This window comes from Amborella trichopoda, chromosome 12 (genome assembly GCF_054954075.1).
Source record: "Amborella trichopoda isolate Santa Cruz 75 chromosome 12, AtrichopodaSantaCruz75HAP2 v2.0, whole genome shotgun sequence".
NCBI classification, from domain to species: Eukaryota; Viridiplantae; Streptophyta; class Magnoliopsida; order Amborellales; family Amborellaceae; genus Amborella; species Amborella trichopoda.
In genome coordinates, this window is record NC_142347.1 from 14,205,764 (window position 1) to 14,277,852 (window position 72,089).

The window sequence follows — 72,089 nt, forward strand, 5'->3', positions numbered from 1 at the left end:
CAGGCCAAAGTTTCTCAATTTGGAAAACGGTCATCTGGGCATCAAATCGAGTCATTCTTTTTACAGAACTATCAAGGCAACTCGTTCATCATGCTACAATCAAGAAATCAGAAAAAAACATTAACAAATGGGGCCGAATCTTAAAATCAAGATTGCACGTTTTTTTATTTCTTTGCCACGTCATGATCATGGTTGGAAACTCAAATCCACAGCCCGAAATAGGGACCAAAATGATCGTCTTCTGGAGCTCATACAAAAAATAGTATTCTTTTGGCTTGATGGTGACTAGAAATGTCTCGAATCAACCATAGGAAGTTCACACAATTGAACGGCCATTACAAGGACTGATTTGGAATTATTCAGATTGTTGGTGCAAGGGCAAAATTGTCATTTTGTCGCATTTTCCTTAGATTTTCTTTAATTCTATTAAGACCTAATTTCAATCAATTAGGTTAATTTTTAGTCATCCACCCGTGTTTGGGTAGGTTTTTTATATAAACAAGCACATACCTCATTGTAAAGGACACTAGTTCTGCTTAAGAAAAAATCCATCTTTTATTCACTGTTGAGTCACGTTTGAGAAAGAAAGAGGTGAGAGAAGATTTTTGGTTGGTACCTCGGGCTTAAGGTGACTCTCTCTCCTCTCATAGCTCACTATTTTTCTTTCATCTCTCTCTGCTCTTCTCTCTCTTCTTTCTTTCTCTCTTCTTTCTCTCTCTTCTCTCGTTCTCTCTCTTCTCTCGTCTCTCTTTTTCTCTCATTCTATTTCTCCCTCCTCTCTTTCTCTCTTCTCTCTTTCTCTCTTCTTTCATTCTCTCTTTCTCTCTCTTTGACACAAGCGGCAGCATCGGCTGTCTCCAATGTCAACTCTCTCTCTCCACCGATGACAGCAAGCTGCGGTCGATGTCTCTTCTTTTTCTTGTTCTCCCCTCTCTTCTTTCACTCTTTTTCTCTCTCTCAGACATAGACAGTAGTGGCAGCCGCCGCCTATGTTAATTCTTTCTTCATCTCTCTTCTCAAATGGCAGCAAGCCACCGTCTGTGTCTTTGTCTGTTCTCCTTCTCTCTTATCTCTCTCTTCTCTGTAATCTCTTATCTCTCTCCTCTCACAGGAGCAAGGACATGGGCCTACCCTTTTTGGCGGGCCTCGTTGCCATTCTTGAGTTCTCTCTCCTTCTTTTCTCTCCTGTCATAGATGGCAGTCAAGCCGCCATTTGTGTTCTTCTTCCTCTCTCCCTTCTTCACAGCTGCAGCCAAGCCGTCGTCTATGTTCTTTCTTTCTCTCTCTTGGCAGATGGCAGACAAGCCACCGTCTGTGTTCACTTCTCTCTCTTCTCTTTCTTTTTCTTCTTCTTTTCTTTCTTTTCCCTTCTTTCCTCCTTCTCCTCCCTTCTTTCCTCTCTCTTCCCTTCTTTCCTCTTTCTTCTTTCATCTTTCCTCCTTCTTTTCTTTCCTCTTTCTTTCTCCCTTCTTTTCTCTTTCTTCTTTCTTCTTTCCTCTTTCTTCTTTCTCCTCTCGACTTTCCTTTTTCCCCTCTCTTCTTCTTTCCTTTCTTTATCGATTCCAAGTAATCTCTCTCTTCTCTTATAAGGGCAGTGACATGGGCCTACCCTTTATGGCAGGCCCGGTCATCATCCTTATATCCTCTCCCCTTTCCCTCTCTTTCTTTTCTCTCCTTTTATAGACGATAGGCAAGCCACCATCTGTGTTCTTTCTCTCTCTTCCTTCTTCACAGATGACAGTAGGTCGCTGTCTGTGTTTTTTCTATCCCTCCTCTCTTTGCAGACGGCCACAAGCAGCCATCTGTGTTCTTTCTATCCCTCCTCTATTACCAGACAGTCACTAGCCGTCATTTGTGTATTTTCATCCCTCTTTTCCTATCTCTATCTTCTTCTCTCCCTTTCTCTTCCTTTTAAATGAATTTTCTCTATCTAACCATTTTATTCTCTCACCCTGTATTGTAAAAACATGTATCGATAGTCCTTTGTCAAGGAGACACCGGAAGGTTGTCAAATTGATATGAGCTCGATCATGTTATTTTATGTTTGCCTTTGAGTACACACGCACGTGTGTGCTCACCCTATGACAAGGTGGGATTTCAGACCCACTTGTCTTATATTCTAATGTGTGTTTGTGATTGCAAGAAAAGAAGAAATTGGCCAAAAGAGATGATTTCGAACCAGCCATAAACCCGGGGGGCATTTCAACAAGATCGAAGAGGGCACCCATGTGAGTTAGCTCGAGTGCGTCATGGACCCAGGTGAGGTAAGTCTCACCTCACACCATAACTCCTCTCTGATCGATTAGTGTCCTCTTGACACGGATCACGAGAGAACTATCTCAGGTCCCAGATCCACATCGAACCCGGAGCCAAGTCATCAGGTCACCCCGATTCAAGTGCGAGATCGAGGCATCAAACCAGCCATGAATTCCTGGGCACGAGCTGAAGTATGGATCTATCAAATTCATCTCAATTCTCTCTCTTTTATTAAATATTGTGGGTCCACACTTAAGCCTAAACTCATCCATCTTGAGTATTCCATATCTGCACTTAGGTGCGGGTTCATTTCTTCAACTTAGACTCACAAAATCTCGCTCCTCCTTTGGAAGTCCAAAAATGTGTTTTAAGCGCAAGCACCCTTAAGCACATGGACCCATGTTCAAGAGTCCCTCTTTCTCTGCCGTTCACAAACTCTTCTTTGCAGACCCACACAAGTCCTTAGCCTAGCGCACACTTGTGCACGATAACACTTGGTGTACAAAAGAGTTATGCTCTTTGTACCCGTCCATGGGTATCCTTTGGCCAATGTGAAGCCCAGAACCCTGAGCTCATTATCCCCGAGCTCATTAGCCCCTATTCTAAACCTTATCGTTTCAAGCCAAGAGCTATCTAAATCCAGTATAACCCTGGGTTCAGCACAATCAACCTTGAGAGACATGAAAGACAAATTTGTATCTTTTAAACCTAATCACGAAGGGAGTCTTATACCTGACTTCCAATGACATAAAAACCATTGGAATCTCAACCACACCATCTTAAAACCTTTGATTACTTAGGCTTAACTACTAATCTCCATTATTCCCATGGAGCAGATTTTGCATGTCAAATCCCCATGAGATCCCATGAGTAATGTCATGCTCAAGCAGTCATATAAACATGTGATAGTCCACCATCCCCATGGTCTGGCCTAGTTCTCAGCGAGGGTCGGGATGAGAACCCTCTCTCAGACAACTGTTGGGTCGCTCGCAAGTGGACTTGAGGGGGGGTGCTGGTGTGGAGTGCACGGGTGCGGGGGCTCCTGACGTGTGGATAGGTATTAACAATGAGAGAGATTTTGTATGATGAGGGCGCTTTGGGACGCAAGCCTCACCACTTAGGGTTCGGGGGACACGTCTGGGTGTCAGTCCTTTTAGAACAGTCACAAATCCCTCTGGCTGTCTGCCAGCATAGTTGAACAAAGACTTTCTTTAGGCTCGCAACGACTCCACTCTCTCTCTATCGCTTAAGACCGATATGGGATCCAACTGTCCCTCCTTATGGCTATTGTTTCGTGGGGGGCTGGCTGGCTAATGCAGGGGTGTGAGAGAACCAGAGGGCTAGGGCCTGTGGATTCCCTCATGTCCGCATGTCTATTGGTGACGCTGGTTGCTACACGGGCCAGACGGTGTGTTGTGTAAGGGGGACAGAGAGAGAGAGAAAAGGGTTGGGCATGACTCGGTTTAGGAGAGAGGAAGGAAGAGTTCACATGCTTGAAGCGTTTATGGACCCATACGCTCAAGGGTATTTTTTTCTCCCTCAAAGTTGTCTCTCTCCTCTCGACGAAACAAAGGACTTAAAAGCAAACGACATGAAAAATGTAATGCATTTGTTTTATAATGGGTAAATACTTTGCTCAAATGATTTTTTTCAGCCCCGTTTACAAGTGACTTAAGCTTGCTTATATAGAGGATTCGCCAAATAGGGGTGAACGCTAAAAAACAAAGCTTAATTACAATTTAAGAAATTGGGAATAAATCCCGAAATTCGACGCAATGATAAAAATGTCCCTGAGATCTTTTTTGCTAATGACGAAGCCATCCCTTCATGCAGGTTGTTCCACCATGGCCAGATCTTGAAAGCGTTTTCTTCAACTTGTGGTGATGGTTCAACTGATTTGTCAGCATATATTCAATGTCCTTGCTACTCTGAGCATTTTGAAGCCCTTTAGTCATGATGGGGTGGCCCTTTCCCACGGGCTGAAAGTCCGGACAGATTTGTGAACTTCGTTCACCAATGCACCTTGACTTGTGATGTTCTGGATCTTGGCTCTTCTTGAAAACAAGAGGAGAGACAGTTGTAGTCATTTTGCACCAAGTTTGGGTTGATTTTGTTCTGGTTTGCATTTTTCCTAATTTGGGAGGTCACCGAAAAGAGGGATTCTGGCCACCAAGCGAATTTACTTCTTTTGTGACCTAAGGACTTGCACCCATCAGACCTTGGATTGAATACGAGAGTTATACTATTCTGTAGCTCTTTGTGTGGAGGTTGCATTGAACTCATTCCCGCGATGATCTGATGCATGGATCTCAAGCTGTGCTTTACTGGATTCAAGGCTTCCTCTTCTTAAACCCTAGCTTTTCTGGTTTTGTGGGCACCTTATTTCCAAGAGAAATTGGACTCTAGGCCACGCCAAAGTGCATGCCTTAGGTCAAAATGACAAGGCTAGTGATATCTAGAACATATCTGGATCTAAGCTTTTCCTAGTTCCAACGGAAGGCGCCATGGTTCCTTGAAGCTGCTCCAGAAACCCGATGTCGCAGTCTCCATGCTTGGGGATTGGTTTGGTGAAGCCGCACAGCGCTAGTATGAAACCCACCTTTTGCGAGGTCGCATAAGCATAGTCCCCTTTCGGGCAGTCTGATTGAGCCCAAATTTGATCCCCAGGGGTTTTTCGACATTCTGAATGTGTTGGCGGTGGTCTGGTATAGTTTTGAAGCTGCTAGCTTAGGGTTACAGTTGTAAGGTCCTTCCTTGGTTGATGGCGTCGTACCAGGTCGTATGGCTCGAGGCTTTATTTTACGATACAACTTTAGCCTACCGGTGTCTTGTGTACCCATAGGGTCAGGCTGTTGCCGGCTCTTGGCTCTCTCCTTGTTCGCGTGGGTGGTATAAGTACATCAAAAATGACCTACAACAACTTGCCCCGAAGGATGTTGTGCTTCGAAAGCGAGAAGCTCAACATTCGAAATGAAAACTTTATCGTCGAAGTTCATTTAGCAAATCCTCACTAAGACGTGTTTATTTTCTCTCAACGAATATTTTTGTTCTTGATTACTGGCATCGGCATTGTCCTTGAGGGGTAGACCTTGTTGAGAATTTCCCTTGACCGGAGGATGACCAAAGTTGTTTCTAGTGGACCGTTGCCTTGTTGAGGGGTGTTCTTTGAGTTCTGCTAGAATCCGTTTTCTAGGAGATTGCGATGATAAACTGCCTTGTGGGGGCTTGCAACCGCGTATCAATGAGAACTTCTGGTGCTCTAGCTGGTGGGTGCCTTTTTTTGTGAGCGTTATCCCAACCTGAATGGTATAAATAAAAGGGGGCCGACGGGTTCCTTTTAAGGGCATTATCTCAATTTGACTACAAAAAAGGGAGCGGGCAAGTGCCTTTCGAGGGCATTATCCCAACCTAGCTAAAAAGGGGGAGCTCTAGTTGGCGAGTGCCTTTTTTTGTTGGCGTTATCCTTGACTAAGAGAAACTCCTGGTGCTGGGTTTTGTTTTGATAAGCAGGGTACCTCTTTTGATTCCCGTCCTATTTGGTCTAGTCGGGGGCTTTTAGTTGGCCCTAATAGGGAGGGGTTTTGAGGCGATGTCTTTGTTGAGAGACTTCACCCTGCACGTTGGTGATTGATGTTGGTGGATCCCTAGGGCCAAAATTTTAAATGTGGCACAAGGTCCGAAAATTTAGAAGTAGCATAGGGGCCAGAATTTGGAGTTGGCACAGGGGCTGAAATTTAGAGTTGGCACAGGGGTCAAAAATTTAGAGTTTGGCACAGGGGCTAGAATTTGGAGTTGGCACAGGGGCTAACATTTAGAGTTGGCACAAGGGTTGGAATTTGGAGTTGGCACAGGGGCCGGCATTTAGAGTTGGCATAGGGGCTGGAATTTAGAGTTGGCACAAGGGCTGGAACTTAAAGAGTGGCACAGGGGCCGAAGTTTAGAGTTGGCACAGGGGCTAGAGTTTAGAGAGTGGCACAGGGGCCGAATTTTAGAGTTGGCATAGGGGCCGGAGTTTTTAGACTTCGTACAGGGGCCGGAGAATTCAAAGTTGGCACATGGGCGGGAATTTAAAGTTGGCACAAGGGTCGAAGTTTAGAGTTGGCACAGGAGCAAGAGTTTAGAGTTGGCATAGTGGGAAAAAATTTTAGAGGTGGCACAGGGGCCAGAAATTTAGAGTTGGCACAGGGGCCGAAATTTAGAGTTGATTCAAGCACCCTTGCGGGTTTTCACTTGAACTAAGTGGAAGTGGAGCCACGAGAATGGTTTTCACCCAGTCATTTTATTGAGGCCTTTTTACCTGTGACTTCGACGTCACATCCGCCCTTTTAGATGTGTCTGCCTGAAGCTCTACTTTTTTTTTTACTCACGATGGTTGCCATAGCTCTCGGCTTCTTCTTTTTTTGTTTTTTTTTTGAGGGGCTCATTAGAATAGTGAACCTTGCAGAAGTAGTTTGGAAGTGCATCTTGGCTGCCGGTTGATGTGATGACTGGTTACTTAAGCGAGTTGTGTTCGCGCAGGGTGAGGTGTTGCCCAGAGGGACTATGTCTTGTGACCTTGACAAGATGTGTCCGCGTAGGGTGAGCTATTGCCCCGAGGGAAGGCTTGTGACCCCAACGGTATATGTCCACATGGGGTAAAGTGTTGATGCCCATGGGGGTGGCTGGTGACCATGGCAGGATGTGTTTGCGCAGGGTGGAGTGTTGATGCCCGTGGCGGCAGCTCGTGACCCAGGCGTGATTTGTTCGTGCGGGGTGAGCTGTTGCCCCGAGGGACGGCTTGTGTCCTGGATAGGATGTGTCAGTCTAAGGTAGAGTGTTGATGCCCGCGATGGTGGCTGGTGACCCAGGCAGGATGTGTCCACGTAAGGTAGATTGTTGATACCCGCGAGGGTGGCTTTTGACCTAGGCGAGATGTGTCCACGCGTGGTAAAGCATTGATGTCCGTGGGGCAGTTGGTTACCCAGGCAGGATGTGTACATGCATGGTAAGGTGTTGATGCCCACGGGGGTGGCTTGTGACCCAGGCGGGGTGTGCCTGCACAAAGCAAGAGAGAGTGACACTTAGAAGACGGGGTGGCTGGAGATATCTGTAGTGCGATCCATTGATGACGACTGGTTGGCAGTGAGGTGGAGGAAAATTTGACCATAAGTGGTTCCTGGGAGGCATGGTGTCAAAAGGTTTAAATGGAGGTCAAATGCGACGCCGTTGTGATGACACATGTCAGTGTGGTTGGACGACGTGCAGCTCAAGAAGTAGTGAGCTTTGATGATGGGCATATGCTCTTTATAAAAAGAGTATAAGTCAGAAGCGTGAGGGAATCTTTTCCTCTTATCATTTTAAAGTTCCTTGCTTGCATCTCTTGTTGGTGGGGGACGCGCAAAGACTTTTCTTTCTTTTGTGTTTCACCGAGAGGTCATGTCCTATGTTGGGGCTGGCTGTCAAGTCACAACTTTTGGGGCGCGTCTGTGCGTTAAATGTCTGAGTGAAGATGTTCAAACCAGCAGAAGGCGGCAGTGGATCCATGCTAGATGTCAGGAGTGTGGCTTCAGTGCACCTCTGTTTGTATTGAATCCATGACGTAAGGTCCGCGACCGTGTGTAAGCGCTTGGATGAATCGTTGTTATGGCTAGCAGGAGCGTTTGGCCCAAGCTTTCTCCTGTAGTTGTTCCCTTTAAATAGTCGGCTCTTTGCCTTGGCTCCATGGTGAGAAGCAAGATGCATTTTCTTTTTTGGCATTTTCAGCTCAATTTAGAGTGCGGAATTTTTCCCTTCTAAAGGGGTGTCTCTGGTTCTTCTGGCATTTTATTCTATTTATAGAAAAGAAAGATCAACCCTTTCGGGAGACACAACTGGCTTGAGAAGATGATAGCGCGACTTGGGAAGCAGCACCCTAGAGTGAACACCTTTTTTTAAAACCATTTGGTTTTCTAGGGAATTGTAGATTCGTTGTAAACATAATCTTGTATCCCTTTTGGGCTCATGAAATAAAATCTTCTCTTTGGTTCGCACATTTACTCCTGCCTTGTGGTTTTTTGCCTTTTCTTCTTCGCCTAAACCCGCTCATCACTCAATCGATTTTTATTTTTATTTTTATTTTTTTTGAACCAAGATCACACGTTGTAGTTGGGATTCACGTAGCGTGGGTCACCCTGCGAAACAATTTATCATCGTGCGACCAGGACGTGTGCTATAGTTTAAGGTCGTATAATTAAGACCGTCGCGTGAAGCAGTTTAACGCAATGCGATCAGGACGTGCGCTCTAGGGTCATATAACTTGGACCGTCACGTGAGGCAGTTTAACATCATGTGGTCTAGACATGTGCTATAGTTTAGGGTCGTATAACTTGGATTGTCGCACGAAGCAGTTTAACGTCATGTGGCCAGGATGTGCGTTATAGTTTAAGGTCGTATAACTCGGACCATTTCTTAGGATAATAGTTCTTCAAGTATCTCCCATTGATTAGGGGTGTTTGAACACATTTTTTAGCACCTTGAGACCCCAATGCGTAATAAAAGCAAAAGTCGGTCAATAATGCCCTAAATAGTGGAATTTTTTACAATATCAGAATTGCCCCAAAATGAGTGAAAATATTCCTAAGGACTCTAAACGGCCACCTATCAATTTTTATCACAATCCGACATATCTAAGGCAGTAAACACAATGAAACAGTTGCAAAAAAATTGGTCTCTAACACCCTGAAATGGACCCTATAACTCGAACATAATTTTTAGTGCATCTAACGGCTGTGGAATCACCACCATTGGATACAAAATGGTCAAAATGGGTTAAGTTTCGGGTTAATTGAGAGCTCTAGGACAAAGTTATGGGCAAAATATTGAAAGGCCATAGGCCTCACACTTTTCCCGTGCGCCCTCCCAACACCACCATTAATGGTGACTGTTTTCACAGTCATGAGCAGTATTTTCGAAGACCTGTATCTCACTCGTTTTGAGTGTAATTGTGCTCAAACCTTTTGGACCATGTTCGTATCGTCAAGATGAGCAGTTCGATATGTGGTATACCCCATGACAATACCCGAGCATGGAAAAATCTAGAGAGAAGTTGGCAATACGTAGTAAAAGATGTAGAAAATTCAACAGCACCATGACCCACTCGATTGACCCTATTAGGCGCTCACACATTAGATCGAGGCGAGACTAGTTCCATCGCATGTGTAAGATCTAAGGCTATCTCTGGCCCGAACCCCGCATGTAATGAATGGTTCGATTAAGCACATGAAGGTGTCCAAGTTGTTATAAATTTCGACTATCAGAATTCTAGATTCCGGTCAAAACCCAAAAGTTGTGAAATCTTCATTCGGGCACAAAATCGAGCTGAATTTGTTTATACGCGATCGTGACAGCATGCTCAGTGCGATTCAATGAAGAAATCAAAGAAAACTATCAAGGAATGAGCATATTGTCGATCCAAAATTTCAAAGATCCATGCAAATTTCGAGTCGCGTGATCGTGGCATAAAAACGTGATCTGTGGTTCGAAGTTGATATCAAATCGATCGTCATGTCGAGCCCAACGAGAAAGTAATCATCGTTCGGAAAAACAGGCGTCGGAGCAACCTCGAATCATCCATGGAAGATCACGCATGTTCTAGGGCAGCAACAGGGACTATTTTTTAATTTCATGTATTGTTGAGCAAGGGCAAAACTGTCATTTTGCACCATATTTTTAGATTTTTTTTTAATTCAAAATAATTGTAATTATCATCACTTAGGCTAGATTTTGGGTAGCTATCTATGTTTAGGACCATTTTATAAATATGTGCTAAACCTAATTATAAAAGGATCCCCTCTCATTCTCTACACCGATCAATAAAATTTGAGATTTTTCTTTGAGACTGTGGGTGATTCTTGGAGAGAGAGAGAGGAGAGAGAAGAAAAAGGTCTGTAACTTTCTCTCCTCTTCTTTTCTCTCTCCTCTTTGCTCTCTCTTTCTCTCACCTCTCTCTTTCTCTCTCCTCCTCTCACATGTCTCTTTCTCTCTCTTTCTCTCTCCTCCTCTAATCTCTCTCTTTCTCTCTTCTCTTTCTTTCTCTCTCTTCTCTTTTTTTTGTCTTCTTCTGCCTTCTTTTTCCTTATTCTCTTTATTCTCGATTCATACACTACGGAGCTTATCTTCTGGCATGATGTCCCCCTCTGGGACACACATAGTGAGCTGGGCCTTAACCCAAGTGGCAGATCGAGCCTCTATTTGAGTCTCTTTCCTTCGTCATGCACAGCAGAAGCCCATCGTCGTTCATGCATCTTCTCTCTCCTCTTTCCCTCATCATAGATAGTGGAAGCCTATTGTCATCCATGCATCTTCTCTCTCCTCGCTCTTTCGTCATGGATGACAAAAGTTCATGTATCTTCTCTCTCCTCTTTCCTTCGTCATGAGCAGTAGAAGCACATCACTGTCTATGTTCATTTCTTTTCCCTCTCTCATGTCATGGATGGCGAAAGTCCATCGTCGTCCATGTATCTTCTCTCTCCTCTTTCCTTCATCATGGGCAGCAAATGCTCATCATTGTCCATGTTCCTTTCTCTTCCCTCTCTCCTGTCATGGACGACGGAAGTCCATCGTCCTTCATGTATCTTCTCTCTCCTCTTTCCTTTGTCATGGATGACGGAAGCTCATCACCGTCCATGTTCATTTCTCTTGTCTTTCTTTTGTCATAGATGGCGGTAGCCCATCACCGTCCATGTTTCTTCCTTTTCTCTCTCTTCTGTCATGGATGATGGAAGCCCATTGCCAGTCATGTTTCTTCCTCTACTCCCTCTTCTGTCACGGACGATGGAAGCCCATCGTTGTCCATGTTTCTTCCTCTTCTCTCTCTTTTGTCATGGATGGCAGAAGTCCATCACCGTCCATTTTTCCCTTTTCTCTTCTCTCATTTCTCTCTTTTTTCTCTCTCTCCTTTTTTTTCTCTCTTCTTTCTCTTATTTCTTCCCTCTTCCTTCTCTCTCATCTTCTTTCTTTCTATCCCTCTTTCTCATCCTCTTTTCCCTATTCTTTCCCTCTCTTCTTTTCCCACTCTCTCTTCTTTCTTCTTCATCTTTTTCTCATCCTCTTTTCTCTTCTCTCTTCTTCCACTCCCTCCACTTCTTCTTCTTCTCCTTTCACTCTCTCTTTCTTTCCTCTCCCTCCTTACTCATTCTTCTCTTTTCTTCTTCTTCTCTCTTTCTTATTTTTCTTTTTCTCTCTCTTTCTTTTCTCTCTTCTTTCTTCTTTCTCTCTCGTTTGACCAAAGGATGTTAAGACTAACACTACCATGATAGTCTTGTCGTCTAACAATAATGTCGACGTGTCGGTTTGAGTTGTCGAGTCCGTCTTGCTGCCACGATAGGCTAGCCATCGTGTTAGGCTGGTCAGTGTTGGTTCTGTCATCTAGTAGCAATGTCGTTGTGCCAGTCTAAGTTATCATGCCCACCTTGCTACCTCGCTGGGTGAACCACCTACTGGTTTAGCCACTGTGTTAGTCTAGCTTCTTGGTCCAATTCTTCCCTCCCCTTTCTTCTATTCAATCTCTTTTTCTCCATGATCCTCACCCCAATCTTTATCCACTTATTCCTATTGGTCCACTTGTCTTGTAACATTAGCCATGTATATGTGATTACAGAAACAGGAGAGTATAGGATAAGGGAGGTGATTTCGAATTAGTTGAAGGACTAGCGGGCTTTCTTCGTGATCTAAGAGGGCACCCACGTGAGTCAACCCGAGTAAGTCTCGAACTCACTTTAAATTCCTCTCTCATTTGTTGGTATGCCTGCCCTTGTTTCCTAACAAGATTCTCAAGAGAGCGATCTCAAGTCCTGGGTTCCCCTGAAACTCGAGACACATGCTGCTAGGTCATCCCGACCTGGAGGGAGAGATCGAGTCATCTAACCAGCTTGATGACTCCATTGGGGACTTACTACCCCTTTGTCGGATCGTCCTTGTTTGACTAGTCTCTCCTTTTTTTATTTTTGTATTGCACACACATGGCTTCTGGGTTCCTTAACCCATTTATCCGGATCGAGGATTTTCTCTTGCCCGCATTCATGAGCTTACCCCAGGAACAAGTTCCTCGAACTTCATTCCCAATCTTCCTTTTGGGTAATGACTCAGTGTCTAGCTCCAAGGTCTTAACCTGGATAGCAGTGAGGAGGGACTTAAAGGTCCCTAACTCCCCATCTCCTAGCTTTGAGGGAACCTCCACCGAAGTGCTCAGCATTGGTAGCACATCTGCTACCACTCATCTCATGCACCTTGCTACCAGCAAGTCACTGGCCAGTCGTATTGCTAAGGTATGCCGAAAGGCTACCCTGTCCTCGTCCTCAAAGGGCAAACGAGTTGCCCTTGCTCTTGTGGGTCACCGCAAGGCCACCCCCTGTCTCTATGACTAGAGACTCACTGCAAGGCCACTCCCTACGTCCCTAAGGCTCGTGGGTTATCCACTCGAGCCACACCTCGAGAAAACTCTTATGTTACCTCGAGTCAGTGTTTAGGATCTGGCCTCCTTGGGCCAAGTCCTGTACACGTTATGCATGTGCATCCCACCATCTGGGGTAAAGCCGTCGCCGTGCCAACCCGAGTGCACTAGAGATGACCCCCTCGTCGTATCACTCAACAAACATTAGAACACCCTGCAAGGGGCAAGCCCTCACCTGTTCCATTGTAGACACACTCCCAGTCTTCAGCCTCCTAAGGCCGGACCATCTATTCGAGCCCTGGCTGACCCCCAAGTCACCCGAAATGCTACTTCAAGGGGTGCACACGTGCCACCTTCCCAGACCGCCGCTCACTCCTGACCAGACATAGTCGAGAGCCGATCGCCTCTTCCTCTGTCGGTCCTCCTCCTGACAGAAACCTCAAGACTTAGTACTCGAAGGTTTTCCCTAAGAGTACCATCCTCAATCAGCCTCGTCGGGTTGGCCATACTTCTGGAGCCCACAAAGGAATTCAGTGCAAAGGCCTGATGATTGACGAAGTTCTTCAACTTCCAAGGCAGCAGCTCAAGCTGGTCCCTGTTCATGGTACACATTCGCTGCCCCATCTCATGGACATGGCCCTCTCATGCTCTAAGAAGGCGAGCAAACCTCGACCCCAGTCCTAATTTTGGAGAGAGGTCTATTGCAGTCTCAAGGTTAAGCAAGACAAAGGGCTGCTGATATTGACTAAGGAGACAATTAGAAAATTTGGGGCACCCTGCTCCGAGGATCTCCTTCCTAAGAATCCCTTCTACCCTCTTCGAATCACAGAGCCCGAAGAAGAAGTGCGAGTATCTTGCACAGTGGTGAGTATCATAGAAGATGACCCGATCACCTAGCAGACCATCGAGAACCGGTCCTCATGGGGTCAGCGTACAAGACTCGAGTTCAGTCAGGACAAGCTGAACCCTTGCTGACTAATCTCCCATGTACAGCCCTCCAAGCTCGAAAGCCCTCAACCGCATCGAAGCCTGACCTCCCTGGAGAAATAGTCAGCGTTATGTTTGTCAACAAACCTAGCGACTCTCAAGAAGAGCGCATGAATAGGATCGAAGACATGGTGCGTGCAATGATGGAGAAGAGTGATCGAATGGAAGCCACGCAACACTCGGCTAACCATAAAGCCAACTCCCACCATTTTGACGTTGCAGCTCCAAGGCAGCCTCCTCCTCCTGCTTCACAAGACAATTATGTCCCTCACCCCCTCTCACAGGTGGACATCAATGTTATGGTCATCCACATCCTAAAGAATAGGCAGATCCCGGGTTCATAGGGTTCAACGCTTTACCAGAAGTTGTACCCATCTTACATTGATCAGGTGTCGTTCCCCTCAGACTACGAGAAAGGGAATTTTCCCCTGTTCAATGGTACCACATCCCCACACCATCATATCACTCACTTCCAAGCGGCATGTCGAGAAACAATGCTGATGGGAGACTCCTCCTCCCTCAGTTCGTTGAAACTATTGATGGCGATGCCTTTCAGTGGTATGCTCGACTTCCCCCAAAACTCAATGCATACTTGGGAGGCAATGGAGAAACTATTCCATCAGTGCTTCTATGAGGTCGAGAGAGAAGTCCAAACCATAGAGCTTCTCACCTTGACCCAGGAACCAGATGAACCCGTCGATCAATTCATAGCAAGCTGGAGAGATTTGGCTGCTCGCCATCCTAATCCCATGCCTGAGAAGGAAGTAGTTCAGACCTGTGTCAGAAACATGCGACCAGAGATCGCCTTACATGTCGAGGCCTCAAATTTGACCTCCATGTCAGAGCTCATCTCTAAGTCTGTTAGCATAGAGAGCTTGTCATGCCACCATAGTGGGTCACGACAACAGTCTTCAAGCTCGGGAAATAACTGAGGCAATGACAACTCTCGAACCAACCCCTAGGCAACCAACAGAATGCGGTGATCAATGCAGCTGTCACCGTTACCGATTCAAAGAAGGCTGCTTCTCAGACTTTGGACCTCTACAAAGGGGTAAGCACAGAAAAGACAGCTCCTCAAGCAGGCAAACAATAGCAGTCCTACAACAGGGTACTCCAGCCTGCGAACCTTAATGGAGATGATTATTAGGCCAGGAACAAGAATAAAGTCTATCCTTTTGAAAATGAATGGGTTCCCGAGTTACTCCGACTATTATTGGAACATAACCTAATTGAGCTACCTCAATCCAAATTCCCTAAGCAAGCTAGACTCGACACTCATGCAAATTACTATGCTTACCATCAAAGGATTAACCACCCCGCAGAGGAATGCTACACGCATAAAGACATCATCGAGGCTCTGATCCAGAAGGGTCAGATAAAACATGAAGAGCTAAAAAAAGCATTCAGGGTAGCAGAAGCTTCCCACATAGTGGTAGTTCACAAAGAAGATGAAGCACTTGATCTCCTTCGTGCTTTATTCGTCATGATGCTACAATAAGGCTACATTACACCAAAGTAGGCAAGGCAGCCTCTATGCCTTGCTCAAGGTACTGAGAACCATTGGTGCCCGTACCATCAGATATGGAGCCATGACCTAAGCGAGTGCGTCAGTTTTCATGACATAATCGCAAAGAAAATACAAGGATGCCAAGAAGCTTGGTACGTTCCAAAAGGAGATCCCCAAATCACCGCTCCACCTGTGCAAGAGGGCTTCACAATGCAGGACCCGAGTAACGATGATTCAGGTCCTATTGAACCCTCAACTTCCCAAGCATGGAGTGTCTACCACGGGCGAAGCCGACTCAAGTCCTTAAAGCGAGAGGCAGTTCGTCAAGCTAGGGCTGTTCACAAACCTAGAGAGATGGACCAAGCGCCTCCAAAGGTACCCAAAAGGAGACGGGTGCCAAGGGTTGCTCGACGAAGGAATAAGCCTCTTCAACTGCCAATCAAGCAAGAATTTCTCAGGCCTCTTCCTCCCTTGCCGAATTTATAGGACTTCATCCCCGGCGCAATCATCCTCCCTTCATCATCTCATTAAGAGGATATCCCTGAACCACCTTTTACTCGGAGCACATTTGATAAGGGTGACTACATTAAAAGCAACCCCCAACGGTCTAAGTAAGGGAAGGACTTAAAAGACTCCCTACACGCGTCCAACCCTAGTGATGATATAAAAATCTGCCCAGATCGGTTCAATGAGAGGAATGACCTTAAAGTCCCCTCACCTACTAATCCCTCTTCTTCATCCTCTTCCTCTTCTTCTTCTTCTGCCTCTTCCTCTTCTATGTCTCCTGTAGGTACAATCCTGAAATGTCCAAACTTCTAGGCTCATGATAGAGAACTCGAAGGAACTAATATAAGCAGGACGCACAAGAGGTGGCTGAGAAAGACGCTAGCTCAGGTGGCTAACTTCTTAACAATGGCTGATGCCTTGGCAGCTTGAGCCAAGTCAGAGCCATCCTCTTCTATTGGGAAAAGCATGGAGCCTGACTTTAAGCAGAGGCTAAGAGAATCAAGAGGGCATGGCTTCTATTGTCACATGGTGCAAGTCTCAAAAGCATCGCCTGGCACGGAGAAATGAGTCTGAGATCGAGAAATATGCTACAACATCCACCACGGAAGCCATGCATCTTGAAATGTTCTAGTCCTCCACTTCACCCTCACCCAAGTAACTTAGCCATCCTTAAGCTCCCTGGGCTCCTTCCTTGCCCAAATATCACCAAGGGAACATCAAGAAGACCCTCATCAAGTGTTGGATGTCTGCACAATCAATCAATCACAAGCATCCCAAGTACCTTAGAGTGAGCTCCCTCAACCTGACACATAGGCCCTGCTTGAAGTTGACCCATTCATAGGCAAACAGGCTGAAGATATAAGGGTCATGCTCTATAGAAAACCCTGGATAGAAGAAGAAATGTTAGGAGTATGGGAGTCTTCGTTAGAGGTTAATGAGAAGACCTTTGAAGACAACGATGAGGAGCTACAAGAGGCCCTAAAAGATTGGAAAGAAGGTGGTCCAACCACGGCAGATGAACTCGAGAAGAAAAATCTAGGAGATGAAGCTGACCCCAGACCCACTTTCATCTCGGCAAATATGTCTCTAGAAGAAAAAGAGAGCTTTATTGCCTTTTTGCAAGCAAATCGGGATGTCTTTGCCTGACATTACCATGAGATGCCTGGTTTAGATCCTTAAGTAGCAGTCCACCGACTTGGCATTGATCCAGCCGTCAAGCCTGTCAAGCAGAAATCGAGAAGGTTCTGGCCTAATCTTGAAATGCAGATAGATTCTGAGGTGACCAAACTCAGGCAATCAGGCTTCATTCATGAGGTCAAAGACTCAAAGTGGCTGGAAAATGTTGTACTTGTTAAGAAGAAAAAGGACAAATTAGGGTCTAAATTTACTTCTACAATCTGAATGCTGCTTGCCCAAAGGATGACGTCCCGTTGCCGTTTACGGAGATGCTCATTAACTCTACAACTCACTGCTAGATCTTCTCCTTCTTGGATGGATACTCCGAATACAACCAAATACGGATGGCGTCTAAAGATGAGGAAGCTACCGCATTCTTAACACCAAAAGGTGTATTTTCTACACCATGATGCCCTTCAGGCTGAAGAATACCGATGCCACGTATCAGAGAGCAATGATGACCATCTTCAAAGATATGATGCATAAAGAGGTCGAATGTTATGTAGATGATTTGGTGGTGAAATCTGAAAAGAAAGAAGTTCATATGCGATACCTTGAAAACATGTTCGTACGATTACGCTTTCCTCAGCTCAAGATGAACCCGTTAAAATGCGCTTTTGACGTGAGTTCAGGAAAGTTATTGGGGTTATTTGTTAGACATCAAGGGCTGAAAATTGAGCCAGTCAAGATCAAGGGGATCCAAGAAATGCCACCACCAACTACACTGCGGGAGCTGCGATCTCTTCAAGGGTAGTTGGCATACATCCGTAGATTCATCTCCAATCTCTCAGGTCATTGTAAGTCTTTTGCGCACTTGTTAGAGAATGATAACCCATTCGTTTGGGATGAAGCATGCCAAGCAGTGCTTGATGACATCAAGCAGTATTTTCTCAACCCTCTAGTGCTCTCTACACTGGTGTTGGGAAGACCTCTCATCTTGTACGTGACCGCTCTCGACGAGTTACTTGGGGCACCATTGGTACAAAACAATGATAAGGGGAAAGAAACCACACTATACTATCTCAGCCGCTGGATTGCAAGGGGCCGAGAAGAATTATCCCCCTATAGAAAATATGTGCCTAACCCTAATCTTCGCAGTACAAAAGCTCTGTCACTATTTACTTGATCATGAAGTGAAACTCATATCCAAAGCTGACCCTGTGAAGTTTCTCATGACACGCCCATGCTTGTCGGGACACCTGACTAAGTGGGCATTATTACTGATGGAATTCAACATCACATATGTACTACAAAAAGCTGTCAAAGGTCAAGCCTTGGCTGATTTTCTCACGGCACATCCTGTACCGGCAGAATCTCCTCTATCAAGTGACTTCCCTAATGAAGAGGTATTTTGTACAGAACTTGCTCACGTGTGAGAGATGTACTTCCAATCTGATCATGGAGGTGCTAGAGTAGTGTTCATGACTTCGAAAGGAGGGGATACTTCCTCTATCTTTCTCTCTTACCGAAGCCAGCTCCTATAACAAGGCTAAATATCAGGCCCTTATAATTGGGTTGGAGATTGCCTTCGATCGAGACTTGGAGCAACTCAAAATCTATGGCGACTCTGAGTTGGTCATTTGACAGCTTAAGGGGATCTATGACTTGAGAAAGGTCACCCCCAAGCCTTATCATGATACTACGAAAGGAGGGACACTCTCGATAGTTTGATGATGGGTCCTTGACTCACATCCCTAGCAGGTGGAAGATTGGAGAGAGCCCATCATCACTTTCATAAAGTATGGTAGACTGTCTGGAGATCATACTGAGCGCAATAATGTGCACTGAATGTCTACTAAGTACACTCTCCTCGAAGGGGATACTCTCTTTCGTCAATCTTTTGACAGAATTCTTCTCAGATGTGTAGATGCACAAGAGGCAAATAAGCTGTTGAAAGAAGTACACTCAGGCATATGTGGACTGCACCAGTCCAGCCCTAAGCTCTATGAACGAATACACAAACTGGGGTACTATTGGCCTTTGATGACTACCGACTCCTTAAACTACGCCAAGACGTGCCAGGTGTGCATAATGCACTCAAGCCTCACTCATCAGGCCCCAGAGCCTTTACACCCTACAGTGGCATCATGGCCCTTTTCGCAATGGGGTGTAGACATTGTAGGACCTATTGAGCCTCCTTCTACAATGGGTCATGTTTTTATTCTGACGGCGATGGACTATTTCTCCAAATGGGCTGAAGCAGTCCCACTCAAGCAAGTTCCTAGGGCTACAGTAACCAATTTTGTGCAGCATCACATCATTATACCGGTTTAGGGTGCCTGACCGGATTATATGAGACAATTAGGTTCCTTGATCTCGCCCTCTAGATCTTGATGATCTAGTTGCACGTGTATCGGGTCTCAAGGGAACCCGGGACTTGAGATCGCTCTCTCGAGAACCTTGCTAAAAAACAAGTGCAGGCTGACCAACCGATGAGAGAGAAATTTAAGGTACGTTCAAGACTTATTCAGGCTGGCTCGTGTGGGCGCCCTCTTAAATCACTAAGAAACCACCCCAGTTGTAAAACTGGTTCGAAATTGCCTCCCTTGGCTTGTATGCTCCTGTTTCTGTAATTGCACACATATGGCAAATGTTATAAGACAAGTGGGTGACGGGACCCCACCTCACCTTTAGGAAAATGTACATAGGCGTGCACATTCAAAGAAGAAGAGAAGAGTGAGAGAAGAAAGATTAGGATTAGAAGAATTTGACCAGGCGGTGAGACCGACACAGTGACTAAACTAGTAAGTAATTGACCTGACGTGGCAGTAAAACGGGCTCAGTGACAGACCGACTCAATAGAATTACTACTAGACGACATAACCACTACCGACTAGCTTGACACGATGGTTAGTCCATCATGACAGTAAAGCGGGCACAGTAACTCTGACTGACACAACGGCATTACTGCTAGACAACTGGGCTACCATGGAATGCTAGTCTCCACCTCTCTTGGTAAAACGAAAGGGTAAGAGAAAGAAAGAACGAGAACAAAAAAAGAGAGAGAAGAGAAGAAGAAGAAGAAAAGAAGAAGAAAAGTTAAAGAGAACATAATGAGAGAAAAAGAAGAGAGAGAAGGGAAGGAAAGGAGAAGAGGACACAGACATCAATGAGATGGGGAGAAAGAATACTCAGACGGCGATGGCTTCTATCGGCTATGACATGAGGAAGAAAAGTGAGGAAGAAACACAAGCGGCAACAGGCTTCTCCTAGCTGTGACACGAGAAAGAGGTGGATGAGACTCAGGCAACGATAGGCTTGTGTCGTTTGTGACAATAGAGAAGAAAGAGAGAGAGAAAGCACATGCGGTGATAGGCTTGCACTTTTTGTGACAAAAGAGAGAAGGGAGAGAATTTTGATAGAGGCCCGACTTGCCCCTCGGGCTAAGGCCCTGCTCACTGTTCATGTCTCATGAGTAAAAAGGCATCACACCAGACGATATATCTGCCACGCGTGAATGGAGACAGAAAGAGAAGCAAGGAAAGAGAGACATGATATATCAGAGGAGAAGAGAGAGAAAGAGATAAAGATGAAAGCAAGAAAGAGAAAGGGAGAGACGAGAGAGAAAGAGAGAGATAGAGATGAGAGAGAAAAGATGAGGAGAGAGAAAATTACCTTATCAAGGGATAACATCCCTTTTCTTCTCTCTCCTCTCTCTCTTTTCAAGATGCGCCCATGAAATTAAGTGAGAATCGAAAGCTTTATTGATCAGTGTGTAAAATGAACGAAGGTTTGAATCGAAGGTCCTTTACCATTAGGTTTTGAATGTTTATATAGAATTGGGCCCAAACATGGGTGGATGCCCAAAAACTAGCCAAATTGATGATAATTACAGTTGTTTTGAATTAAAAAATAAAATAAAATAGGGTGCAAAAGGAATGTTTTACCCCTGCCTAACAATAGATGGAATTCCAAAATAGTCCCTGCTACTTCTTTAGAACTTGCATGATCTTCCATGACTGATCCAAGGCTGTTTTGATACTTCTTTGATCGAAAGATGACTGTTTTCTTTTAGAGCTTGGCATGGCGATCAATTTGATACCAACTTCGAGCGATGAATCGTGTTTTTAGGCCACGATCATGAGACTTGAAATTTGCATGAATCTTGAAACTTCAGATCTATAGTGTGCTTGTTCCTTGATGTTTTTCTGTAATTTATTTACTTTAGTACACTGAGCATACCATCACGATCGTGTGGCAACAAACAGGACGTGATTTGGAGCTCAAACGAAGATCTCGCAACTTTTGAGCTTTGGTCGGAATCAAGAATCTGACGGCTAGAATTTACAGTCATTTCATTACCTTCCTGCACAAAATCCAACCGTTCATCATCTATGGTTTTGGACCAATGGTAGCCCTATACCTTACGCACACAATAGAATTAGTTTCACTTCAATCCGATTCTTGAGCGTCGTGATTTGGCCGCTCCAGCGAGGTGTGTCGCTGTTGAATTTTCTACAACTTCCTCACGAATCAGTAACTTCTCTCTAGATTTTCTCCCTACTCAAGTGTCGTCAAGGGGCGTACCACATATCGAAATGCTCGTCTTGATAAGATGAACGCGCTCACAAAATTTGAGCATGATCCGACTCGAGATGGGTGAGTTATGAGCCTTGAAAGTAATTGCCTGTAGTCACCTTTAATGGTGTTTTTCTGCAGAGTGGCTACACGGAAATAGTGTGCAGCTCCTCCTGTTTCAATGTTTTTCTCACAACTTTGCCCTGGAGTGTCTGATTAAGCTGAAAGTTGACCAAGAGGGGTTTTCGACTGAGTCGGATCCAATGACTGTTGTCCTATGACTATTTGATGTATCAAAAATATAGTCATAGTTGTAAAGGTCAATTTCAAGGTGCTAGACGCCAGCTTTTTCAAATTTTTTCTTTGTGTTCACTGCCTTAGACATGTCTGATTGCGATGAAATATGAAAGGTTGCCTTTTGGAGTACTTATGAATATCTTGACCAGTTTTGGGGTAATTCTAAGACTGTCAAAATTTCCACTGTTTTGTCAGGCTTTATTGATTGTCTTCCTCTTTATTCCGCATCAGGGACCAAGGTTCTAAAAAATGTGTTCAAACAGCTTGCCCCACCGAATGTTGTGCTTCGGGTGAGGCGAGAAGGGCAACATTCAGAAATTTTCTTTCGGCTATATTACTTTTTTCTTTCTAACTACAAGACCACGTGAACGTCGAGGAGATTCACGGAATGTTACAACTAGGATGCTCAGATGTTGGGATACATTATTTGTAGGTCCGTCTGTGGAGACTTTACGGGGAGAAGATACTTTTTTGAGGGATCCTTTCGAAGTCCTCACCCTCATGGGATTAGTTGTGATTCTGATAGCTGAGGATTTTGTATGGACCTTGTTGATCAGAATCAATCTCATCCAACAATTGAGTTCCATGTCGAAGGGCATTGTTCCCATTTGGTCTGGGTTTGTTTGTATCCTATGGTGTTGAGCCATGTTTCGAGGATTTTGTGAATGGTGTGCTGAAGGGCCTTTTGTCGGCACCATCTGCTTTGTGCACCAGTTATTCCTTGGTGAGTAGGGTACCTCAGTTTATCGAGGTGACCAGATTTGGGTATAACCCCTACCCACTGTTGTGCAGTTCTAACAATCAAGATACCTCTCGATCCTAGTTACTGCACCAAAGTAATGGCTGACTTAGCTTTCTTAGGACGTCTTCAATATTTTTGGAGTGTGTTGGTAACCTCTTGGGAATGATGTTCTTCTTCATGAGACTTGTCTTGCTTTCTTGGTAAATCTTCTGCTTATCGAGTTCTTCCTTTAAATGGAATTAGGCTGTCGGAATCTTTCCTTAAAGCTCATATTTTTTAGTCTTGGTATTGTGACACCAGGGATTTTTCTTTTTTAATGTGGGCTGAAACCTCCTGTGGAGGCGAGTGCTGCATCAACTTGTTTATTGGTCCAAGCATCCTTTGCAGATTTTCACTTGGACTTGGGAAGCAGCGCTATAGAGACGGTTTTCACCAACTTCCATTTATTGACTCTCTTTTACCCATGACATTTTAGCCACGTCCACCCTTTTCCATTTTTACTCACAATGACCTATCGGGGTTTTCATGATGCATGGGTTTTTTCTTTCCCAAAACTCTTTTACTCATGGCTTTGTGACCATGCCTGTCCGTCATTTTTACTCATGGCATTCCCTTCAGGTGTACACCATGCCTATTATTATTATTTTTTTTTGTGAACAGGTGTTTAGGTTCATGCCTTTGGGACCTTTGTGAAGAAGTTTAACGTCATGTGGCCAGGACGTGCACTACAGTTTAAGGTCATACAGCTAGACCATGGTGGTGATGGATGGAAGGTAGAAAGTTGTGACCTACTAATTGACGACAAGTATGGATGACGGAATGGCTCGCCTTCCTGTGACCATAGGTAAGACTCACTGAAGAATGATGGATGATGGCAATGAAGAAAGATGGACTCACTGGGGAGTCGGTGAAGATGGTACGCACATGAACGGGTCGGTTAGGGAAGACATGCATGAAGATGCACATAAAGGGCGTGTGCACGTATGTTGTGGGGTGTATTTAAGGTCATGCCTTTTGGACCTATGCTATATGCAGTATGGTTTTAGGTCATATAGCTTGGACCATGGATATGCGGCTTAAAGTTCTGCAGCTTGGACCATACAGTTTAAGGTCGCGCAACTAGACTTCCGCTACAGTTTAAGGTCATATAGTTCAGACCATGATGCTGAGCCTTTAAACATCATGCAGCTAAGATGTGTACTATAGTTTAGGGTCATATAGTTTGGACCTATGCAATTTAAAGACGTGTAGCTTGACCAAGGCTATGTAGTTTAGGGTCATGCAGTACGAACCTCCGCTACAGTTTAAGGTCATATAGCGGACCGAGGCTATGTAGTTGAAGGTCATGCAGCGCGAACCAAGGCTGTGCAGTTTAAGGTCATGCAGTGCGGACCAAGGCTACGAAGTTTAAGTTCATGCAACGCGAATTGAGATGTGGGTCGCCATGTGGGTGAAGCTGCGTGGGGAATAAGTCTATAGATGGGAATTGGGCTCCTTGAGGATAATAAAATGGTTACGGTCAACAAGGGGTTCAGATGGGAAGACCGACTTCACTAGGGATAATGGGAACAAGTGTGGGTCCCTAATAGGTGAAAAATGGAAGTCGACTCCTTGAGGATAAGATAACTAGGTGTGAGGTAGACCCACTGGGGATGAGAGGTCATGGCCTAAGTTAAACATCTTCGGTACCACTCTGTTGGGGATAATAGGTCACAATCAGGGTCCAACTCTATTGAGAATGAGAATAATAGAACACGAATGTCTTTAGCATGGGGCATGCAGTAATGATCATTTCTTGAACACTCAACTGACGCTGTCTTTTGAAAACGCAGTCGACGCTGAGATCAGCCAATACTATTTCTTGAATACCCGGATGGCACTAAGGTTTAAAAACTATAGTCAGCGCTGAGGGCAGTCGTGCTAGCTCTTGAACATAGCCGATGCTGAGTTGTTGAGAACACAGTCAGTGCTAAAGTCAGTACTAAAAACACAATCGGCACTGAGAACACAGTCAGTACTAAAAACACAATCGGCACTGAGTAGTTTCGACAACATAATCAGCACTGGGTGTAGGTTAGTGTTCAGGTCCCTGACCCGAGCCCGACCCGGCTCTAACCTCTGTCGCATGAGATTTGCTAAGCGGTGATAAAACTTTCCTCGGGCCTTGGGTCAGAACCCCACCCTGCTCGGCCCATTGATGTTTGGCCTTCTTGGACGTGGCTGGGAGTCCCAGTTTGCAAGGGGCATTTGAGGAAAGCATCGGCTATATAAAAGGGGGTAAACCCCATTTTCACTGTTTCACTTAAGGTAAAATTTTGCTTTTAACAGGGAGGGTGAGGTTTCAGGTGAGAGCTTCGGCAAACACATAGGGGATTCCGACCAAGTTAGAAGTTTTGTCGATGAGCAGGGGAGGTTCCAGCTAAGGGAAAGAAAAAGCCAACGAGGAAGGTCGTGTTGTTGTGAGGTTGCAGGAATTTGCTGCGAGAAGAAAGGGAGTTCACAGGGAAGTAGGGGAACTTCGAAGGGAAGAAGAGGTGGGAATTGTAGCAGTGGATTGCCAAGGGCTTTCCGGTGATTTTTTTACTAGTTTTCTGGTGGGTGTGAGGTGGTTTCCCTGTGACATGAAGAAAGGTTGCAGAGGTTTTCCGGTGGGAAAGGAAATTCTCGACGAAGCCCGAAGGGCACAGGGGACAGACCGTCATTGGAGCTAGAAAGTTTCAGGAAGGCGAACGGTCATGATTCCACATGTGTGAGATGTGTGTTAAGCCAGGACGTGGCGACGGTTGTTAGGCGGCGTAACAAGGCTCGAGGTGCCACGTGCAAAATTTGTACCACGCATGAGAGATTTGAACCAGAGTGATAATTGCCCTTTGAAAACATAGTCGGCGATAGGTGTTGGCAAACACAGCTGGCGCTAAGCATTGGCAACATAGCCGATGGCAGGCGTTGGTAAACACAGCCGACGTTAAGCATTGGCGAACATAGCTGACGTTAAGCTTTGTGTGCACAATCGATGCTGGATCCTTAAAAACACAGTTGTCACTAAGCTTCTGAAGTCACAGCCAGCGCTGGACCTACGTAAAAGAAATCGATGCTAAGCTTCTAGAAACACAACCAGCCCTAAACCTTTGACAATACAGCCGACACTTAGCCACTAAAGACACAGCCGTCACTTATCTAGTGCCTTTAGCAATTTTCATTTGGGGGTGAATCCTTGGGCCCCTTTATAATGGTTGAGTCTTCTTACCAAGTTCATGACATAAAGAACCTTCCCAGGGAGGGGAGATCGGCACCAATGAATTTACTGGTGAGACTCTAGTAAGGGGAGAGCCCATTTGGCTGATAGAGTCAGTTTGCAAGCCAGAGTGGCCTCTCAATGTCATTTTTATCACTGACCTAGTTCATTTTGAAGTTTGATAGGATAATCACGGCAATGTCGGTATTGAAGAAGGGCTGACGCTCCTTCATTGTATGCACAGGAACATAGCTTCTGTGGAGAAGTTGCCCACCCTAGGAAAGCTAATGGTGCAAACAAAGGGACTAATGTGGTCTGGCAAAGGTCTTCGAGTACAGGGGGAGCACCAATATTTAAAGGGATACTCTTCCTGGACCACCAGAGTGTTGGTGTCGCATAGAAGCATCGTTGAACATGCTTCTTTGCTAACAGCGGTTAGTGCTCGGTAGCTACTATGATCGGTGGTCCAATACTATCAAGATACTTCTCGAGACATGGAGCCACGTTAGCAATACTTGGCTTCATGGGCATGGGGAAGCAGGAATCTCCTTATTAGATCTTCATTTCATCAGGGACCTGCTGTTGATCGGGGTCATGTAAGACGAGTTCGTACCCCAGAACTCAGTCATCTTTGGTGGTGCTAGATTGGGGATAGAAGAGACATCTACTAGTCTTCGAAAGCTTAGTCTAACAATGGTCAGGTAACCTTCACCGGATGGGTGAAATTCTTTTGTGGGGACTACTCTGAAGGTGCTCAAGGTACTCCAAGAGGATAAGGGAAGGCAGTTGCAAAGGGGACGCCTCCCATGTATCAATCTGAGACCATCGACGATTGTGTCTTCTTGGCCACATATTTGGCCTTATTTTTATGTAAGTTCGTGCTTCCTGGAGGGGCAGATGACATTCATCCAGGCACCTTCTATGTAGCCTGCGACATGGCAATATTTACCATGGCTTGGGGGCCATCTCTAGTGGAAAGGCTTACAAAGGAAAGGAGGGAGGGAATGACTTTGTCAGAAGAGAAGCGTTCCCTAATGACTTTAAGAGTCCATTCCCCATCCATTATGTATATGGGTGGCTAGGGACCTAATTCCCTATTACTTATGTCAAGAGCCAGGGCTCAGGAGATAAAATATGCCCCTTCTTGATAAGGATTGCTAGCCAAAAGGCTATTTTTCACAGCCCAGGGGAGGCTCAAAGCTTGCTCGAGCATGACTTCTCAAATATGCGTCAGGTCCCATTCCCGGTTGGAAGCTTCACCGATCGTGCTTTCATTGATGAATTGGGGATGGAGTTAGATGGTGCTCCCACAATTATCAGGGAGCTGATGTTCATTTTGAGTGTTAGAGGGGGAGTTCTACCTCATCGGACCCCACACAGTGCAAGATTGGAAGGGTATTTCCCTCATCGCTTTGCCCATCAGCATGGGCTTGATCAGAGCTGCCCCTTCTCTGTGTCTTTTGAAAAGCACCGAAGTAGAATAAACATGGGGAAGACAAAAGAGCTTGGGACTCTTCGAGAGTGCTGGTTGCCCGAACAAATACAGACCGCTTGGTCCACGTGTCTAAAGATGACCGAGATTAGCAAGTATGTGTTACCTCATTTCGGCAGAAGGGTCCAAGTGACCGAGGCCTATGCAAATTGGTGGACAATTACCAGTAGATGATATTATGATGCTGATCACCCCTGGAAAGGGGGAAAGGACAACTGGCATCAGGAGACTAGACAGAGGAGACTGGTGGACAGTCCTTGTCTTGACGAGGTCTTTATCTTGGGATATCCATTAAACTGGGAGGCTCATGGAATTCCTCGGGAGATAGCGGCCGATGAAACTTCGCTGCAATTTCTTGCCATGAAGAAGAAAACTGGGAGCATATTTGAGCAGAATTGATAAACTCGGTTCCATCTTTGAATGGAGTGAGGGTTGAAAGGTCCTAGGTCATGAGGGGCATCCCATTCAAGACTTGAACGCACTGATCGGGAGTGGTCCTCTTAGTAAATTGGTTGCAGGACCTTCTCAAGGAGGGAATTCTGGAGCAGTTGGTCCTCCTCCGGTATGGGGAAAGAAAAGGAAACGACATACCTCTACTGGCACTCGTGCACCGGCTCAAGCTGGTAAACGTACTAGAAGACGTAGGGTGTCGAACTTCTTGTGATTTTGGAGTCAGGAGGTAGCTCTCCTTCTTATGATTCATTAATAACTCCACCAATGTCACCTTCTGCGCTTTCTCCATCATCTTCTGTCTTTCCTGAACTATTCTCTTCTTATTTAGAGACTGAGGTGAATGACTCCAGCCGTTCTAAGCCTATTACTATTGCTTCTGATTGGGAAATGACTGCGAAACTTGGAGAGGCGCCTCTAAGCTCAGGGGCAGTTCCTAGGTTAGATCTGGTTCACATGGAGAATAATGAGACTTAAAGCTTTGGAGCTATTGCTCTAGGAAGGGAACCAGCTACCAATGTTGCCTCTGTGCTTCAAGAATTTAGTGCCCCGCTAGAGGTAAGGGCCATGATTAAAGAGTAAGGGCCTATGGTTAATGATGCCCCTGAGTACCAAGAGGCTGCTGCCCCCGAGAACGCAGATCGTGAAGATGAAGGGGTTGAGCTTTCTGTGGCATTCTGATTGTTGAGGGCACAAACCAAATAGAAGGAGCCATGACTAAAGCTAAATCGGTAATTGATGAGGGACAAAGGGAAGAGGTAGCTTCTGAACTTGCCAATACTATCATGACAGCTCAAGAGGGTGAGAAGCAAGGGGAAAAGGCTTCATTGGAGGATGCTGGGACAACAATGGTGACCCCAATAAGTGAAGTTCAAGGCGACGAGATTGGTATCGAAGAATCGAGGCTAGTTAAGGCGGAGGTTGCCTCTGAGTCTGATGTGCATGAAACTCCAGACTTCGCCATAGTTTTGGAAGAGCCGGTGGCTTAGATGGCTACAACTTCTACAAGCCCGGTCCTTGAAACCGAAGTCTCTTCAGAAGTGGTAGTCCCAGCAGCATCATATGGGCCCATTTTCAGCAGGGTTTCTAGTATAACTGCAAGCATGCTTCGTGCAAGGCTTCAAGGTTTAAGGGAACTTCCTTTCAATGAGCTGGGCATAACTTTGGCCAAACTCAGCGAATTCGCTGTCGCGACCACTGTTTTTGGGAATGCACCAGAAGTCCTTTCCCATTTTGATGCTACCCTAAGTCAGTTGGAGAGCTAGCGGTCTGGAAGACTACACCATGAGGAGGAAACCAAGAGGCTAGCTTCCTTGGAGTCATCGATCTCACTTCGCTGCAAGGGAATGGATTCTTGTACTGAGAAGAAGGCCACTATGACTGCACATCAGCTCGATCTCAAAAGGAAGGGATGAGCTTTCTTCAAAAGGATGGTTCAAATAAGAGAGGAGATGTGGATATTAAGCAAGGAATTCGACGGACGCAAGAAGGAGATGATTCAGAGAAGAGCCATGGAGGCTTCTCTGGCTGCGGATTTATCAGAACTCACTCGCACCATTGAGTTAGAAATTGTGGCAATCGAGAAGGAGAGTCAAATGGTGGCCAAACTGAAGGAATGTATTCAGGACACTAAGGCTTCTTTCGCAGCATGCAGAGCAGAGATCAATAAGATAATTGATCATTTTTAAAAATGTCCTCTCTTTTTCTTCTTTGTTCCTTCTCTGCATGCAAGCAACTGTAAAATTTGAGTTTGTGAATGAAAATTCCTTCTTGCTTTCTGTCACATTTGCCGCATAATTTTATTCTTCATTTTGTTTTGCTGGATCTCATATCCCGCTCCTAAGTAGGCCTCGACTCAGGGCTTTTAGTGCTTCTATATTTTCACCCAAGGAAACCCAAGGCCTTGCTTTGTCTTGTGACAAACTCCAGCTGTTTCGATAACCTCCAACAGAGGAGCAGTTGCTTCTTCTGCTTTTAACATTTGATTGGACAAAGGTTCATAATTCATTTTTCTCATCATTTAATGAGCTTGCTCGCTATAGATAGTCCAGTCAATAGGGGTTTTGGCTTGTATTCACGGCATTTTTACATCATGTTCATCATAACTCTTGGTCTCAGGTACGAACTCCTTCAAATATTTTGAAGCGGTACACATGACCTTCAATTGGCTCTAGAGACTGCGAACTTCGCTTCTTAACTCTGCCAGGGGGCCTTGTTCCTGAGGACGAGCAAGATGCCCTGTCTCCAACTGCTCCCCCTCTATAGAATTTAGGAAATGTAGGACATGAGGAATATCCTCAACAACCAAGGTTTGAAGCACCTTCCATGGCGATTGGGATGTCAATTAGGCTTTCAAGAGCGCAATAGGGATATGCAGGACCTTTTGATAGTCTGGTGTTTAAGTAACCTTTGGAACCAGAAGTTCTGTCTCCATGACCTCCTTAATCTCGAGAGAGATTTATGGTTCATCTTCTTGCGAAGGTGGCTCTGAAGAGGGCGAGGCCCCCTCTTCAAGTGAAGGTGGAGTTTCTTTAGGAATGGTTTTCGGGATGCTAGAATGAATAAGGGTTAAAGGGAGAATTCTTCCTTTCCTTTCTTCCTCTTTGAACATGTTTAGTAATGTTTTCCCCACGTCTTCAACATCTTCATGAGGCGAAGATCCTATCTTAATTGTGGACTTGTGATCCCCATCATTCAGGTTCTGAGGTGATACCAGATCTGTGAAATAATATTTAGCATCGACGTAGTGAGTCTTGGCTACAGGAAACAGTCTTTTGTTAGCCTAGACCGTGTGTTGCCTCCCAGCTCGACTATACTTGAAGCACTAGTGCAACGTCGATGGAACTACTCCCTAGTCATCGAGCCATGGACGGCCAAGGAGAATGTTGTAGGAAGTGTCGGTGTCGTTTACATGAAATTGAGCATAATCGTTTAGCTCACCGATCTTAAGATAGAGGCGGACTGTGCCAGCTGGTTTCTCTCCTAACTAGTTGAATCCCTGAACTGTGATGTGGGTCGGAATGAGATCTTCAGACACTAACCCCAATCGAGTGAGGCTCCTTCTTGGTATAAGGTTGACTGCTAACCCTCCATCTAACATAATTCATTTGATTGGTCACGCATGTAATTCACCAATCACAAAGAGGGGGTGATTATGAAACCTTTCCCTTAATTGCAGATCGTCCTCTAAAAAAATGATTGGCGTACATCCTCTTAAAATAGCCGGGTCCACCTCAATGGGTTCCACTTCGGTCTCGTATAGCTCTAGATTAGAGAGAGCCTGAACCAAAGCCATCCGATAATCCTTCGACAGAATGAGGGCATCGTAGATGCTGAGTAGGGATGGAAGCTTCCTCGGATGCCTTATCAAATCATATTCCACATTTTCTTGGTCAAGGCTTTGTGCTCATAGTCTTGCCACTGGTTTGGGTGGTATGCTGGGTTGAGGATCAGGTTTGAGCGAGCAAGGTTTATTTTGGTCAGCTGGCTGGCTTGGTTGGGAAGTCGGCTTAGCTTGGGTAGTTTGGTTAACGGGGATATAGATTTCTTTAGGTTGAGGCATATGAAGTGATTGAGTACATGGGATCAGAGGCATCCCATGGAATTGGAGAATAGGTGGATTGTTTGGGGTATTTAGGCGAGGAAGGAGGCTAGGGAGCTGGAGGATTGGTAAGCTATTTGTGTTTGGATTAGGGAGAAGCTGCAGACTAGGAGATTTGGAGCCCCTGGCTTCTAAGATGGGGATTGCAACGACTTTCCTTACCTCAAGCCCATCTGCCCCATGGTGGGTGAGGCCTCTATGATTTGTATTATGCGACAAGCTTCTCGAGACTAAGAACTCACCCTTCTAGATTCACTCAACCTTGGCTTGAAGTTGGGCTCAGGGGGCCACTGGGGTTTCTTTGGCTTGGTCCCCCTGTGATTTCCAGTAGAGGAAGATGGCTCAGACCTAGCTTGAGCCGCCAGGGTGTCAACAACTGTTAAGAATCCAGCCGCCTGAGATAACGTCTTTCTCAGCCGCCTCTTTTGCGTCCAGCTTATGTTGATTCCATCAAATTCTCGATTAAGGGTGTCGAAGTCTAGACATTGTAAGGTTGTTCCTGTAGGAAACACCGAAGAGGAGGATGGGGAAGAAGAAGAAGAAGAAGAAGAGTTAGTAGGTGAGGGGGATTTAAGGTCATTCCCCTCGTTGGACCTATATGGTGAGCTTTTTATGTCTTCACCAGAATTGGACATGTGTAGGGATTCTTTTAGATCTTTCTCCTGCTTAGACAGTTGGGGAGTTCTTTTAACGTCATCGCCCTCATTGAACGTGTGTTGAGTAAGGGATGACCCTGGAGTGTCCTCCTTATGAGGTGAAGGGGGAAGGATGATTGCGTTAGGGATGAAATACTGCAAAGTCGGCAACGGGGGAAGAGGCCTGAGGAGCTCTTGCTCGAAAGGGGGTTGAGGAGGCTTGTTCCTTCTGCGAGACCTTCTTGGGGCCCATCTCCTCTTGGGTGCATTTGGAGGTGCTTGATTCATCTCACTAAGTTTGTGGACAGCCCTAGCTTGATGGATAGCCTCTCATTTTAATGACTTAAGTCTGCTTCACCCGTGGTAGACTATCCATGGCTGGGAAGTTGAAGGTTCAATAGGATCCGAATCATCATTAACTAGGTCTTGTATAGGTAGGTCCTCTTGCAATGGTGGAGCTGTGATTTAGGGGTCCCCTTGTGGAAGGTTACAGGATTCATGACATTCTCGTATTTTCTTCACAATTATCTCATTGAAACTAGAGCATTCGCTCAGATCATGTCTCCATATCTGATGGTAAGAGCACCATTGGTTCTCTGCTCCCTTAGCAAGGCGCTTGGGTTGCCTTGCTGGCTTTGGTGTGATAAGGCTTAGTTGCAGCATCATGACAAAGAAGGCTCGAAGGAGATCAGGCACATCGTCTTCTTCATAGACGGTCACTATGTGTGAGGCTTTTGTTGCCTCGAACGCCTTCTTTAGTTCCTCAAGCTTAATCTGACCCTTCTGGATCAAAGCCTCGATGAGGTCTTTAAGTGTATAACAGTCCTCTGTGGGGTGATTTACCCTTCGATGATAGGCACCGTATTTTGCATGCGTATCAAGACCAACTTGGTCAGGAAACTTGCTCTTAGGTAATTCAACCATGTTCTGTTCCAGCAGTAGTCAGAGCAATGCAGATACCCATTCCTTTTCAAAGGGATAAACTTTCTTCTGATGGGTGATCCAATATTCACTTAAATTAAGGTTCGCCGGTCGAGGCACCCGATAATATGACTGCTGCTATTTTCCTGGCTGAGGTGTTGTCTTTACTGTACAGAAAGCTTTGCAGCGATCCAAAGTTTGGGAGGTGGCCTTCTTTGAATTGTTAACTGCGACAACTGCACTGTTCACTCCTTTTTGTTGGTTGCCTTGGGCGTTGGCTCGAGAATTGCCATTACCCTGGTTGTTTCCCAAATTTGAAGACTATTGTCGTGACCCATTATGATGGAATGACAGGCTCTCTATACAAACTAATTTAGAGATTAGGTCTGACATGGAGGTTGAGTTAGAGGCCTCGATATGTAGAGTGATCTCAGGTCGTATATTTCAAATGCAGGTTTGAACTGCCTCCTTCTCAGGCATAGGATTTGGATGGCGAGCTGCCAGAGCTCTCCACCTTGATATGAATTTATCCACGGTTCATCTAGCTCCTGGGTCAAGGTGAGAAGTTCAATGGTTTGGACCTCCCTCTCGACCTCATAGACACGCTGATGGAACATTTTCTCCATCTCCTCCCAAGTACGTACTAAGTTTGGAGGCAGCCGAGCGTACCACTGGTAGGTAGGGCCGTCAAGGGTTTCAACGAACTGACAAAGAAAGAGTCTCCTATCAGCCACTGTCTCTCAACATGCTGCTTGGAAATGGGCGACATGTTCATGGGGGGATGTTGTTCCATCGAAGCGAGGAAATTCCCTTTCTTATATTCCTAGGGGAAGGGAACCTGATCAATGTGAGAAGGGTACGACTTGTGGTAAAGCATCAGGCCTTATAAGACTGGGATTTGCCTGTTCTTCACGCTGTGAGTTATCATAGCATCAATGTATTCCTAAGAGAAGGGGTGAGGGACATAATTGTCCTGTGAGGCAGGAGGAGGAGGCTGCCTAAGAGGTACATCTTTCGAATGATGGGAATTGACCAAATTGTTAGCCGAGTGTCGAGCGACCTCCATACCGTCGATCTTGTCCATCATAGCTTGGACCATCTGTTCAAACCTTTCCATACGGGCCTCCTGAGATTTGGTAGGTTCATTTATAACCATGATACTGACCGTTTCTCTAAGGAGGTCAGGCTTTGATGCAGTCGAAGGTCTTTGTGCTTGACGGTTCGCACGTGGCAAGTCAGTCAGTAGGGGATCAGCATGCCCTAACTGGACCCGACTCTTGTATGTTGAGCGGGTAAGGACTGCTTCTCGACGGTCTTGGGACCATGACCGCTGGGTGGCCGGGTCATCTTGAACGACATTAACCACGGCGTAGGATTCTCACTCCACTTCTTTAAGGTTTGTCTTCCGAAGAGGGTAGAAGGGATTCTGGTGAAGAAGGTTGTCAGAGCTAGGTGTCCTGACTGTCTTGACTACTTCTCTAGTCAGAATTTGCAAACCCCTATCGCGCTTGGCTTTGAGACTTTGATGGATCTCATGCCAGAGTTGTGAACAGGACTACTACTGGTCAACTCGTCTCGTGCAAGAGAGAGCTATCTCCATCAGGTGCGACAAAGGATGAAGGTCAGGGACTGAAGTCAGCCTAGGTCGAGGGAGAAGAAGGACAGGGTCTCTCATGAGGTCTTTGCCCCAGCTCTCTTATAGGCCTCAGGGGCATGACCGAGATAATACGAGTGGTCCAAGACGATACCCTTGGGGAAGGTCTTCGAGTACCAAGGTTTGAGGTGCTTGCCCGAGAGAGACGGGGTAGGCGGTGGAATGATCGACTCATGATGACGCCCGAGTCGGGAGCGGGGAACAACAATTTGGGGATGCAACGCACGTGTGCCTCTTGAAGAAGGATCACGGGCGCCTTTGGTGTCAACCTGGGCTCGAGCAGATTGACTGGCCTTAAGAGGCCAAGAATCGTGAGCAGGTGTCTGTAGGGAAACAAGAGGAAGCCTGCCCCTTACAGGGTACGCTAGTGTGGGATGAGTAGGACGGCGAGGAAGTCGCCCCCTATGTACTCAGGTTGGCGCAACGGCAGCTTGACCTTAAGAGATGGGCTGCACATGCATAATGTGTACAAGACCTAGCCTAAGGAGGCCCGATCTTGGACACTTTCTTGAGGCAACGAGCGTTGCCTCAAGGTGTGGCTCAAGTGGGAGGTCCACGAGCCTTGGGGTGTGTGCGAGAGGTGGTGGCCTCAAGGTCTCCGCCTCGATGTGTCGGGTCTCTACGGATAAAGACTCGTGGTGGTGCAGAAGTGTGGGGGATAACCATACGCTGACCCACAGAAGCAATGACAACTTGCTTGCCCTTCGCAAAGAGGGATTGGGCAGCCTTCCGGCATACCACAGCAATACGACCGACAAGTGACTTGCCGATAACAAGGTGCATGTTGTGAGTGGTGGCATGTGTGTTGCCTATGCAGGGTGTCTTGGCAGAGGTTTCACCAGAGTGAGGAGATGGGGAGTGAGGGACCTTTAAGTCCCACCTCACGCTCATCCAGGTTAGGACTTGGGAGCTAGATGCATCAAAATGAAGGTTGGGAACAAAGTTGGAGGAACTTGTTCCCTGGGGACCCTCACTAATGCGAGGATTAGAATGTCCCCAATCCGGATAAATGGGTTACAAAACCCAAAAGCCATAAGTGTGAAAAACAAAAAATAAAATGAGAAACTAGCCAAACAAGTATGATCGGACTAAGGGGTAGTACATCCCCAGTGGAGTCACCAAGCTGGTTAGGTGCCTTGATCTCACCCTCCCGATCTAGACTATCTGGCGGCACTTGTCTCGGGTCTCAAGGAAATCCGGGATTTGAGATTGCTCTATCGGGAACCTTGCTAAAAAAAAAAGGGCAGGTAGACCAGCAGATGAGAGAGGAATTTAAGGTGGGTTCGGAACTTACTCGGACTAGCTCGTGTGGGCGCCCTCTTAGATCACGAAGAAAGCCCCCCAAGCCTGTATGCTTCTATTTCTGCAATCGCACACATATGGCAAATTTTACAAGACAAGTGGGTCAAGGGACCCCACCTTGCCTTTGGGCGAACTTTCACAGGCATGCACATTCAAAGAAGAACAGAAGAGTGAGAGAAGAAAGATTAGGATTAGAAGAATTTGATCAGCTGGTAAGATCGACACAGTGGCTAAACTAGTAAGTAATTGACCTGGCGTGGAAGTAAAACGAGCTGGGTGACTCAAACCGACTCAACAGAATTACTACTAGATGACATAACCAATGCCACGAGCTTGACACGATGGTTAGTCTGTTGTGACAGTAAAGCATGCACGATAACTCTAACCAGCACAACGACATTACTGCTAAACAACTGAGCTACCATGGAATGCTAGTCTCCACCTCTCTTGGTAAAACGAAAGGGTAAGAGAAAGAAAAAGAGAGAGAGAAGAGAAAAAGAGGAAGAAAAGAAAAGAAAAGAGAAGAAGAAGCAAAGTAAGAGAGAAAACAATGAGAGAAAAAGATGAGAGAGAAGGGAAGGAAAGGAGGAGGACACAGACAACAATGAGATGAGCAGAAAGAATACTCAGACGACGATGGCTTCTGCCGGCTATGACGTGAGGAAGAAAAGTGAGGAGGAAACACAGACGACAATAGGCTTCTACCGGATGTGACATGAGAAAGAGGTGGATGAGACTCAGGTGGCGATGATTCTCCGTTGGTTGTGACATTAAGAGAGAAGAGAGAAAAAGAACACAAGCGACGATGTGCTTCCAATGTCTGTGACAGAAGAGAGAGAAAGAAGGAACAAGGTGGCAATAGGCTTGCGTCTGTTGTGTCAGAAGAAAGAGGAGAGCGAAAGAACACAGGTGGCGATATATTTCCGCCGTCTGTGATAGAAGAACAAGGATGGAAACCACAGGCAACGCTAAGATTGCACCAGCTGTGGCAGAAGAGAAGAAAAAGAGAGAAAATATAGGCCACGACGATAGGCTTGCATCATCTGTGACAGAAGAGAAGAAAGAGAGGGAAAGCACAGGCGACGATAGGCTTGCACCATCTATTATAGAAGAGAATAAAGAGAGAGAGAAAGCACAAGCAGTGATAGGCTTGCATTGTCTGTGACAGAAGAGAGAAGGGAGAGAATTTTGACAGATTCCTCGCCTGCCCCTCGGGCTAAGGCTCGACTCACTATTCATGTCCATGAGCAGGAAGGCATTACACCAGACGATAGGTCCACCATGCGTGAATGGAGAAAGAAAGAGGAGCAAGGAAAGAGAGACATGATAGATCAGAGAAGGAAGAGAGAAAGAGATAAAGACAAAACCAAGAAAGAGAATGAGAGAGATGAGAGAGAAAACAAGAGAGAGAAAGAGAAATATTAAGACGAGAGAGAAAATAAGAGAGCAAACGAGAGATAGATCCTTTACAATGTGTAAAATGAAAGAAGGTATGAACCAAAGGTCCTTTACAATTGAAAGTTTTATTGATCAATGTGTAAAATGAAAGCTTTAATTGATCAATGTGTAAAATGAAATCGATAATTGAAAGCTTTATTGATCAATGTGTAAAATGAAAGAAGGTTTGAACCAAAGATCCTTTACAATTAAGTTTTGAATGTTTACATAAAATTGAGCCCAAACATGGGTAGATTACAATTATTTTAAATTAAAGAAAATTAAAAAAATAGTGTGTAAAAGAACTATTTTGCCCCTGCCTAATAATAGATGGAATTTTAGAACAGTCCCTGCTGCTACCCTTGAACTAGTGTGATCTTCCATTATTGATCCAGGGTTGCTTTGATGCCCGCTTGATCGAAAGATGATTATTTTCTTGTAGGGCTTGGCATGGCGATCAATTTGATACCAACTTCGAGCCATGAATCTTGTTTTTAGGCCACGATCATGAAACTTGAAATTTGCATGAATCTTAAAAACTTTGGATCGATAGTGTGCTCATTGCTTGATTTTTTTTTCGTGACTTCTTTGCTGTAGTGTACTGAGGATGTCGTCACAATTGCGTGGCAACAAACGGGACATGATTTGGAGCCCGAACAAAGATTTCTCAACTTTTGGGTTTTGACCAAAATCTATAATCCGACGGCCGAAATTTACAGTCACTTCGCCGCCTTCTTGTGCAAAATCCAACCATTTATGATGTGCAAGGTTTGGATCAAAGGTAGCCCTAAACCTTACGCGCATGATGGAATTAGTTTCGCATAGATCTTATGCGTGAGCGCCTTGATTTGGTCGCTTGAGTGAGGCGTGTCGCTGCTAAATTTTCTACAACTTCTTTACAGATCAGCAACTTCTCTCTAACTTTCCTCCTTGCTTAAGTGTCGTCACAAGGCGTACCACATATTGAAAAGTTCGTCTTGATGAGACGAACATGCTCACAAAATTTGAGCACCATCCAACTCGAGACGGGTGAGATATGGGCCTCGAAAGTAACTGCCCGTGACTATGAAAACAGTCACCTTTAATGGTGTTTTGGTGCAGGGTGGCCACACGGGAATAGTTTGCGGCTCTTTCTGTTTCAATATTTTGCTCATAGCTTTGTCCTGGAGTGTTCGATTACGTCGAAACTTGACCAATAGGGGTTTTTGACCATGTTGAATCTAATGACAATGGTTCTACATCTGTTTGATGCACCAAAAACATAGTTCTAGTTGTAAGGATCCGTTTTAGGGTGCTAGAGGCCATTTATCCGAAATTGTTTCTTTGTTTTCACTGCCTTAAACATGTCAGATTACGATGAAACGTGGCAGGTGACCTTTTGGAGTACTTATGAAGATCTTGCACAATTCTGAGGCCATTATGAGGCTGTCAAAATTTCCACTGTTTTGTCCAGCTTTATTGACCGGGCTTCCTCTTTATTCCGCATCAGGGATCAAGGTGCTGAAAAATGTGTTGAAACAAACGTCCCTCATTTCAGAAGTCATCATATTGATCGCTTGGTTAACCAGTTCGGTTCGAGTAAAAGTACTCAACTATGTACCACCCTCGGGCGAATGGCTTGGCTGAGGCTTTCAATAAGACTTTATGTAGTGTTTTAAGGAAGGCAGTATCAAAGACAAAGAAGAACTGGCATGAGAAGCTACTTGAAGCACTGTGGGCTTATCTCACAACCATGCGAAATGCCACTGATTCCACTCCTTATTCCCTGACCTATGGGGATGAAGTAGTCTTACCCCTTGAAATTCAACTCCCCACGCTGAGGGTAGCCATACATCAGAGACTAACTGACGATGAGAGAGTCAAGCTTCGCTGTCAATAATTGGATGCACTTGATGAAAAGAGGCTCAAAGCTCAACAAAATATTGAACTCAACCAGGGGAGAATGAAGAGAGCCTTTGACAAGTCAGACAAGGTTCGCTCATTCGCTCGTGGGGACCTGGTTCTAGCCGTTAAAAGGCCAATCATTATGCATGGACGGTGTAAAGGGAAGTTTGAACCTAAGTGGAAAGGCCCCCTCATAGTTAAGAAAGTCTCGTCAAATGGGGCTTATATATTGGCACATCCTGATGCGGAGGAGGCGATGCCCCGTGTCAATGAATGATACTTAAAGAAGTATTATCCCTAATACGCCCTTAAAGGATCCAATGTGCAATAAAAAAGAGTTAAGAATAAAAGAAAAGGAAAGAAAAAGAAGCAAGACAATCCAAACGAAGTTTATCTCTTTTTATTACATTAAAAGGAGTTACAAGTTACAATCAAAGCCCATTATTAGGGAGGTTACAAATCTCTTGCATCGGAGGAAAAGAGAACGGTTGCGCCAACAGCGATGCTCTTTTATCCGAGGAAAATAGAACATTTGACCCACAACGTTCCTCTTGCATCTGAGGAAAACAGGGCGATTACAAGTCAAAAAGCTGCTCCCACGCCAAGGGAAGGTAGAAGGGTTTTAGATCGAGTATATCAGATGGCCTATGATGGAGAGCATGCCCTCCTTAAAGTGAGCACCCTTCCACAGAACAACATGAAACTCACTGTTGCGCTGGAAGACTTGGCTTCCAATAGACTTCATAAGCCCAGCCTTCCATTGCTCAACGTCGTGCGTGAACATCGCTACGCATGACTCAGCACCATGCGCAACAGTCTCTGCACGTAACTTACTGACGTTCTTGAGAAAATGGTAATCGCCGCCCGCGACTAATGTCGTGCACGTCATGACCTTGGCCATGCGAGACTAAGACTAGCACCACGCGAGGCTGGCGCCAGCTGTGCCTTCAAAGTACTAACGACGGTTGTGTTTCTAAGGCACAACACCGACTACATTTCCTGAAGACTAATGTTGGCTGTGTTTCTAAGGCACAGAGTCAGCTGTGTTTCTTAAGGACTAACGTTGGCTGTGACTTCGTGGGGTAGCGTCGGCTGTGTCTCACCAAGGGTTAATGCCGGCTGAGGCTAATGTCGGTTGTGTTCTCTATCGTCATGTGTTATGGTGATCGTCTGGCTTCCTCATGGCCCTTCGTCTCCCTGCGACCCTTCAGTTCCCACATCCCTTTGGCTATCGGTGACCTTTCGTCTCCGCGCGACTGTTCACCTTCCAATAACATTTCACTGCCAACGCTTGTTCATCAGCCTATGACCTCTCAGTTGCCCACCGAAAAACCTTCTTCACGCACTAGAAACTCGTTGGAAGACCTTCCCCTTTCCTCTCACCACACTAAAAAACCATTGGAGAATCCTGAAAACCAGCCGAAGCTCGCCAGCAGCTCCTTGCTGCAACTTGGATTCCTTTCTCCTATTTCAGTACCCTAGAACCACCGCTGGAACCTTAGCTGGCTGGAAAACTATTTTCTTCCTTCAACTCTAGCAATAGTGAGCTCAAAAAATTCCCTGGGAAACCCTGCCGGTGTTTTCTCTTCCCAGCCGAAGCTTTCTCTTTCTTGATCAGAGTTCTCGCTGGACTTGGAGCAAACTCCTATGAGCTTTGTGTTCTCATCGGAATCCCTTAGTCGGGAAGTCTCACTCTTAACCTTCGGTAAAATGGTGAAAAAAGAGGTTCACCCCCTTATATAGGTGAAGTTTCCTCGAAGTGCCCCTAACAAATCAGGAATGTCAATGAGGTCCCGAAGACCAAACGGTGATGGGCTGGACTGAGTAGGGCTCTGAGACGAGACTCAAACGATTTTTACTACCGATCATGAAATCTCATGCAATAAAGACCAAGGCCGGGCTAGGCTCTAGCTCGAACGCAGGTCACCAACGTCTATGTAATATGTGCCCAACGCCGGCTGTGTTCCCAAATACCTAGCGCCAGTTGTGTTCTCAAGCTTACCACCACATGTGTTGCCACTGCAAACGCTAGCATCACATGTGTTACCGTCGCCCATGCTGACGTTGCAAGTGTCAATGCTGCAATCGTTTAAAGTCCACCACCATGTGTGTCCTACTACTATCCCTAGTGATGTTGCACCAAGGCCATGACTTGTCATCCCCAGTGCAGTTCCTCCTAGGCCGTGACTTGTCATCCCCAATAGAGTCAGGAGCGAACCATTGCCCCTGATCCCCAGTAGGAATTGCACTCGTACTATAACCCATTATGGCCAGTAGATTTAGGGTCATTCCTACCTCTTCAATCCCCAATGGATCTGTTTCACACCAAACCATTATTCCTTCACTATCTAATCCTCAGGGAGTCGGGTTACCTTTCTATGAAATTACTCTTCATAGAGCTTCATTTTTCACCCCTTAATCCCCAATGAAGTCTGCTTTCGTTTACCATCTCCATTTAAGCCCCTTGCTAACCATTTTATCCCTAGGGAGTCAGATTGTCATTCATGGTTCTACTCCCCATGGAGCTACACCTACATGGCAACCCACACAACGGTATAGGTGCATGACCCTAAACTGCATGGTCCAAACTATACGACCTTAAACTATAGCGAAGGTCTAGGTGCACGACCCTAAACTGCATGGTCCAAACTATACAACCTTAAACTGTAGTGGAGGTCTAATTGCACGACCTTAAACTGCATGGTTCACTGCTGCATGACCCTAAATTGCACAACCATGGTCCAAACTATACGACCTTAAACTGCAGCGGAGGTCTATTTGCACGACCTTAAACTGCATGGTCCATCCTACACGACTTTAAAATACATAGCCACAGTCCAGCTATATGACCCTAAACTATAGTACACGTCCTAGTCGCGTGACATTAAAAGGCTTCGCATAGGTCCTAGAGGCATGACCTTAAACATGCCCCCAATAAAAAATAAAAATAAAAATGGGCATGGTGTAAACCTGAACAAAGGAACGCCATGAGTAAAAATGACGGACGGGCATGGTCACGAAACCATGAGTAAGAGAGTTTTGTGAAACATAAAACCTGAGCACGGTGAAAACCTAAAAGGGCACCATGAGTAAGAATGGAAGAAAAGGGTAGACATGATCGAAAAGGTCATGGGTAAAAGAGCCTAAAATAAAAGGAGGTTGGTGAAAGTTATCTCTACGGCACCACTTCTCAATCCAAGTAGAAACTCGCAAAGGGCACTTAGGGCTGAGAGGGCGGGTTGATGCAGCACACTCGCCTCCACAGGCGGCTTCAGCAGGCACTCCCTTCATCATCACAAATGATGTCCCAAGGTGTAGACATTAAGATCATCCCTAAATATCCACAACAGGCAAGAAGCTGTCATACCAGGAGCCCTACAAACTTGGTTTGGCTGGCAACAATGCTGCCAAGACATTCAACAGGGTGTAGACGTTAAAATCATCCCTCAATATCCACAACAGGCAAGAAACTATCATACCAGGAGCCCTACAAACCTGGTTTGGCTGCCAACAACACCACCAAGACGTCCAACAGGTTGTAGATGTTAAAATCATCCCTCAACATCTCTCTTTCCTTTCTTCTCCTCTTCTCTCCTCTCACATGCATGACATCGGTAGTACTGTGCATGCTTTTCTCTTTCCCTCTTCTTTTCTCTCCTGACATGTGCGGTGGTGATAGCACCATACGTGTCCCTCTCTCTCTTTCCTTTCTTCTTCTCACATGCACGACATCGGTAGTATTGTGCATGCTTCTCTTTCTCTCTTCTTCTCTTTCTCTCTCTTTCCTTCTCTCTCTTTATCTTTATCTCTTCTTCTCTTCTTCTCTCTCTTTAAATGCATGACATCGGTACTACTATGCATGCTTCTCTTTCGCTCTTCTTCTCTTTTTCTCTCTTTCCTTGTCTCTCTTTCTCTTTATCTCTTCTTATCTTCTTCTCTCTCTTTATATGCATGACATCGATAGTACTGTGCATGCTTCTCTTTCTCTTTTATGCACTTTTTCTCTCTTTCCTTCTCTCACTTTCTCTTTATGTCGTCTTCTCTTTTTCTCTCTCTTTACATGCATGACATAGGTAGTATTGTGCATGCCTCTCTTCTCCTTCGTCTCTCCAGTTGTAGATGGCAACGCAGCCCAGTCAACATCCCTTCTTCAAGGCTAGGTGACAACGTAGGCCTATCATCATCCCTTCTTCGAGGCTAGAGGACAACGTAGCTCAGTCATCATCCCTTCTTCGATGCTGGGTGACAACATAGTTCAGTCATTATCATAAGGCCTTCTCAGGTACTATCCCACAAGATGAGGACATAAAATACTAGTCCCTCCAAAACAGTCCACGCGAGGGTGAGGACTTTGATAGGATCCCTCAAAAGTTTCTTCTCCCCCTAAAGTCTCCATGAATCGACCTACACATTGCATCCAAACGTCTGAGCATCTTAGTTACAGCATTGCGTGGATATCTCCTCAACATTCACTTGGTCCTGTGGCTAGGAAGAAAAAAGTAATAAAGCCGAGGAAATTTTCCAAATGTTGTCCGTCTCGCTTCTCTCAAAGAACAACATTCGACGAGGCAAGCTGTTTGAAAACATTTTTCAGCACCTTGGGACCCCGATGTGGAATAAAAGACGAAGCCGGTCAATAAAGCCTTGACATACAGTGGAATTTTTTACAGTCTCATAATTGCCTCAGAATATCTATGGTAGCGAACACGAAAAAATCGTTATGGCCATAATTGCCTCATAGTTCTTGTTGCCTCATAATTCTTATTGCCTCATAATTCTTATTGCCTCATAATTCTTATGGCCATAATTGCCTCATAATTGCCTCATAATTTTTTACAGTCTCATAATTGCCTCATAATTCTTAAGGACTCCAAATGGCCACCTGCCAAGTTTTGTCACAATCCGACATGTCTATGGTAGTGAACACAAAAAAATCGTTTTGAAAAAATTGGTCTCTAATACCTTGAAACTGACCCTATAATTAGAACTCTATTTTTGGTATGTCTAACAGCTGTGAGATCACCACTATTAGATCCGACATGGTCGAAAACCCTTATGTGTCGAGTTTCGACTTAATCAGGCGCTCCAGGAAAACGTTATGAGAAAAACACTGAATGGGGTAGGCTGCACACTATTCCCGTGCGCCCTCCCAACACTAAGTCACCATTAATGGTGATTGTTTTCACAGTCATGAACAACAACTTTGAAGACCCGTATCTCACTCGTTTTGAGTCGGATCATGCTCAAACCTTTTGAAGTGTGTTCGTCTCGTCAAGATGAGCGTTTCGATATGTGGTACGCCCCATGAAAATACTCGAGCAGGAAAAAAATCTAGAGAGAAGCTAGCAATTCACGATAAAAGTTGTAGAAAATTCAATATCACCATGACCCACTCAAGCGGCCATATCACGGTGCTCACATATCATATCAACACAATACCAGTTCCATCGTGTGCGTAAGATCTAGGGCTATCTCCAGTCCAAGCTCCTCATGTGATGAACGGTTGGATTTGGCACATGAAGGTGTCGAATTTTCTGTAAATTCTGGCCATCGAAATTTTAGATTCCGGCCAAAACCTAGAAGTTGCGAAATCTTCGTTCGGGCACGAAATCGAGCAGCATTTGTTACAACGCGATCATGACAACATGCTCAGAGTGATTCAATGAAGAAATAAAAGAAAACTACTAAAGAACAAGCACACTATCAATCTAAAGTTTTCAAGATCCATACAAATTCTGAGTCGCGTGATTGTTGTCTAAAAACACGTTTCGTAGTTCAAAGTTGGTATCAGATCGATCGTCATGCCGAGCTTAATGAGAAAGTAATCACCTTTCGGCCAAAGGGGCACCAGAGCAACCCTGAATCATCCACCAGAGCAACCCTGAATCATCCATGGAAGATCACACACGTTCTAGGGCAGCAGCAAAGACTATTTTGAAATTTCATGTATTGTTGAGCAGAGGCAAAACCATCATTTTGCACCCTATTTTTAGATTTTCTTTAACTCAAAATAATTGTAATTATCATCAATTAATCTAGATTTTGGGCATTCACCCATGGTTTGGCCCAATTTTATAAATATGTGTTAAACCTAATTATAAAAGGATCCCTTCTCATTCTCTACACCGATCAATAAAATTTGAGATTTTTCTTTGAGATTGTGGGTGAGTCTTGGAGAGAGAGAGAGAAGAGATAGAAGACGAGGCTGATACCCTTCGGTAAGGTAACTTCCTCTCTCCTCCTCTTTTCTCTCTCCTCTTTTCTCTCTCTTTCTCGCTCTCTCCTCCTCTCACCTCTCTCTTTCTCTCCACTCATCTCTCTCTTTCTCTCTCCTCCTCTTATCTCTCTCTTTCTGTCTTCTCTTTCTTTCTCTCTCTTCTCTTAACATGCACGGTAAAGGGCAATCATCATGAGTGTCTTTCATCTTCTTCTTCCTTCTTTTTCCCTGTTCTCTTTCTTCTCCATTCATGCACGATGGAGCTCATCTTCTACATGATGTCCTCCTCTAGGACACACACAATGAGTCGAGCCTTTACCTGAGTGGTGAGCCAAGCCTTTATCTGAGTCTCTTTCCTTTGTTATGGATAGGGGAAGCCCATCGCTGTCTATGTGTCATCTCTCTCCTCTTTCCCTGGACATGGATGACGGTAGCCCATCGCCATCCATGCATCTTCTCTCTCGTCTCTCTTTCATCACGGATGACGAAAGTCCATCATCGTCCATGTATCTTCTCACTCCTCTTTCCTTCGTCTTGAGCAGTGGAAGCTCATCATCGTCCATGTTCCTTTCTTTTCCCTCTCTCCTATCATGGACGCTGAAAGTTTATTGCCGTCCATAGATCTTCTCTCTCCTTTTTCCTTCTTCATGGACGGTGGAAGCTCATCATCATCCATGTTCCTTTCTCTTCCCTCTCTCCTATCATGGATTGCAGAAGTCCATCGTTGTCCATGTATCTTTTCTCTCCTCTTTCTTCATCATGGACAACAGAAGCTCATCGCCGTCCATGTTCCTTTCTCTTCTATCTCTTCTGTCATGGACGGTGGAAGCCCATCGTCGTCAATGTTTCTTCCTCTTCTCTCTCTTCTGTCATGAATGGTAGAAGCCCATCACCGTCCATGTTTCTTCCTTTTCTCTTTCTTCTATCATGAACGGCAGAAGCCCATCGTCGTCCATGTTTCTTCTTTTGCTCCCTCTTTTTTCATGGACAGCGGAAGCCTATCGCTGTCCATGTTTCTTCCTCTTCGCTCTCTTCTGTCATGGATGGCAGAATTCCATAGCCTTCCATGTTTCCCTTCTCTCTTTTCTCTCTTCTCTCTCTTCTTTCTCTCTCTCCTTTTTTTCTCTCTTCTTTATCTTCTTCCTTCCCTCTTCTTTCTCTCTCTTCTTTCTTTCTATCCCTCCTACTCATCCTCTTTTCCCTCTTCTTTCTCTCTCTTCTTTTCCCACTCTCTCTTCTTTGTTCTTCATCTTTTTCTAGTCCTATTTTCTCTTCTCCCTTCTTCTACTCCTTCCTTCTCTTCTTTTTCTTCTCTTTTCACTCTCTTTCTTTCCTCTCCTTATTCATTCTTCTCTTTTCTTCTTCTTCTCTCCTTTCTTATTTTTCTTTTTTTCTCTCTTTCTTTTCTCTCTTCTTTCTTCTTTCTCTCTCGTTTGATCAAAAGAGGTTAAGACTAGCACTGTCATGATAGTCTTGTCGTCTACCAGTAATGCCACCGTGCCGGTCTGAGTTGTCGAGCCTACCTTACTGCCACGACAGGCTAGCCATTGTGTTAAGCTAGTCAATGTTGGTTCTGTCATCTAGTAGCAATGTTGTTGTGCCTGTCTGAGTTACCGTGCCCCGCCTTGCTACCACGCTGGGCAACCACCTAGTGGTCTAGCCACTGTGTCAGTATACCTGCTTGGTCAAATTCTTCTCTCCCCTTTCTTGCATTCTCTCTTTTCTTCCTTTTCCTCGCCCCAATCTCTATCCTCTTATTCTTCCCTTCTTCTCTTGGATGTGCCTTCCTGTGTACATTCGTCCAAAGACAAGGTGGGGTCCCTTGGCCCACTTGTCTTGTAACATTAACCATGTATGTGTGATTGCAGAAACAGGAGAGTACATGCCAAGGAAGGTGATTTCAAACCAATTGAAGGCGCCTGGGGGGACTTTCTTCGTGATTTAAGAGGGCACCCACGAGAGTCAGGCCGAGTAAGTTTCGAACCCACCTTAAATTCCTTTCTCATCGGTTGGTATACCTGCCCTTGTTTTCTAACAAGGTTCCCGAGAGAGCGATGTCAAGTCTCGGGTTCCCCTAAAACCTGAGACACATGCTACCAAGTCATCCCGACCTGGAGGGCGAGATCGAGGCAGCTAACTAAGGGGCATCACTTCTTCTCCTTTGGCATTGACCAGCACATAGGTCTCATTGAGGAAGGATTTCTTGACCATAAACGGGCGCTCCCATTTTAGTTCGAACTTTCCTCTTATTTAGCCATGGGTGATAATAGGTCTCCACACTGTCAAGAGCCGTTCACTCTTTGTGAACACTCTTATCTCGGTTGACCTGTCAAAGGCTCTTTGCATGAGGTTCTTGTGGGTCTCAAGACTCTGCTGCGCTTGCAACCTTTTTTCATCGAGCGCATCTAGCTCTTGTCAATGGAGAGCAGCCCGTTCTTCATCTGTCATCCTATAATGGAGGGTTACTCAAAGGGAAGGAAGTTGAATTTCCAATGGCAACACAGCTTCGCCTCCATAAACCAGTAAGTAGGGGGTCGACTGTGGTGGGCCTCGGGTCGTGATGCGATAAGCCCAGAGAATCTTTAAAAGATTTTTTTGTCGATCTTGTTTTCTATCGGAGATTGATTTCCATAGGGCGTCACATAGAGTCTTATTGAACACCTCGGCCAAGCCATTTGCCCTTAGGTGAGACATGGTCGAGTATTTCCACAGGAACCTGAATTGCTCGACTAGCCTTTCGATTTGGCTGCTTCGAAATTGGGGGTCAGTATTAGAAACGATTCGGTCAGGGACACAAAATCGGTATATGATATGATAGTGCATGAAGTTAGCCACCGCAGGGCCGGGGACCTTTTTGAGAGGGACCGCTTCGACCCATTTGGAGAAGTAGTCCATCGCAGCAAGTATGAATGCATGCCCCAAAGAAGAAAGTGGGTCGATTGGACCTACAATATCCATGCCCCATTGAGTGAAGGGTCAGGACATCACAGTTGGGTGGAGAGGGTCTAGCTACTGATGAATGAAGTTCGCATGAATTTAGCAGACTAGGCAACTTCTCACGAACGCAATCGAGTCGGCATTCATAGTGGGCCATTAATAACCTATTCACATGATCCTATTGTAGAGCTTAGGACTTGATTGATGCATTCTGCACACCCCGGAATGGACCTCTTTAAGGACGCATTTCGCCTCTTCCTGATCGATACATCGGAGCAGCATGTCATTATTGGAAGTTCAGAATAGAGTATCATCATCGCACATGTATAGTGTAGCTAATCTTCAGATCTTGTTTCATTCAACGAGATCTTCAAGAAGTTGATTGTGTAATAAATATGATTTGATGAGGGCACGCCAATCGGTCACTTGCTCTACTCTTTCACACGCGTGTGGTTAGGTGCCTTGATCTCGCCCTTCAGATCTGGATGATTGGGTGGCACGCGTCTCGAGTTTCAGGGAGACCCGAGACTTTTGAGATCGCTCTCTTGGGAACCTTGTTCGAAAACAAGGGTAGGGATTACTAATCGATGAGAGAGGAATTTTAGGTGGGTTCAGAACTTTCTCGAGCTGGCTCGCATGGGCGCCCTCTTAGATCATGTAGAAAGCCCCCTGTAATAAAACTAGTTTGAAAGCACCTCCCTTGGCTTGTATTCTCATGTTTTCTGTAATCACACACATATGGAAAATATCATAAGCCAAGTGGGTCAAAAGACCTCACCTTGCCTCTTTGGTGAACGTACACAAGCATGCACATTCAAAAGAAGAAGAGAAGAATGAGAGAAGAAAGATGGGGGAGAGAAGAATTTGATCAGGCGAGGAGATCAACACAGTGACTAAGCAGATGAGTAATTGGCCTGACGTGGTAGTAAAACGGGCTCAATAACTCAGGCCGGCTCAACAGGATTAACGCTAGACGTCAATACCAATACTGACTAGCTTGACACGATGGTTAGTCTGTCGTGGCGATAAAGCTGGTGTAGTAATTTTGGCACAACAACATTACAGTTAGACGATAGGACTACCATAAGAGGCTAATCTCAACCCTTCTTAATCAAACGAAAGGATAACAAAAAGGATGAAAGTCATAAAGAAAGAGTAAGAAGTAAGATAATAAGAAAAAGAAGAGAAAGAAAGAGAGGAAGAGAAAGTAGGAAGGAGAAGAGCGTGAGAGAAGAGAGAAGGAAGGAGAAAAGAGGGTGAAAGACACAGTCAGCGCTAGGCATCACCGGCTATGTTGGAAGAGGAAGCGAAGGAAAGACACAGTCGGCACTAGGCATCACTGACTGGGTTGGAAAGAGAAGAGAGAGACGGATATAGTGGGTGTTAGGCTTCATCGGCTGTGTTTAAGAAGTGAGGAGAGAGAAGACACAGTCGGCGTTGGGCGTCACTGGTAGGGTTGGAAAGAGAAAAGAGAAAAAGGACACAATCGACGTTAGGCTTCATTGGTTGTGTTCAAGAAAAGAGGAGAGAAAAGACACAGTCGGTGTTGGGCATCGTCGGTTGTGCTAGTCTAAAAAGAGAGAAGATGCAGTCGGTGTTAGGCTTCACCGATTATATTAGATAGAGAAGATGCATTCGACATTAGGCTTCACCGACTGTGTTAGACAGAGAAGAGATAGAAGATGCAGTGGACGCTAGGCTTTGTCGATTGCATTAGACAAAGAAGATAGAGAAGATGCAGTCGACGTTAGGCTTCGCTGATTGTATTAGAGGAAGAGAAGAAAGAATACAGTCGACGCTAGCATCACCGGCTGTCTTCAGAAGGAGAGCAGGGAGGGAGATAAAGATGAGAAAAAGAGATAGAAAGAGAGATAGAGATGAGAAAGAGGAGAGAGGAAGGGAGATATGGATGAGAACGGGAGATAGAGATGAGAAAATGGAGCAAGATAAAGATGAGAAGAGAGAAAGAGAGATAGAGATGAGAAAGAGGAAAGAAAAAAGGAGATAGATATGAGAAAGAGGAGAGAGACAAAGAGATAAAGATGAGCAAGAGGAGAGAGAAAGGGTGAGATATAGATGAGAAGAAGAGAGAGAAACGAGAAAATAGGGGAGGAGATAGAGAGAGGGGAGGAGAGAGAAAATTACCTTATCAAAAGGTACTGACCCTTTTCTTCTCTCTCCTCTCTCTCTCTCTAAGACACACCCACGAGCTTAATCAAAATTGAAGTATTTGTTGATTGATTGAAGAAATGAATCCAAGGTTTTTTTATAATTTTGCATATAGAATTGGGCCCAAACATGGGTGGACGCTCAAAAACTACCTAAAATTAAAGATAATTACAATTTTATTGAATTAAAAGAAATTTTAAAAATGGGTGCAAAAGGACTGCTTTGCCCCTGCTTAACAATGTGCGGAATTTTAAAACAGTCCCTGTTGCTGCTCGAGAACTTGCATGATCTTTCATGACCGATCCGGGGTTGTTCTGATGCCCGTTTGATCGAAAGATGATTATTTTCTTGTAGGTCCCAGCATGGCGATCGATTTGATACCAATTTTGAGCCAGGATCGTGCTTTTATGCCATGATCATGAGAAATGAATTTTGGATGAATTTTTGAAAACTTCGGATTCATAGTACGCTCTTTCCTTGATGTTTTTCTTCATTTTCTTCATGGAATCACACTAAGCATGTCGTCACAATCACGTTGCAACAAATGCAGCTCAATTTCGTGTTCGGATGAAGATTTTGTCGTCTTGAGTTTTTTGCAAGAATCTTGAAATCCAGCCAAAGGAATCTACAGCAGCTTCAATGGCTTCATGTGTGAAATCCAACTGTTCATCGTATGTGGGGTTCAGGCTAGATATAGCCACGGACCTTATGCACATAATACAATTAGTTTCATGCCGATCGGGTATGCGAGCGTCTTGATTTGGTCGTCGGAGTGGTGCGCGTTGTTACTGAATTTTCTGTAACTTTCTTCATGGATCAGCAACTTCCATCTAGTTTTTCTCCTTACTCGGGGATTGTCACATGGCGTACCACATATCAAAATGCTCATCTTGATGAGATGAACACGCTCACCAAATTTGAGCATGATCTGACTCAAATCGAGTGAGATATAGGCTCTGAAAGTCACCGCCCGTGACTGTAAAAACAACCACCTTTAATGTTGTTTTTGGTGTAGGCTAGCCACATGGGAATAGTGTGTGGCCTACTCGTTTTAGGTATTTTACCCCCAACTTTTCTAGAGCTCTTAATTAAGCCAAAACTTGACCCATAAGGGTTTTCAACCTTGCGGGATCAAATGGTGGTGGTCCCACAGCAATTTGACGTGCCAAAATTATAAATATAGCTATGGGGCATATTTCCTAATGCTAGAGGCCAATTTTTCCGAAATTGTTTCCTTGTGTTCATTGCCTTAGATATGTCTGATCGTGGTGTAACATGCTAAATGGCTTTTTGGAGTACTAATGAAGATCTTGACCAATTATGGAGCCATTCTGAGACAATAAAAATTTCCACTCTTTTGTAGGCTTTATTGAGCAAATCAGGGACAACGGCTTTGTTGACCATTGCATGAATGTTGTGTTTTGAGAGAAGCGAGAAGGACAACATTCGAAAATTTTCCTTCGGCTAATACTTTCTTTTCCTTCCTTGCCACAGGACCACGTGAACGCCAAGGAGATTCACGCAATGGTGCAACTAGGATGCTCAGACGTAGCATTGTTCGCAGGTCCGTCCGTGGAGACTTTAAAGGGAGAAGAGACTCTTTGAGGGATCTTTTCGAAGTCCTCACCCTCGTGCGGACTATATGTGATTCTAAAGTTAATGATTTTGTACGGACCTTGTCCGTCAGAATCCGGCCCGTCTGGCAATTGAGAGTCATGTCGAAGGGCATTGTTCTCATTTGATCTGGGTTTGTGTATATCCTCTGGTGTTGAGCCACATTGCGAGGATTAAATGAATGGTATGCTGCAAGGCCTTCCGTTGGCGTCGTCTTCTTCGTGCGTCAATCACTCCTTGACGAGTAGGGTACCTCAGTTTATCGAGGTGACCAGCTTTAGGTACAACCACCCCTACCCACTGCTTTACAGCTACAACAATCATTTAATTGCCACTCCAAATTCATGACTGACCAGATATTCCTTGGCGAGTAGGGTATCTCAGTTTATCAAGGTCACGACCTAGACCTCCGCTGCAGTTTAGTTTAAGGTCGTACAACTAGACCTCCGCTACAGTTTAAGGACATATAGTTTGGACCATGGTTATGCAGTTTAGAGTCATGCAATTAGGACCATGCATTTTAAGGTCGTGCAACTAAACCTTCGCTACAGTTTATGGTCATATAGTTTGGACCACGGCTATACAGTTTAGAGTCATGCAACTAAGACAATGCAGTTTAAGGTTATGCAACTAGACCTCCGCTACAGTTTAAGGTCATATAGTTTGGACCATGGTTATGCAGTTTAGAGTCATGCAACTAGGACCGTGCAGTTTAAGGTCGTGCAACTAGACCTCCACTACAGTTTAAGGTCATATAGTTTGGACCATAGTTATGTAGTTTAGAGTCATGCAACTAGGACCATGTAGTTTAAGGTCGTGCAACTAGACCGCTGTTACAGTTTAAGGTCATATAGTTTGGACCATGGTTATGCAGTTTAGAGTCATGCAACTAGGACCGTGTAGTTTAAGGTCGTGCAAATAAACCTTCACTACAGTTTAAGGTCATATAGTTTGGATCATGGTTATGCAGCTTAGAGTCATGCAACTAGGACCGTGCAGTTTAAGGTCGTGCAACTAGACCTCCGCTATAGTTTAAGGTCGTATAGTTTGGATCATGCAGTTTAGGGTCATGTATTAGACCAAGGCTGTACATTTTAAGGTCATGCAGCACGAACCATGGTTTGGGTCACCATGTAGGTGAGACTCTATAGGGAATAGGTCTGTGGATGACAATCTGACTCCCTGGGGATAAAGTTGTTAATGCCATACACAAACAGAGCGCTCAGATGGAGATAGTGGCCCGACGAGGGATGGCAAAACAGAAGCAAACTTCAATGGGGATTAGGGTGCGCACATGACTCCCGGGGGGTGAAAGATGAGACTCCATGAAGAATAGGTAAGTCGACTCTTTGAGAATAAGATAGCAAAGGAGTAGTGACTTGGTGTGGAGTAGACCCACTGGGGATTGAAGAGATAAGAATGTCCCTAACTCCACTAGGGATAATGGGTTGCGGTATGGGTGTGACCTGCACTGGGGATGAGCGACAGTGGCCTGCTCCTGACTCCATTGAGGATGATGGTTGCGCACAGCTTTGGCCTAGGTTGCTTAAAATACAACCGCCGCCAAGTGCAGCAACCATTATTTGTTGAGCACTCAGCTGGCACTAAGTCTTTGAAAACACACCTGGCACTGAAGTCGGCCAACACTGCCTCTTGACTACTCAGCCGGCGCTAAGTTGTTAAAAATACAGTGGGTGCTGAGGACAACATGTGCCACCACTGGCACTAAGTTGCCAAGCACACAACTGGTGCTAGGTTTGTTGAAACACAGCCGGTGCTAGGTCACTTCGACCGTATAGCCGGCACTTGGTTGTTAAAAACACAGCCGGTGTTAAGGGCGGCCCATGCTATCGTTTGAACATGGTCGGTGCTGGGTTATCGAGCACACGATCGGTGCTAGGGCTGTTGAAACTCAGCCGACGCTAGGTCATTTTGACCACATAGCTGGCGCTGAGTATGGATTGGTACTCGGGCCTCGAGTCAAAGCCCGACCCGGCTCATTGGCTTTCCTTAGACGCGACTGGGATTCCCAGTTTGTGAGAGCCGTTTGAGGGTAGTGTTGGCTATATAAGGGGGTAAAACCCTATTTCCTTCACTTTTCATCGAAGATAAAAAACTTAAACAAAATTTTTTTTAACAGTGAGCAAAGGATTTTCGGGTGAAAGCTCTAGCAAGAAGAGTGATTCCAACATGAGATAAAGTGTTCCAACAAGCCTTGTAGAGAAGGTTTCAACAAGATTGTCAAGGGATTGTCGGAAAAGGAAGAGTTGCAGGAGTTTCGCAGTTAGTACAGAAGGTTTTTCGAGAAGCAGGAGAACTCTGGCAGTGATCATTGAGGGTAGAAAAGGCAGGAAGTGCAACAGTTAGCATTTTTACAAGTTTTGGGAAGTTTTTCGAGAGATTAGGAGGTTTCCCAATGACTTAGGGAAAGTTGTAGAGGGTTTTCGACAGGTTTTTTGTGACTTCCCGGGCGAGACGCAAGCAGGGAAAAGTATCTCAGTGAGTTTCCGACCTTGTAGGAGAAGTTCTGGCGAGACATCAAAAGATCAAGGGAAATGGAACGGTCGCTGAAGGTGGACTATCGTAGGGAAGGTGAACGGTTGCAGGAAGTGGACAGTCACAGAAAGTGAACCGTCGTAGGGAAGACGGGCGGCTTCCATTCGCACTTGTGAGACGTGTGTCAGGCAACGTAGAAGGAAGTGACGATGGTTGTTAGAGGATGCAGCAGGCTTTGAGGCGTCACGCGTGGAGTCCGTGGCACGTGTGAGAGACCTAAACACAGTCAGCGCTAGAAGTTGGCAACCGCAACCGGCAGTAGGCATTGGCAAATGCGGTCGGCACTAAGTATTAGAAAACATAGCCAGCGCTAGGCGTTGGAAGACTCGACCGGCGCTAAGGGTTGGCAGACACAACCGGTGTTAATTGTTGTCAGACTCAGCCGACGCTAGGCATTAGCAAACATAGTCTGCACTAGGTATTAGAAAACATAGCCGGTGCTAGGCGTTGGAAGAATCGGCAGACGCTGATCTAGTGCCTTAGCAATTTTCGATTTGAATCATTGAGCCCTTTTACATTGGTTGGTCTTTTTTACCGAATTCCTGACATAAAGAAGCTTTCAAGAGGGGGAGAGGTCGGCACCGAGGATTTTATAGGTGAGGCCTCATCAAGGGGCAATCCCACTTGGCTGACTAAGCCAGTATGCAGGCCAGAGTGGCCCCTCAGTGTCACCTTCATTACTAACCCCGTTCTTTTTGAAGTTCGTGAGGGTAATGACGAAAATGTTAGTATTGAAGAAGGGATAGCACTACATCATTGCATGCACAGGAACATAGCCTCTGGGGAGAACTTGCCCACTCTAGGGAAACAAATGGTACAAGCAAAGGGCTACTAATGTGGTCAGTAAAAGGCCTCCGAATTCAGGGGGAGCACCAATACTTGAAGGGATACTCTTCTTGGACTGCCAAGGTGTTGGTGTCGCATAGAAGCACTCTTCAACTTGCTTCTCTATTAACAGTGATCCAATGTTCGGGCAGCTACTATGATCGATGCTCCAATACTGTGAAGGTATTACTGGAGACATGGAGCCATGTTAGCAATACCTGGCTTCTTGGGCATGGGGAAGCAGGAATCTCCTGGCTAGATCGTCATTTTATTGGGGGCCTTTCGAATAAGCGGGGCCATGTATGATGAGTTCGTGCCTCAGAACTCGGTTATTTTTTGTGGTGTTAGCTTAGGGAATGAAGAGCTGCCCGCCAGTCCTCAAAAGATTTTCGAGGCATACCATTTGATTACTGCCAAGTCTAGCAACGGTCGGGTGACCTTCACTGAATGGGTGAAATTTTTTTGTGGGGACTATCCCGAAGGAAATCGGAGTACTCCGAAAGGGAAAGGGAAGGCAGTTGTGAAGGGGATGCCTCCCGTGTATTAATCCGAGACCAGCGATGATTGTGTCTTTTTTGATGTATATTTGGCCTTGTTTTTGTGCAAATTAATGCTTCCTGGATGGGTAGAGGACATTTGTCTAGGCGTATTGTATGTAACTTGCGACATGGCAAGAGGGCATGAGTATGCCCTTGCTCAGCCAATTTTGTGTAATATTTACCATGGCTTGGGGGCCATCTCCCGTGGAAAGGCCTACAAAGGTAAAGAGGGAGGGAATGGCATTGTAGGAGGAGAGGCATTTCCTGGGGAATTTAAAACTCCATTCCCCATCCATTACGTGTACGAATGGCTAGGGGCCTATTTCCCTGAGACCTATGTCAGGCATGAAGACTCAGGAGGTAAACTGTGGTCCTTCTTGATGAGGCTTACCAAGCAAAAGGCTATCTTCCATATCCCAGGGTGAGCTCAGAGTTTATTTGGGAATGACTCCCTAAACATGCGACGAGTCCCATTCCCGATCAAGAGCTTCACCGATCGTTCTTTCATTGATGAATTGGGGAAGGAGCTAGATGGCACTCCAACAACCATTAGGCAGCTCATGTTCATCCTAGGCATCAGAGGAGGAGTTCTACCTTATCAGACTTTGCACAATGCCAGACTAGAGCGGTATTTCCCTCACCGCTTTGCCTGTCAACAAGGGCTTGATTAGAGTTGCCCCTTCTCCGCGTTTTTTGAAAAGCATCGGGGCAAAGTAAACACAGGGAAAGCGGAAGAGCTTGGGTCTCTCTATGAGTGCTAGTCATCAGAACATATACGGACTGCTTGATCCACATGTCTCGAAATGACAAAAATCAGCAAGTATGTGTTGCCTCACTTTGGCAGGAGGGTCTAAATGACTGAGGCTTATGCAAACTGGTGGAGGATTACTAGTAAAGGGTATTGGAATGTCTTATCACCTCTAGAAAGGGGAGAACGGTAACTGGTGTCAGGATACCAGGCAGAGGAGACATGTGGATACTTCTGCTCCTTGCACGATGTTTATCTTAGAATATCCTTCTAATTGGAAATCCTTAGGGTTTTTGCGCGAGATAGTAGCTGATGAAACATCGCCGGACTTTCTTACGATGAAGGCGAGGACTGGGAGTATCTTTGATAATCTTAGTTCCATCTTCGAGTTGGATGAGGGACGCAGGGTCCCAGGTTATGAGAGGCATCCCATTCAGGATTTGAATGCACTGATCCAGAGTGGTCCCCACAGTAAACTGGCTGAGGGTCCCTCTCAGGGAGGGAGTTTTGAAGTGGCTGCTCCTTCTTAAGCAGGGGGAAAGAAAAGGAAATGCTCAGCCTCCGCCGACACTTATGCACCATCTCTAATTAGTGGGCGTACTCGAAAACATGGGGTGCCAAACTTCCTATGATCTCAGAACTAAGAGGTAGCTCTTTCTCCTCTGATCTTTTAGCAACTCCCCTATTATCACCTTCTGTGATTTTTCCGCCATCTTATGTCTCTCCTGAATTATTTTCTTCTTCTTTAGAGACTGAAGTGGACAACTCCGGCCCTTTTGACCCCATTATTATTGCTTCTGACCCGAAAGTGACTTCAGATCTTAGGGAAGCAGCTCAACCCTAGAGATAGAGGTTGAAATCAGAGAGAGAACGAAGAAACAAAAGGGAAAACTCTAGCTTCCTGAGACTCTAACCCCAAAGAAAAAGAAAACCTAGACCTAGGGCACAACCACCCTAGATCTACCAAAGACTTGCTTATCGACATCTGAACCAGAAGGGCAAGAGGAACCGGTTCTAATACGGGTGAGCCCCAGAAGGCTCGAGAGTCCTGAGCCATCTGGCCTGATCAAGTACTCATTCTCCTTTCATTTCTTCTTTATTTTATTTTACTTATTTTTTTTGATCTGATTTTTATTTGTTTTGATTGAAAAATCGTATTTTGAAATGCTTTGGATCATGCTGGCCCCACCACAGATCTGAGAGCAAATCTGCTCTTTCTGGGCAGATCTAATCGTAGATCTGAATTCGATTGTTCTCACACTCTATACCATTTTATTTCCTTCATTTTTCATCAGTTTAAAGTGTTAGATTAGAGTGATCTACATCCACAGATCGCTTCGATTTGGCGTGGTAAACAACTTTCGGGCAGGCCAACAAAAAGCCCTCGACTGGACCCTGCAGGATAGGACCTCAGAGATAACCCACTTATCAAAGCAAACCTGGCGTAGCAGCAAAGAATTCCATCAATATGTCAATAGGGTGTAGACTTTAAATCACCCCTCACAAGCAAGAAATTTTCATACCAGGTGCCTTATAAACCTGGATTGGCTACCAACAACACCGCCAAGATGTCCAACGGGGTGTAGACTTTAAAATCATCCCTCACTGGTTCTACCGCCACCCATATGTCCAATAGGTTGTAGACTTTAAAATCATCCCTCATAGGCAAGAAACTATCATATCTAGTGCCCTGCAAACATGGTGTGGCTTCCAACAATGCCACCAAGATGTCCAATAGGGTGTAGACTTAAAATCATCCCTCAAAATCTTTTCTCCCCCCAAAAAGCATCTATGTGAGCACCTTGGTCACCCCTCTAGGAATCAGCTTCGCACAACTACCCCTTTGACATACGTGTTGATCCGGTGATCAAGAAGTTTATTTTTTAAGGCCGAAGGACTAGTTTTTATTCTGAATGTTACCCTTCTTGCTTCTCTCGAAGGATAACATTCAGCAGGGCAAGCTGTTTAATTTTTAACACTTGTATCCTCGATGAGAATAAAGAGAAAAGCAATTTGTGACCTAGGTCCACTGGTACCAAAGTGCATGTGAACTACGAAAGCCGTCGGATAATAAGCCTTGATCCAGAAGTGAAATTTCCAACAGTCTCATAATCACCCAAGAAGGTTCAAGAATGTTGATAAAAGTCTCCTACGAATACCTGCGAAGTTTTGTCGCAATCCGATAAGTTTAAGGCAGCGCAGACGCAGAAACAATTTGAAAAAATCAGCCTCTCTCGCCCTGAAATAGACCTTATAACTACAGCCCTATCACCAAAGTGTCAAATAATAGTGGTACCACCATCATTGGATTTGAACATCCGAAAACCCCTAGAGACCAATTTTCGGCTTGATCAGACGTTCTTGGACTAAGTTATGACCAAATTACCCGAAATGGGTAGGTCACACGCTATTACCATGCACTCTCAGTGAACCAGTTTCCATTAATGGAAAATGTGTTCATGGGTTTCGGGATCAATTTTGAAAGGCCGTATTCTCTCATCCCAAGCTGAATCAAGCTCAAATTTTACGGGCGTGTTCGTCTCGTTGACCTGAGCATTTTGATATATGGCACGTCGTGGCCCGAGCCGGGAGAACACGAGAAAGACCAGCCACTGTGCCAGATTAGTCACAATGCCCATCTTGTCATTGAGTAGTTTAGCCATTATGCCAGTCCAGTTACCGTGCCTGTCTAGCTATCGCGCTAGTCATGTCACTACGCCCGTCTAGCCGTCGGGTCAAACGGCTTCATTCTGTTTTTGGAGGTTCAACGAGACCGAAGATGACCTTCATCACTTCTCTCATTCTTCTTCTTTTTCTTCTTCTTCTCTCCACAAAAATTTTCGTTCTTTGCCTCTGAATAGTTGGGTGAAATCCAAACCAACCTCCGTCCCACTTTTCTCTAAAGGACTAGTTGAAAGACATATTAGCCTTCAAACCCTTCTTCCTTTTCTCTGTCACTTCTTCTATCACCCCTTTCTTTCTCTCGTTACTATAGGATCTTACCAAACGTCCCTCGTCAAGGAGATGTCGTAAGGATGCCGAATTGACATGGACTCTTTTATGTTATTTCTTTCACTTCTCCTCTAGTACACATGCACGTGTGTGTTCACCCTATGACAAGGTGGCGTCCTCAGATCCACTTATCTGTACTCTAATGTGAGTGTGTTTTTTCAGGTAAGAAGAAAATAGATCAAGGGAGGAGATTTCGAACATGCCACAGGCCAGGGGGCATTCCAGCATGATCTAAGAGGGCACCCACGCGAGTTTGCCCGAGCGCGTCACGGACCCACGCAAGGTGAGTCCCACCTTGCAACCCTAATTCCTCTCTCATCGGCTGGTATTCATGCCCGTTTCTTCTTCACATGGTTCCGAAGAGAATGATCTCAGGTCTCGAGTCCATCTCAAACCCGAAACCACGGCACCAGGTCATCCCGACATGAAGGGCGATATCGAGGCACCTAACCAAGCGGTTCCATCATCAGCCTCCTAGACAAGGAAGCATGTCAACTTGTCAACAAACATAATGCTAAGCGGCCATTGCGGCTCACGCGAAGGCTTCTCTAGCCAAACGGGGTCTCCCCTAACTAAACTTTCACTCGTGAAGGTGCCAGTATTGAGTTCCCCAACCTTGGGGAGGTTCTTTACAAAAGGGATACTCTTGACCAAAACCCCGACCATCTTGTACTCCAATCCGCCGCACCCTCTCCCTATCGCTCAAGTTTGATCAGCCGTTGGGCACACCGCCTCTATCGGACCGTTGTTTGAACTCTTTTAAGCCGCCATTCCGAGCATGAGAGCCTCTTTAGCATGACCATTCCAGCCACACGTGCAGACTATCCAAGCTGAAATATGCTTTGACGCAGCCCTTCACGTGCGTCGTAAACTCACACCTGTGAACCCTGTTTCCCCCACACACCCTATTTTACATCCTCCCTCTATGTGACGTGTGTTCCTACCCACACGTGCGGATTTGGACCCCCCAAGTACCCTCACCTGTGACTCTCTGGTTTCCTGAGGAATGACACTCAGGCTTCCAATGCCGGAAAACCCTTCCCCTGTTGTACGATCCTTATGCTCCAGTTAGAAACACCCCCCCCCCCCCCCCCCCCCTGGGCACCACACTGGCATGCCCTTGCCAGAAAACCTGGTGCGACCCTCGTTGGTAGCCCGTTTGCCCTCTCTCCCATGCGATTCCCCTACCGGAGTATTGTTGTGCACTCACAGCCAAAACTCCTCTCCCTCAACACTTCACCGGCCTGCACCTCGCCAAAAAACCTGGTGTATGCTCTTGGCTAGCACCTCCCTTGTGCTCCCTACCGTCACACCCCTAAGTCTCCCTGCCGGAAATTCACCTAGTTCCCCTCTAAAAGTCCCCGTGCACACCCTGACCACCAGGAATCCTTCTTCGTCGAAAATCCTTACTCTCTGAAAACTCCAAGTTTTCACTAAAGAGGAAGGTGAAAATAGGGTTTAGCCCTCTTTTTATCCCCTCGATAAAGTATGTTTACCAATCTTACCCCTCGCAAAAGGGAAAATATCGCTCAAGGTCACGAATGACACTGTGTCATTGTCGAAAAGGCCAAGGGCACTTCAGGAATCCAGGCATGATAGAAATTTGAAACGACAATGGCACTGTGTCATTGTCGAAACGACAAAAGCCCACTACAACCGCCGACTCCTCGATGTTGCAACGGGTCGGGTTAGACCAGGCTGATAACTAGAGAAACGAGCCCAAGACTTCGTGCCCAACCACCTTAACCACATGTGTACTGCCTCACATGTGTCGTTACCGCCACTTGAAAGTTCCTACCCTTGTACATGTGAGAAGCCATTGCCAGGACCTGTCTTATTCAAGCTGCCATCCACAGCCCCCTGCAAGCCGTCGTGCGCGCTTGTCTTTCTTAGACCGCTACCCACATGTCCTTTGTTCATGACACCACTTCCCCTCATGCGAGCCCTCTCTGTCGTGTGCCGCCACAAAGGTGCACACCCTGCAATGGTCCAAGATGCAAGACCTTAAACTGTCAAGCCATGGTCTAAGCTGTAAGACCTTAAACTGCTTAGCCGTGATCCTAACTACAAGACTTTAAACTGACTAGCAATGGTCTAAGCTATACGATCCTAAACTATAGCACACGTCTTGGCCGCACGACATGAAACTGCTTTGCACCATAGTCCACGCTGCAAGACCTTAAACTGCATAGCCGTGGTTCGAGCTACAAGACCTTAAACTGACTAGCCATGGTCCAAGCTATACCACCCTAAACTATAGCGCACGTCCTAACCGCACGGCATTAAACTGCTTTGCACCATGGTCCAAGCTACAAGACCCTAAACTATAGCGCACATCCTGGCCGCATGATGCTAAACTGCTTCGCACAGGTCCCAGCAGCATGACTGTAAACATGCCCTCACCAAACAAAAAAAAAGGGGCATGGTCAAAACCTGAAAGGGCACCATGAGTAAAAATGACGGACGAGCATGGCCATGAAGCCATGAGTAAGAGTGTTCCGTAAATAAAATCCGGGCATGGTGTAAACCCGTAAGGGCACCATGAGTAAAATGGAAAAAGGGTGGACATGGCCATGAGGTCATGGGTAAAAAAGCGCAATAAAAGAAGGAAGTTGGTGAAAATTGTTTTACGGCCCTGTTCAGGTGAAAACCTGAAAGGGCGCCTGAACCAATAAGCAGGTTGATGCAACGCTCGCCTCCAAAGGCGGCTTCAGCCGACACTTCATGACAATTCCCAGTACCAAACACCCTACTACCGGGATGCAAAAATAGCTTTAAAGAAAAACTCCAACAGCCTGAGACCATTCACAAAATGACTCAAGAATCAGAAAAATTGCCTGGATGGAAAATCGGGGTTCCATGATTAAGGACCCCATTTTCAAGAAGACAACCGAAAAGAAGAAAATCATGACGACAAGCTAAAAACACCCCCTAAGGCTCATAACTATCAAGCCAGATCAAAACTTGCCAAAGACTTCAAGGTGAAGCCTCACCAAAAAGCCGCTGCGCCAAACCCCTCCCTAGCCGACTGGCCCAGACTTTAGGGATAGGCCAACAAAAATCCCCCGAGAGGATGGGACCCAAAGAGGTACCCGGTTTGCCAAAGCAAACCTGAGTGTAGCAGCATGCACACCCACCAAGGGCTCCTTGGCTGTCTATCCAAAACATAGCCTCAGAAGTGGACCTCCACCAGAAGGCACGGTCTCAGACCTGAACCTCCACTGGAAGACTAAAACAAAATCAGACCGATTGGGAAGAAAGCCTTGAGCAAGGCCCCCGATTGCCAGACAACCCCGGATTCTGACCGACTGGGTCTACAAGCCCTTAAGCAAGGCCCTCAGCTATTGGAACAAAAAATATGAGCTACTGTAGTGGGTTTACAAGCCCTTAAGCATGGGCCCCATCAGCAGCTCAAAGTCTCTTCTCCCCCAAAACCCTCAACGGATCTAGTTATACAGGCCGTTATGCAAGGCCCCCAGGGATTGAGAACCTTTGTCACCCCTCCGAGAAGCTGCTTCGCACAATTTCCCCTTTGATGGTCGTGTGATCCAGTGATCAGGAAGAAAAAGAAAGCTAAAGGACCAATATTGATTTTGAATGTTGTTCTTCTCGCTTCTCTTGAAGCACAACATTCAGTGGGGCAACTATTGAAGGGTATTTTCTGACACTTGTTATCCCCGATGTGCATAACGAGAGAGCAGTTTGCAACCTGGGTCCGCAAGTACCAAAATACCTACAGACCATAGAAACAGTAGGTGAATAAGCCCCCATTCATAACATAATTCCTGACAGTCCCAGAATGGCTCCAAAATGATTGAAAACATGGCTAGGGGTCTCCTAAGAATGCCCGCCAAGTTTTGATGCAATCCGATGAAGTTAAAGCAAATCAGTGTTCAAAACAATTTTCAGAATTCTACCTCTAGCATTGAAAAGAAGACCCTGTAATTATAGCCTTATCACCGGAGCTTCGAACGATCATTAGACCACTTCCATTAGATTCAGAACATTCGAAAACCCCCGTGTACCATGTTTCAGGTCATTCGAAAGCTTCTGGACCAATCTGTGACCAACTTATCAAAAATGGATTGACCGCACACAACCAGGTACACCCTCGGTGAACCAGCTTCCATTTATGGAAATTGTGTTCTCCAATTTTGGGTTGAACTTTCCTTCATCCGGGGTCAAATCGAGCCCAAATCTCGAGAGGATATTCATCTCATCGGCCCGACCATTTTGACATACGACATGCCCTCCAACATGGCCTAAGCCGAAAGAAATCGAAGAGAGAAGATCGACATGGGAAAGCAAAAGTTGCAGGAATTTAAGAACAAGGTCCCTTTTGATCTAACAGTCGTATCACAGCATCTGCATACTTGATAGACCTAAAATTGGAGGGATCGTGACCATAGGGTAGGGAACTTCATTCGAGTTGAACCTCGCGCGTGATGAATGGTCGAATATAGTCTATTTTCGGGACAAAGAGGAGGCAATTTCTGACCATCGGAATCAAAACTCCGATCAAAATTCTCCAATTGAGAAGTTGTCATTTGAGCACCAAATTGAGCCATTCTTATTGCAAAATGATCAGGGCGACTTGCTCGACAATCTACACTAAAGAAATCAAGGGAAACAATCCTGAAACAAACGCAATTTGAGATCTAAGATTGCAACTTTCTCACGAAACTTGCCCCTTTGGGTTAGCAGCTCAAAACCTCGGTTCATGGCTCAAAATCTATACCAAAATGACCACAATACTGAGGTCTACAAATGTTTGATATTATTTTCCCTGGACAGTGGTCGGAAAGACCCCCATGTCAGCCATAAGAAGTTCATGTTAGTTCATGACCATGGCAAGGACGGATCTAGAATTACTCAGGTTGTTGTGGGCGAGGGGAAAATCATCATTTTGCCCCTAATAACCAAAGGAAAAATCATCATTTTGAGCATCCACCCATGTTTTAGTGGTTGCCTATATATAACCAGCATGTAATAACCAAAAAATCGACTGCTGAGTTGGCTTCCTGGTCCTTGATTTTTCTTCATTTAATTCAGATTATTGAGTGTTTCCTCCGATTATTTTCCTAAGAATTGTGATTGAATAAAGGGAGGAGAGAGAATATTTTTTCCATTTACCTTGATCTTAACCTTCAAGTCAAGGCTTATTAGGTAATCTCTTTACTTCCCACATGTGAGGTCGGGGTCGACGACCAGGCCATCGGCCTTACCTCTCTCTCACCATCTCCTTTCTCTTTCTATCTTTCTCTCTTTCTCTTTCCTTCTCACTCTTCCTCTTTCTCTCTCTTTCTCTCTCCCTCTCTCTCCTTCTCTCTCATTCTTCTTCTTTCTCTCACTAACTCTCTTTCTCTCTCCTCTCTCTTTCTCTCTCTTTCTCTCTCCTCTCTCTTTCTCTTTCTTTCTCTCTCCTCTCTCCTTCTCTCTCTTTTTCTCTCTCCTCCTCTTTCTCTCTCTTTCTCTCTCTTTTACTCTCTTCTCTTCTTTCTCCCTCCTCTCTCCTTCTTCTTCTTTCTCTCTAACTCTCCTTCTCTCCTTCTTCTTTCTCTCTAACTCTCTTTCTCTCTCTTTCTCTCTTTCTCTCTGTTCCTCTCTCCTTCTTCTTCTTTCTCTCTAAATCTCTTTCTCTCTCTAACTCTCTTTCTCCTTGTTCATCTTCCTTCTCTCTCCTTCTTCTTTCTCTCTCTAACTCTCTTTCTCTCTTTTTATCTCTCTTTCATGCTCTCTCTTTCTCTTTCCTCTTTCTCTCTCTCTCTCCTTCTCTCTTTCTTTCTCTCTCTAACTCTCTTTCTCTCCCTTTCTCTCTTCCTTTCACCCCTTTCTCTCTTCTCCCCCTTTTTCTCCCTCCTTCCTCTTTCTCTCCGTCACTCTCCTTCTCTATCCTTCCTCCTTTCCTCTCTACCTTCTCTTTTCTTTCTCTCTCATATCTCCTTTTTCTTCTCTTCCTCTTATCTCTCCCTCTCTCCTTTATGAGTGACAATCAGGAGGCTTTTCTCAGGATAGCAGTCTCAACTGCCGTCTCACCCTTTCTCTACTCTTTCCCTCCCCCCGGGTGGTGGTCATAGCTTTTTCCCAAGTGGCAGGACTCAATCGTTGTCCCGTCCCTTCTTCTTCTTTCCTTCTTATTTCCTCTCTCGCTCTTCCCCAAGGGACACCCTTTCCCTGTGTGGCGGCCTCAGTCGCTGCCTCGCTTTCGCCATTTCCCTCTTTTTTCCCCCTTCCTCCTCTCTTTCTACCCCGAATGACAGCTTCGGCTGCCGTTTCGCCTCCCTCCCTTTCTTCTGACCTTCTCTCTCTCACTTCTCCCCTTCTTTCTCTCTCCTCTTCTCTCTCCTCTTTTTCCCCTCTCTCTTCCCTGAGCTATGTCTTAGTGGTAATCTCCTTTCTCTTATAGATCCTTCTCTACCCCTCTCTCTCCTCTTCCCCGTTTCTCTTCTCTTTCTCCCCCAAACGGTGGTCTCAGCTATCGTCTCTCTTTCCCTCTCTTCTGAACTTCCCTCTTTCTTGCTCTCTGTTCTCTTAACTCTTCTCTCTCTGCTCAAACTTGGGGGCATCCACATATCTAGGTCTCTTTGGACCATAATCTCTTGGTCTCTTTGGACCATAATCCCACTGGAGTTCTTTGATCCACTATATTAGATATTGATTACATGCTCTCGTAAGGCCTATAATGGCCACAAAAACCCTACATGAGATCCTAATAAGGGATTACCCAGAAACAAGACCCTATGTTTCAGAACAAATGAACGAGATCCAAGAGCAGGAAAGCGACCCCTCCTTTAAAGATCCTGGTATCCATGATCATATATGTATGATGTATTGAAAATTTTGTTGGTTTTTTATTTGTATTTTTGGGAGGGGGAGAAAGTGGGTTTCTAAATTCCAATCAAACCCCTCAAAAAACAACCTTGGGGCCTAAAATGCAACTTTAGTGGATAGGTTGCCTAAGGAATTAGGCGCCTGCCCAGCCGCCTAGGCAGCCAGGATTCCTATCCCCTTTTAAATGACCTACACTTTCTCTCCATCACCCTTCTCTTTTAGATCTTCCAGCCCATATCTCTCCCCATTTCCAATTTCAGTGGCATTTCCCCCTACCAGGCTATGGTTGGACTTCAAATTATCTATTAAATGACTTCCATTATGCCTGTAACAAATATCCAAAATCATCAATCCCAAAAATGATTTGAGCCAAAGGTTGTCGATAAAATTCACACAACATTGAATAAATTGGGAAGTCCCTAAAAATGAATACAGAACCTCATAAAGATACGTCACAATATGATACATAAGGCGTCTGAACTTCAAAATACAAGGGAGTTTTTACTATTCATGTGGGAATAACATCCAAGGGAAGGTTGTCCCTATCTTTGTATAAAAAAAAAAACTTTATTTTATCTCAAAATAGTACAAGTATTATTTACTAAAAATATATATGATGAGACCATTTACCTTTGGTACAAGGTTGTTACGATTAATTTTGAATATTGGATGTGAAATTGGGTGGCTGCATTTATTTCATTAACCAAGCTCAAAGTTTAAAAGAAAATTTTTTGAATTTTGTGACACACCCAAGCTATCAAATTTTATAATGCATGACTATAAGTAATTGTGTCCTCCTTGTACCAAAGGTAAATAGTCTCAATGCATACAATTCCTTATTTGCTTTGTTCCCATAAAAAGTTACTTTTTGTTTTATCTTGAAATACTACATACAAAGAAACACAATGTACCTTTCTGTTTACATAACAAAGGAGAGAGAAGGCACCATTGGCAACACGTGATGGGCGCGGAGGCACAAGGGTGCTTAATTTGGCGATGGTCCTATTTATTATTTACTTTTGTATAGGTCAAGGGTAAATTTTATATGCTTTTACTATCATGCAAAGTCTTGGTTATGTTGGCTGCCTATGTAACACAACCCACACCCTTTACTTGGGCTTGAAAAAGTTTAAGGTACGACTCTTCTAAATTTTCTATGGTTGTATCAATCTACAAAATTACCTTCATGATGCTTATATCTTCTATTTGCTCTGTAATATTTCCCTTGACCAGTTGTGCATTCTTCTACCAAGCTCATTCCATTCTTCCTTAACTGGGGGATTCATTCTATAACTAAAATCTTACCAAGATTTTCATTTTTTATTTGCTTGGTTTCTCTTCTGATCTGTAGAATTTGTAGTATATATCATATGCACTATACTATAGCTGCACTGTAGATGATTGCTGCTGGTTAATCCCCTACCAAACCCAAATAAATAAATGAGATTGCTGCTGATTCTTTTATGTTCTTTTTAAGGATTTTAAGAGATTCACATATTTGTGGACTTTTCTTCCTTTTGATCTTTTTATTTATGATTTAGTTCTATGTGGTTCTTCTTCCTGATGTGAGTCACAAAAGCTTTTGGATTTGCAAAGAATCCGAAATACATTCAGCAACTCTAGAGTGCAAAATATATTGAAACCTATATCAGACTTGAATGTGAGTACTCTTCCGTGCACTAGAATTGCTCCCTAAATATTGTTATACAAACTGAGAAGTGCTCCTCATGTAGACCATTCATTAATTTAGTGAACTATTAATCCTAAAAATGGGCTGGATAGTACATTTTGAATGGGTATGGTATTCGGCGACTTGTACCTACATAAATCATCCATATATTATGTGCAGTGGAGGTTATAGTAACTCTTCCTGCGAGAAAAAATTGTATTTGCACAACTTGGGTGGACATGTACAATGGATTTTTTACCTAAGTGCCCTATTCCATGTTCTTACAAATGTTGAATATTTTCCCTTGTAAAAAGTCTACAGAGCTTTGTATTCCAGCTTGTTATAAGAATTAATCCTCCTCGAATTCAGTCTCTCAGGAACCCTTTGGCTCGATTTGCTCTTACCTGAAGTTGTACATCACATTTACCAACCTCTGTGTTTAGTGCACTCATATTCTTTCTCTATATCGCCATCATCACTAATCAGTTGTTTACTATTTTTATGTTCTACATGTTGGTCTCTGGCATTAGTGTAGACAACCACCAGATTTACATGTAGACAATTACCGAAAATCACAAAGTTCCTTTTTCTGTAGTTCCTACGACACTGGCGATGAATTTTGAAATATTTTAATCACTTACTTTCATCTTGTATTGGCCTTTTATTCATTTGAAATTTGATTTTCTTTTTGAAGGACCACTTGGCTAGAGACGAGCAGGCTTGAGATTTCCTATTTTTTTAGTAAAAAAAAAGAACCATCCTTAATTGTGACTGCGTTTTGTCATATTTTTTTGGAAAAAGTTTATATAGAGCGGAGGCTCTAAACAACCAAATTATAAAATTTTACTAGAAAAAGTTGTTTTGATGCCCCAATATCCTCAAATTGATCATCTCGACGTCAAGATGCGTGGACATGAGAAAAACATGGATTTTAAGTTTTGAAAATGGTGCATCCTGTAACACATTTTTGGACCATCAATTTTCAAGATTTTTAAGTTTTCATAGATCTGCTCGATCTACACTATTTTTTAAGCTTTAAATTTTATAATTAAAAATAAAAACATATTTTAAAGCTATCACAACGATTTTTAGTATTGAAATCATATTTCTCAACATTATTTGATTGTTTAGAGCCGCAACTTAGTTTTTTTAATAAAAAAAAGGACCACTTTTTAAAAGGAACTACATATTTTTTTGATAAAAAATGGAATAAAAAAAGAAATTTCTAATTAAAAAGCAAGACAATGTCCTGGAGGATTCCTACAAAAGAAGTGAGGCTGCAAGGACTTGCATAATACCTAAAAAATCTATTCCAACAAGGGGCCGTTTGGGTATCTAGAAATCTATTACATGACAATAGATTATTAAGAAACACCATTATTTGGGTACACTTTAATAGTAAGGAAATAGAAAGAGATTACCCGAGATTTCCCAAAAAATCATGAAACCGATTACGCGCACGGAGAGATGAAAAATCTATTACGCGTTTCACGAGTAATCTTTTGGGAAATCTTTCGCATCTCTCTCTGGCCTATGCCCCACTTAAAAAAATATCAACCTGCTATTTTCCCTCTCTCAAACTCGTCTAAAGAACTTATCAAAGCGACTCTTCTCTCTTCACTAGTAAACCCTACTTTCTTCCTCTTCTTGATTCTTGAGCCATAATAACTGGTTTGCACTCCTTCACTCTCTAAGCCCATACCCTCTCCCTCTTGAGCCCTAATAACTGATTTGAATAAAATGCTCTTTCCCTCTCTAAGCCCGCCCCCTCTCTCTCTTGAGCGCTAATAACTGGTTTGCATAAGATTCTCCCTCTCTCTTTAACCAGTTATTTTGGTGTGGATAAGCCCTACCCTTTAGTCCCCTCCAATGCCTCAAAATTTTCTACTACAATTACCAAACCTTCTAGTTTACTAATCAAACTTCTTCCCATTTTTTAACTTGTACCATAAAGATTTTGAATTTGGTATCATAAATTTATTGTTTATTTGAAATTATATAGAGACATTTGACAGACTTCTATAAAAAATAAATAAAAATAAGGCTTTTCACAATAAAAATATGTTATTCTAATGACTTATCATGTTGAAACCAAAGTCTAATGTTAAAGGACATGTGATTCTATGTAAGTGCCAATGGCATACAAAATAAATAGAAAATGATGTGATGATGACTTTAGAATTGTACAAGTTATTATTAAAAAAAAAAATTGGAATGGTGATGATGTTATTATTAGAAAATCTTTTTGGAATGGTGTGATGATGACTTTAATTCCGCATTTCAATGGAATTTTGTGACAAAAAAGAAAAAAATACTAATTTATAGGCAAGTGCTGGTAAATTGTTGATAATGCATTTCCCATATTTCTTCTAGCTATAGCCAAACAGTAACAATGTATTTCCCAAGTTGTATCTAAATACTACCCAAACAGTAACTATCCATTTGTAAGTAATGTATTACGCAGTAATGTATTACACAGTAATATATTACGCGAATAATAGATTTCACAGACAATATATTTTCAGGTATCCAAACGGTCCCTAAGTGAATAAAGTTGCGGATACATTAAATATATGAAAAATCGGTACATAGTATAGAACCTCGCGCATAAGCGTAGGTTGAGTAACTCGGTCGAGTCCAAGTCTCCTCGGGCAAGTCGATAAACATGGATACCATCTTTTCAAGACATGAATGGGATGCTAAGGGACATAAAATTGATTGATGCAAATGCTGAAGAAAATAATGAAAATAGCAACTTTATTGAAATTTGTAAAGAGCGAAAACAGATATGGAGAGAGGAATTTTGTTGTAAAGCATATGGATAATTGGAGAGATATGCAGATAACTCCTAGATTTTGTTGTGTATTTTTGATGGGTTAGTGAGCCCCATTTTATAAGCTTTGGAACTTAACCCTTGTCAAATATGGTAGGTTTTGCATGAAATGATCAAGATCTCTCTTTTTCCATATCAACAATTAAGCCTTCTTTCTCCATTCTCTCTCTCTCTCTAACCCTAAAGAAGATGTTTTAGTTCAATATGACTGTCAGAGCCTTATTGATAGGAGGCTTAAAAAGGAAAGAGAGTGACATTTACCAAAAAAAAAAAATCAAAAAATTTAAAGGAAATAAGACCATTATAGAAAGTAAGCAACATTATTAGATGTATTTAAAATAAAAAGAAAGAGAGGGACCATGAAGAAAATGGTAGTCTTGTGGCTTTTGTGGCCCGACTCCAATATCTCCCACTTGGCCAAAATAGCAGAACACATCAACATTACTAAGCCACAAGATTTTGCATGTTTAAGGTTTTACTCAATGTGACATGGCCGCTACAAAGTTTTGTCCATCTACAGGATTTAATCCTTTGTAGCATTTAAAGATGCCTCTGGGGAGAAAATTTTATATTTCTCTGTCACATCATGGTCATCTGCTTGGAGAACATTTTATTAAGTTCAAGTGTTTGTTATCATATCATTGGAAAGCAAATAACTTCGTGCAATTTCTTTCTTTTCCGCTCTATCTTGGATATAGTGATAATCAACTTTTATGTATCTTCCCTTAGAGCTAATTGCTCTATTTTTAACTAACAAAATTACAGCCTAGTTATCACAAAATATCTAAACTGGCTCGCCAAGTATTTCCATATTCAAATCCCTAATGAAGTGGTTTATCCAGATGGTAAAAGTAAAAGCTATATTGCAAGAGATATATTATACTTCCATGGTGTACGGGCAACACATTCTTTTTTCTTACTAAACCAAGAAACATAACCTCCTTCAAAGAGGAAAATATTTTCAGAAGTAGATTTTCTATCATCAGGATCTCCCATGAAGTTTGCATCAGATAATCATTGAATTTGCGAGCTATCAGCCTGTTAGCAGAATTTATAATGTTTGGTTCCTTGGATATATCTAAGTATCCTTTGAATTGCTTATCAGTGAGTCATACCTGGGTTACTTTAAA